The sequence below is a fragment of the Zingiber officinale genome, chromosome 3B, assembly GCF_018446385.1.
Source record: "Zingiber officinale cultivar Zhangliang chromosome 3B, Zo_v1.1, whole genome shotgun sequence".
Taxonomy (NCBI): Eukaryota; Viridiplantae; Streptophyta; class Magnoliopsida; order Zingiberales; family Zingiberaceae; genus Zingiber; species Zingiber officinale.
This window is the reverse complement of record NC_055991.1, coordinates 127,942,060-128,003,007: the sequence shown is the minus strand read 5'-3', so window position 1 is coordinate 128,003,007 and position 60,948 is coordinate 127,942,060. Positions and strand designations below refer to the sequence as shown.

Here is a 60,948-nt window from a genome sequence, read left to right as displayed (position 1 = left end):
ATGGCAAACAATATATGACAAATAACATATAAAGGTATAGAAAATACCTAATTCTAGCTTTAGTTGCCATTTTTGATAATTTTGATCATTTTACCATAAATTCTATATTCCTAAGTGTAATAGATCTAAAATCATATGCTAAAGATTTTTAGATCACTATGTGCCAATTAGATTGACCCTAGAAAATTCCTCAAATGTGGTTGGCACATCCTAATCACCTTAGGAATAATTTTTAATTTCATTTTCAAGGCTTGATTACACCTTGAATATTCCTAAAATGCCACCTTTTGCCATGAGTAGGTTAACTACCTATCCAATTAAGGTTGGCACACCCTAAATCATCTAGCGTGAAAGAATCACGCTCCTAGGAACCCAATACCTATTTGAGCTCATTGGGTTCACTAAATATTCACTAGGGATGACTTCCCTAGCAACCCTCATAATGACCCTCCTAGGCTTTAAAGCCTTGGTCATTTGGGACTCATCAAGATCAACTTTAGGGGTGACTCCCCTTGTGACCTTGGTGATGATCTTCCTAGCCCTAGGTCTTGTTCCATAATCGAATGGAACATTATGGTAAGTGGGCTTGACCACTTGAGACTTAGGTTTGTGACTCAAACCTCTCATGTCCTTGGGCTTTTGCTTTTGACCCTTAGACCCTAGAGTTGACTTCTCCAAATTCTTAAGGGTCTTTTCTAAGGTGTCAAGTCTTGACCTCAAGACTTGATTTTCCTTTTCTAATACCTCAAGTTTTAATTTGTCATTTTTCTTTGAGGTATACCTAGGCATATGTCTAGTTGTTTTGGGATTCCTACCTAGGTTTTCCTTAACCTTAGATGAGTTAATTCTAGGGTTGGTTTTCCTAGTATTGTCCTTATGTAGGCTAACATGTTTGGCACCTAAGCACGTGTATCGGTTACTATAGTTATCATGCTTATTATTATTGACAATAGCAATAAGGCTACTAGCATGCATCCTACTAGAATTGCAAGAATGTACCTTAGAGATTACCTTAGGGTTTGCCTTAGCTCCCCCTATAGACGTGCTCGGTCTCTTGTCCTTGTGAGATTGCCTCCCCCTCGGACATTGGCTCCTATAGTGTCCCCTTCGCTTGCATTGGAAGCACACCACGTGCTCCTTACCCTTGCGTATCGGGACTCCGGCTTTCTTGACCTTTGGCGCCGGTGGAGTTTTCCTAATCCTCCTTGGACACTTACTCTTGTAATGTCCATATTCCCTACACTCAAAGCACATTATATGTAATTTACAAGAAATTAAATTGCTTGAGTTACCTAGTGTTGAGGGTGGATATGAGCTTTCTCCTTCATCCCTTCCGGAGGTAGAGGCTTCTTCTTCTTGCTCCAATCTTGAAGAAGAACTCTTCTCCTCTTCTTCCTTAGATGTTGAGTAGCCCTCAACTTCTAATTCCTTACCTCCATGAAGTGAGCTACTTGACTCACTTGACTCCTCTTCATGACTTGAATTGGAGCATCTCTCATGGAACTTGGCCAAGTTGTTCCACAATTCCTTGGCATTGTTGTAACCACCTATCTTACACAAGATATCGTTAGGTAATGAGAATTCAAAAATTTTCATTACCTCGTCGTTGATTACGGATTGGTGGATTTGTTCCTTCGTCCACCTCTTCTTTTCAAGAATTTCTCCTTCTTCATCCCTTGGAGGAACAAAACCTACTTGTACACAATTCCAATTAACCAAGTTAGTCATAAGAAAGTACTTCATTCTTACCTTCCAAAATGCGAAGTCGTCGCGATCGTAAAAGGGTGGAATCGTGACGTCTTCTACAAGTCCATCCATTCTCTAGCTTGTGCTCCCCCTGGTGTTAATCCGACGAAGAGCGACCTCGCTCTGATACCACTTGTTAGAACCTTCGGATGCGGCTAGAGAGGGGGGTGTGAATAGCCGACCCCAAATTTTCGTTTCTTCCTACAATTTAGGTTAGCACACAGGAAATACAATGTAGAAACGAAAGTGGAGAAGATCAAACCTCAAACACGATGATATAACGAGGTTCGGAGATGATACTCCTACTCCTCGGCGTGTCCGTAAGGTGGACGAAGCCTATCAATCCGTCGGTGGATGAGACCCCAGAAAACCGGCTAATAGAAACTCCTTCTGGGTGGAGAAACCTCGCCACAAACTTTTTACAACAGCAAGATAAGAGTACAAAGATACAGCACAATACAAAGGCAGTAAGAATGTAAAAACACAGCTTGCCTTCTCGTCGACTGGATGAAGCAGCAACTTCACGAAACACCTACAACAGCAGGAACCAGCCGAAGGAAGCTTCCACGAAGCTTTAGGAAGATGAGAGCTCAGCAAAGCTCGATTGCGAAGAATCGAGAAAGAAAGAGGCTCAGCCCTCGACACATTATATAACACTGCGAAGAAGAAGACATAAACTAGCGTTGTGTCGCAGGCTAGACACCGATCGGGCTCCACCACGATCGGTTCGGACCTTCTGATCGGTCTTGGGACCGATCAGGACCTGTTGATCGGTCCCCGGACCGATCGGACGCTCATAGAGTCCCCAACTCTCGATCGGTCTGTGGATCGATCGGGACTCGGTGGATCGGTCCACCGATCCCCTCTTCTTCTCTGATCTTCTTGCCGATGATTGCGATCGGTCACGGACCGATCGGTGATCCGAAACACCTTTGTTGATTCTGATCGGTCACCGGATCGATCGGTCAACAGCGTATCCGGATCGGTCACGGACCGATCCGGTTTAAACTCGACCTAAACCCTACGGTCACGAGCAGTGCGAGCCCTCTCGACCTAGTCAGGAGAGCAGCCCTCTCCGACCGTCCGGTCGGAACGAGCTCCGAGCCCTCTCGACCTAGTCCGGAGAACGAGCTACCGAGCCCTCTCGACTTCCCATGCCAAGTTTCCATACTTGGACTTTTCCGTGCCAAGCTCCTGCTTGGACTTTTCGATGCCAAGTCTCCATACTTGGACTTTTCCGTGCCAAGTCTCCATACTTGGACTTTTCCCGTGCCAAGCTCCCTGCTTGGACTTTTCCGTGCCAAGTCTCCATACTTAGACTTTTCTCGTGCCAAGCTCCCTGCTTGGACTTTTCACCAGATGTCTGGTCAACCTTGACCTATCTGGATTTCCCTTGCCTGGCTTCACTCACCAGAACTTTCCAACTGCCTAGCTTCACTCACCAGGACTTTCCCTTGCCTAGCTTCACTCACCAGGACTTTCACCTGGCTTCACTCACCAGGATTTCCCGAATCAGGTCGACTCACCTTGGGTCAACTAGGTCAACATTGACCAAAGATTGCACCCACAATCTCCCAATTTTGTATTCTGTCAAACATCAGAATACAACTTTTCTACTCTCGTCAAACATCAGAATATAACTTTTCTATTCTCGTCAAACATCAAAATACAACTCGAGTCAGGTCAACTCGAGTCAGGTCAACCTTGACCTAAGGTTGCACCAACATGTGTTTTATAGAATGGGACTGCTATTTTGTTCCTTTCTTTAAAATAGTTTGAAAATTCTAAGGAAAAATCTTTACTCTTATTTTCTTAAAATTCTCATTCCTTAAACTTTTAAAATTGATTTTAGCCTTAGTCTAGATCAGATCCATAGAAAGCATATTCCGATAGATCTAGGACTTGAGCATCTCACAAACATACTAAGACTCCCTTGATTGTGTATTCCAAAACTTAGAACAGCGTGAGATGCGTAGACTCTTTTTCTGGACTTAAGATGCTTATATTTGTGCATCAACATAAGTTTGAGCGAGAAATACCAAATTACAGTGATTAGGTTAAGTAATCCATCTTAGTTAAAAACTAACTGTGTACAGATACTTAACTTAACTAACCAAGTGAACACTACTATCTTCTGATAGTTAGTTAGTAACTACTAGTTAGACATGGAAGGACACTTTCTAGGTGTTTAGATTAATTTTAATATCAGATTCAGGGGGAGGATATTTAAAACTATTTTTTTAAATAATTTTAATACAAAGTTTCTTTGAAAACTTCTTTATATATACTTTGAAAATTATTTTCGAAAACACACGTATACTTTTAAAAAATATTACTTTTTCAAATTACCTTGAAAAATATTATCCTTGAAAATCATTTTGTAAAAGTATTTTTCCAAACCACTATCTTGCTATGTTTGAAAATTACCTTGAAAAGTATTTTTTTCAAAAGTATTTCAACTTTAAACTTTACAGTTAGTTTTGTAACAGTTAGCTTTCAAATCTAGTATACGATTTCTAACCTTTCTTACACAAATTTTGGTAATTTTTATAAAATATAAGTATTTTGAAAACTGTTTTAAATATATATTGAACGTTGTTTTTACTTTTAAAAGTTTTTTTATAAATAGTTTATAAAATTTTGAACTCTTGTCCCCAGTAATCTTGAAATTTTCTTTTGTGTTAAAAATTATCTACTCATGTTTCTTGATGAATGTCAAAGGGAGAGGGTTAGGGGTTAAGTTAGAAAATAAACGAAAATCAGAATAACTTAACCCTAAAAATGATAAAGAGAACGAAACTAACTAACTCATTTTTTACTTCTCTTAGAATTATTTTGTGTGTATTTTATTTTTTATTTTTTTTCCTAACTTAACTCAGGTTGTCATTGTATCAAAAAGGGGGAGATTGTTGGTGCGGTTTGCACTAACGGTCTAATTCAAGTTTTGATGAATGACAAGTGAGTTACGTTAGGTGTTTTTGTAATCTAATTGCTTTACCGAGTGTGCAAGAATTGACGAGTCCAACGGACTGGACACCAGGCTAAAATTCAGCTAGGTCCGCGGGCCTGGATAGTTGCTACGAAGTCCAGATAGGTCAACAGGCCAACCGAATACCTGGCAGGATGTCCGGTTGGGTCCGTGGGACCAAACAATCAATAGAAGTCCAGTTGGGTCTGCGGACCGAACAATTGGCATGAAGACCTGGTGGGTCAGAAGACTAGTCAAACCAACTGCAAGATGGTAAGTAAAGGAAAATCACTGGAGTATAGTGACTTTGTGAGGATGCGTTCCGGTTGAGGGACAGTAGGCGTCGGTCCAGGTTTGGTCCATTTTGGATCCCTAATTTGAGACATTGACTAGTTCCTAGTCCCGAGAGGATAAGAACTAATTACTACTTCTTTTTTTACTATGCTAACTTTATTTTACAGGTTAGATGTTTTAGTTTTGGACTAGCATAACTTACAGGACAAAAGGAGCAAAAAGCCTTCAGATGAACAGTACCTGAAGGTGTCTTCAATGACTATGGAAGGCGCCTTCGCACTGTTCATGGAAGACGCCTTTCGCAGGATAGAATTTAAAACTCATCGCGGATAGAAGTCGGGCTGTTCGAGATCAGATTTCTGTTGGTGTTCTTTGTTGGGATTTTCGAGCCGTAAAAATCGTTTTTTGCGTTGCGGAAATCTCAAAATCCCATGCCACCGAATCCGTGCAAAGAAAATAATTTCAAAAACTTTACGTGCACGAGTTTCTAAACCTAGATCTACTCTAGATCTACATGGTAGAGAGATTACCCTTGATGCGAAGCCCTTCGCTTATCCCGCTTGTCTAAGTTTGCCGGATCTCGAGGGTGTTCAAGTGGACACTCCTCTATACGTATCCACACGAACGATTAGGTGGAGAAAAATCAAACAAAAGGTGTGATAGCACCTTTGAAGGTTCAACCAAGGTGGAGGAGAGGGAGAAGAAGATGAGAGGAGGAAGAAGAAGGAGGTTACAAAACCAAAATGAAACTCACCCTTGAGTTAAGTGGTCGGCCACTTCAAGAAGGCTTTTAAACCTCCATGGGATATCAAGAGTCACAACTCTTGATCTCCCTTATGAGGTGACATACACATGTGCTAGCCTTGATGATGTGGCACATTATCATTAGTCCACTTAATGCCAACTCACAAATGAGGTGGCAATGGTCAAGTCAAACTTGACCTTTCATCTTCCTCTCAAGTCAAGTCAAACTTGACCACTTCTCTCCCATGGTTGATCAAATCTAACCATTGGTTCAAGTCAATTTTAATTTAATGAATCTCCATTCATTGAATTAAATTGACTCAATGAGTCTAAGTCCAAATTAAACTCATTTAACACATGAACCAAATTGAGTCCAACTCAATTAGTTTACTTTGGATTACTCTTAATCCAATTTGGTTCATCACATGAACCTAATCCTCTTGGTTCATCATATGAACCTAATCTCCATCTAATTGCCCTTTATGTGTGACCCTATAGGTTCTTGTAACGTTGGCAATGCTCCTAAACCCATTTAAAAACATAAGTAAAGAGCGGTATCTAGCAACACATCATTACTACCCAAGTTACAAGAATGTTGAGATCCAACATCACCTTGTGACTACTAATTGTGACTCTTCATAATATGTGACAATGCCCTTCTATCCTAGATATCTAGATTGATCAATGTGAGGCATAGACCGTGTCATCCTCTAATCAATCTAAATCTTGAACTCCAAATAGACTCACTCAATCAAATGAGCTCAACATCTCATATTGACTCATTTGGGCATGACCATGCACTTAGTGGTCTCACTCTATCAAGAATAATGATGTGACTCCTGTCATATAGGAGGGATAGATCCTATCTACATCACTCACATCCCTCCGCATAATTTGTTGCATACCCAGTAATCGCCTTTATAGTCCACCCAGTTACGGGTGACGTTTGACGAAGCCAAAGTATGTAACTCCTTATATAGGGAACCATGGTGACTTCAGGTCCAAGGACTAATATGTTGGATCGAAAAGCGCTAGCGGGGGGTGAATAGCGCTCGTGGCTATTTCGTTCGATTTAAAACAGAGTCGAAAATACGCAGCGGAATTAAGTAAAGAAAAGAGCACACACAAACACAAGTAGTTACTTGGTTCGGAGCCTGTGTCGACTCCTACTCCAAAGCCCACGCTCGTTGAGCTTTTACGTTTGGCAACAACTATAATCTCGTAAAGATAGTTACAAATTTCAAGTACAATTAATAATGAAATATACCAACGACAAGATTAATAGTAGATTCTGAGCTCTGGGGTCGTCGACGTCAAGTTACAACTTCGTCAGAACTTCTCGCTGGCAGCTGGTTGCGTAAGAATTTCTTTTCTTGTGTTATATCAAGCTGTTACTCGAGTCCCTCTTTTAAACAGTGCTGGAGGCGCCTCCAGGCCGCCGAGTCACACGCGTGGATCAGCTCTGATCTGGTCACGCCTTATCCCATTGAAGGCGCCTCCAAGCTGCTCCAAGGCGCCTCCAACGCCTGGTCCAAGGTGCCTCCAGCTTCCTCCGAGGCGCCTCCAGCTCCTCTGGACAGCTGGCTTCGGCTTGCACCCGAGGCGCCTCCAAGCCCTATGGAGGCACCTCATACACTGTTCATCCGAGGTCAAATGTGCTCCTTTGTTCCTGCAAAATGTGTTAGTCCCAAACACAAACCCTGCAAAACAAAGTTAGCACAGAAATATGATAAATGATATCGATAGTCATTGGACTGTCCGGGTTTGACTTCGGATTTCCAACCGGAAACCCTAGGTCGACCCGACGCCTACTGTTCCCTCTACGGGGAATGCGTCCTCACCTACTCCACTCAGGAGATTTACCTGTTGCCAGTGCGATCCTCCAGATCGACTGGGCTTTTACTCAGCGTTCGAAGCTTCCGGACTTTTTGTTGGACTTCCGCTTCCCGGCTGGTCCAGTTTTCCACCTGGTTCGCAACACCAGGACTTTCCACCTAGGGTTACCCCCTAGGACTTTTGCCTGAAGCTCTCGACCCGCCAAGACTTTCCGCATAGGGTTACCACCCCCTATGACTTAGGGTTACCACCCCCTATAGTTTTCCACCTGTCTAATCGTAGCTAGGACTTTTGCCTAAGTACACTTAGGACTTTTCTGTAAACTTGTTCAACATATTAGAAACCAAAACACCTTAACTTTAAACCCTTTGACATAATCAAGACATAAGTTCGATCGTCGGATGCTTCCCGCACCAACAATCTCCCCCTTTTTTATTATGGCAATATGGTTCAAAGTTAAGTAAAAAACTTATGACAGTAAGTACAGAAACTTAAACATGAGCATAAATAAAAAACTTATGACAATAAGTACAGAAACTTAAACATGAGCATAAATAAAAAAATTTATGCTTCCCCCATGAGCATAAATAAAAAACTTTATGCTTCCCATTTGATTATGTTTAAGTTTACTCTTTACTTAACTTTTCTCTCTCCCCCTTTGACATAAATAAAAAAGAAAACTAGGAAAAGAAAAAAATAAAAATTCGATTTTAAACTCCCCCTGAAAGGTAGCACATATTTTTTGAAAAGAAATCAACTTAGCTATATTTTAAAATGATTGCATTGAAAAAGCACTTTGCCAGATAGCTAAGTTTAGAACATAATTTTAGTTTAAAGAAAACTTGATTAAGCTTGAGAAATACTTCTCTTAAGGATAGATAAGATAGTCAAAATAAAAAGTATTTTAACTTGATTTTTCAAAGAAAACTTAGTCAAATTTGAAGTAGTTTTGAAGAAGACTTAGTTAAAGTTGTTCGAAAGATACTTAATTAAATTTGAAAAGCTTTCGAAAAAAATATTTAGTTAACTTTTAAAAAACTTCTTGAAAGAAATATTTAGTTAACTTTTTAAATTAGAAAACAATTTTAATAAGGTTTTTTTTTAAATACTTAGTTAAATTCTTAGTTTGAAAAGTAGGGAGTTTGATAGGGGATAATAAAAAATATATAGCCAAATTAGAGATAGTTTTGAAAGATCATTTAATACTGAGTTAAATTTAAAAAGTTTTTCAAAAGATATTTAATTAAATTTGAAAAGCTTTTCAAAAGTTACTTGATAATTAGCTTGACTCCGCTCACTCCCCCTTAATTAATGCAAACATGAATCCCTAGGGTCCTAGAGTCCAATCATGTATAAAATATAATAGGTCTTTTATATTTTGCTTAATTTTCCATCTCACTCATTCTAGGTTTTCAGGGATGTTTAGCTTATGAGTGAATGTGAGATAAAGTTAACTTTGTCAACAAAACTATTGAAAATATAAGTTTGAATTTCAAATGAGTAAATATTAAACTTTTGAGAATATATTAAAAATTAACTGGAGTTAACATTTGCAATCATAATTTGAAAGATATTTTAAACCCCTTTAAACTGATTGAAATTAATTGAATAATATTTTAAAATTAATTAACCGTTTTAAGTAATTTTGAAATTAATTTTTCAAAGGTTTTGAAATTAATGGTTTTCAAATAAATTTTTCAACAAATTTTGAATTTTTAAAAGATTTTTAAAATGATTTTTCACATAATTTTGAAATTAAGTTTTAAAAGATTTTTAAAATATTTTTTAAAATATTTTTCAAATAATTTTGAAATTAAGTTTGAAAAGATTTTTAAAATGATTTTTCAAATTTTTAAAGATTAAGTTTTAAAAGATTTTTAAAAGATTTTTCAAATAATTTTGAAATTAAGTTTTAAAATATTTTTAAAATGTTTTTTAAAAGATTTTTCAAATAATTTTGAAATTAAGTTTTAAAGAATTTTTAAAACAATTTTTCAAAGATTTTTAAAATAAAGGTTGATTGGGTTTAGTTGATTTTAATTAAATTTGTTTAAATTTTGAACAATTTGAGCTTATTTGAACCTAGATCCATCTCACCCGATTCTAAATTATCAATCAGGTAATCTTAAGTAATTTTGTGAAATGATTATCTTTAATTTAGGTTATTTCTAAGGATTAATTTACATTTGAGTTAAATTTAGGTTTTCCAATTAGTCAATTAAATATGTCTTTCCATGATTGATTCCCAGGTCAGGATGAGGCTCTAGGCCTTCTTGGGTATGGGATCATCCACCCCTTCCTAGACAGAATCACTCAAAAAAATATATATTTAATTTTCTTTTTGAAACTCCTAGATTTAACTAGCAAGTGTAAATTACGCCTAGATCCTTAAGCTATCCTAGTCTAAGCATGTATATTGCAAGGAAAATAAATAAACAAGCATCAATCAGTTCTATCTATTGGTAAAGATGGTCTTTCTATTGGCTCCCCCTGGATCATAGCCTCGATATGGTCTATCAAGGTAATGGATCTGATCCTTGGGGACCCAATATTGTCCAAGTCTAACTTGATTAACCAAGTTTGACTTGGGGACCCATGCTTGAATTATGTTTCTATTATTTCTATTTACTAACAACATATATGATTTATAATTTGTTTTGATCTTAAATCCAAGTCCGGATTTGTTGTAAATGGCTCGCTGTTTTCCAAGAATCAGATCCAGATTCTTGGAACCCAAGGTGAACCGTTCCAACGTGTCCTTGAGTTCTTTAATTTGAGTTTTCAAATTGGAATTTTCTTCCTCAAGTTGTTGGACTTGAGTTGAACTTCCAATTTGAACTAGCTCAATTAAAGAACTCGAGTCAGTCGCTTCCTTAAGGGCCATTACCTCCTTTTGGAGCGACTTGACCCGGATATTGGACTTAGTCAATTTCTTTAGCAAGTAAGGTACTAGGTTTTGTAAATTTTCTAGATTATTTATATTAATACCAGAAATTACAGAGCTTACAGTGGGTTTTGGTCCTTCGGAAACGGATGCGGATCCGTGGTTTCGCTCGGACTCGGTGTCTGACTCACTCTCGATCTCAGATTTGGACTCGGTCTCGGTTTTGACAATATTTGCTTGTATCGGTAGAGCTAGGAAGCTTGTTTGTTCAAGCTCTTTATCGGAATCGTCGGAGGAGGACTCATCCTACGTCGCCTGCAACACCTTCTTCTTTCTAGCTTCCTTAGTCTTGATTGTACCTGCAACTAACACAACACCTTCCTCGGCCAGAGTAGTATTAGTCTGTTCAAATGATTTATCTATTAAATTGTGCTTACTTACTTTCGCATTGGAGTTATCTTCATGTAGCTCAATCAGTTTTTGCCACAACTCTTTTGCACTTGCGAAGGGGCCGATGTGGTTCAGTTCTTCATTGGTTATGCCGCATTGTAGCATGCAGGTCGCTTTGGCATCGACTTCAACTTTTTCCATTGTGCTAGAATCCTAGTTGATGCACGAGATAAGTTTTCCGATGCTGTCACGTGGAAGCTCGAGTCCGGTCTGGATAATGATCCACATCTCGACTTACGTCTTAAGGTGATATTCCATCCGGTTCTTCCAATATCCAAAGTCCTCGCCAGAAAAGAGTGGCGGGCAGACGGTGCAAAATCCTTCTTGGAATGCCATTTAAGATCTAGCACACAAATAAACAAAAAAACTTGTCCCAGGACTTAATCCTGGATTAGCAGTGCGAGAGAAGGATAAAAATAGGAATTCACGAATTTTGAAAAAAATAATAAAATAATAATAAAATATTATTAATAAATTTTAAAAAAATATTATTTCAAATTTTACTAAATTCGATATTTTATCAATACTAATGAGTGGTGAAGAGATGAGAATGCATTATTCAAAAATAATTTTGGAGGGAAAAAATGAAAGGCGTAAGGTTTTATTTTTACCCTATGAGAAAGCGACGAAAAAAAAATGCTCGAACGGTAGTTGTACCAATTCAGAGCAACCCCGCTCTAATACCAATTGTTGGATCAAAAAGCTCTAGAGGGGGGTGAACAACGCTTGTGGCTATTTCGTTCGATTTAAAACAGAGTCGAAAATACGCAGCGGAATTAAGTAAAGAAAAGAGCACACACAAACACAAGTAGTTACTTGGTTCGGAGCCTGTGTCGACTCCTACTCCAAGGTCCACGCTCGTTGAGCGTTTACGTTGGGCAACAACTATAATCTCGTAAAGATAGTTACAAATTTCAAGTACAATTAATAATGAAATATACCAACGACAAGATTAATAGTAGATTCTAAGCTCTGGGGTCGTCGACGTCAAGTTACAGCTTCGTCGGAACTTCTCGCTGGCAGCTGGTTGCGTAAGGATTGCTTTTCTTGTGTTATATCAAGCTGCTGCTCGAGTCCCTCTTTTAAACAGTGCTGGAGGCGCCTCCAAGCCTGTCCGAGGCACCTCCAGGCCGCCGAGTTGCACGCGTGTGTTGGGGTTGCAAGGTTGCAAACATAGTCCCATATTGGAAACACATGAGAAAGATCATGGGTTTATAAGAGAAAAGATATCTCCATTGGCATGAGGCCTTTTGGGGAGAGCCCAAGAGCAAAACCATGAGGGCTTAGGCCCAAAGTGGACAATATCATGCAATTGTGGAGATATCTAAATTCTTTTCGATCATATATGTGGTATCAGAGCCCGGACTGCCAGAAGGTTTAACCACCGACTGTGCACAAGAGTTATGGTCTGATTGAACCATGTGAGTACAATATTGACCTCGAACAAAGAAAGTGGGGGCTCCTATGTTCAGATCAAGAGGACCAGACACCAGGCAGGAAGTCCTAGTTGCGGCTAGGCAAGGAAAGTCCTAGTAGAGGCAAGGAAAGTCCTAGTAGGTCGGGTGGACCGAGGGGCAGGAAGTCCTAGTTGCGGCTAGGCAAGGAAAGTCCTAGTAGGTCGGGTGGACCGAGGGGCAGGAAGTCCTAGTAGGTCGGGTAGACCGAGGGGCAGGAAGACCTGGTGGGTCGAGGATCGGACGTGGGAAGCCTATGGTCCTTTGTTTGAGGGGGGGATTGTTGGGGTTGCAAGGTTGCAAACATAGTCCCATATTGGAAACACATGAGAAAGATCATGGGTTTATAAGAGAAAAGATATCTCCATTGGCATGAGGCCTTTTGGGGAGAGCCCAAGAGTAAAACCATGAGGGCTTAGGCCCAAAGTGGACAATATCATGCAATTGTGGAGATATCTAAATTCTTTTCGATCCTATAGCGTGGATCAGCTCTGATCTGGTCACGCCTTATCCCATTGAAGGCACCTCCAAGCTGCTCCAAGGCGCCTCCAACGCCTGGTCCAAGGCACCTCCAACTTCCTCTGAGGCGCCTCCAGCTCCTCTGGACAGCTGGCTTCGGCTTGCACCCGAGGCGCCTCCAAGCCCCATGGAGGCGCCTCGGACATTGTTCATCCGAGGTTAAATGTACTCCTTTGTTCCTGCAAAATGTGTTAGTCCCAAACACAAACCCTGCAAAACAAAGTTAGCACAAAAATATGATAAATGATATCGACAGTCATTGGACTGTCCGGGTCTGACTTCAGATTTTCAACCGGAAACCCTAGGTCGACTCGACGCCTACTGTTCCCTCTACGAGGAACGCGTCCTCACCTACTCCACTCAGGAGATTTACCTGTTGCCAGTGCGATCCTCCAGATCGACTGGGCTTTTACTCAGCGTTCGAAGCTTCCGGACTTTCTGCTGGACTTCCGCTTCCCGGATGGTCCAGTCTTCCACCTGGTTCGCGACACCAGGACTTTCCACCTAGGGTTACCCCCTCTAGGACTTTTGCCTGAAAGTCTCGACCTGCCAAGACTTTCCACATAGAGTTACCACCCCCTATGACCTAGGGTTACCACCTCCTAGGGTTTTCCACCTGCCTAACCGCAGCTAGGACTTTTGCCTAAGTACACTTAGAACTTTTCTGTAAACTTGTTCAACATATTAGAAACCAAAACACCTTAACTTTGAACCCTTTGACATAATCAAAAACATAAGTTCGATCGTCGGATGCTTCCCGCACCAACATAATAGTCATACTAATAGCCTCATGAGAAAGTATATGACACTCATATAACGATCCATGATACTTTCTCATGGCGGATCATTCAGTATACATACTCATGTGTCAACTTGATATCTCCATATCCATGACTTGTGAGATCAAGTCATCGAGTTGACCTATATGCTAGTCTCATCGCATTAACATTGTCCCTGAATGTTAATACTTAACTAGGAATGATTAAGAGTAGTGTTCCCTATATCATCTCACTATCGATTCAACCAATCGATTGATATAGGTAAGAACCTTCTACTCAAGGACGCTATTATACTTAGTTATTTGACACCAATACAAGTAAGCATAATAATCATAAACAAATGCCTTTATATATACATAAGAATATGATACAATGAGTTCATACAACAATCATCAAGTGATTGGCTCTAGAGCTCTAACTAACAATTTCTCGGGTTGCACTACAAGAAAAAAGCCTTACAACAACGGTTTTTCACCGTTGTCGTAGCCCCTATCGGACTGTTGTTAAAGGTTGTGTTGTTAAAGGGGGTGCTCAAAGACAACAGTTTTTAACCATTGTCTTTTTATTCAACGACAACAGTTGTTCACCGTTGTCTTTGAGCGTATTCCTTTAATAATATGCTCTTCAACAACAGTTTTAAACTGTCTACAACAACAGTTAAAAACTGTTGTCTTTTTAGCCAATGACAACAGTTAAAAACCGTTGTCTTTTTAGCCATCAATGTTATTTAACATCAGTTTGACAATGATTTTTAACCGTTGTCTTTTAACGCCATTGACAACAGTTTCACATATTTAAACTGATGTCTTTGGATACAATATACAACATTTTGACAATAAATAAAAAACTGAATCTTTTCCATCATTTTATAACCATTATTTTATTTAAATAATATATCTCCAAAATATCATTGATCAAAAACCTACAATCCAAACATCATCATCCAGTGCAAATTTCATTAAAGTATCAAACATCATCATCCAAACATCATTAAAGTACCAAACATCAACATCCAAACATCACAAAAGTTTACAAAACTAAATAGTACCCACAACAATATATCACACATATATATGAAGTCCAAAATATCTTGTTTTGTTGGATCAAATCTTCTCTACCTGTGCATCTTCTAAACACCCTGTGCATCTTCTAAACACCATATCGAGAACTGCAACCTTTTCTGCTTTCACCTCCCTCCTAGCTTTTCTTTTCTTCTCCTTTCTAGGTATGGTCATTATCTTTTCCCTGAGGTAAATAGCATATGATTGCAAGTTAAGTCATTTCCCAAGAGTAAATGGCATAAAGATGATGATGACAAAGACGCTGTACACAATTGAATATGATAACAATACTTCTTTCTAGGCCCAAACTAAAATTACTGCATACCTCAATTTCAGTTCAAGTTATCTACAAAATATCATTGATCAAGAACCTACAATCCAAACATCATTAAAGTACCAAACATCAACATCCAAACATCGAAGTTTACAAAACTAAATAGTACCCATAACAATATATCACACATATATATGCCAAAGTATCTTATTTTGTTGGATCAAATATTCTCTACTTGTGCATCTTCTAAACACTCTTTTACTTCCTGTGAAAATAAAAATCATATGATTTTAATCCAATTCAACAACAACAAGTCTAGCTAGTCTCCAGTAATATAGAGCTTTAGATTTGCAAAGTATATAATAAAAACTGGCTAACAAGGTTTGTTATTTTTTTCATTGTGATATACTCTAAATTAAACTTCTCATACAATATTTTCATAAGCAACCAACAATATGATAATACTATTAAAACAAAGTATTGAAAGAAATTAAGGAACTAAAAATCAGTTAACAAATGTGTATCTTGAAACTTTGTGAGCATGGAATCTCTTGATGCATTCACTTTTGTTGCAAAGTTAGTTTTGTAACCAAAGGCTGTTTAAGCTTGAACGAAAATAGATGGTTGATTTATGCACTCATTTTCAATGAAGTGCTTTTACTATTCCTTCAAATAACAAGTCAAAGTTCTTTAAATATTTACTTTACACAAATGAAAACAAGAATATATTTATTTCTTCCTCCAGGGGATAAACTCCAAACAAAATAGAGGCTACATAGAAAAAAGACTATCCACTGATATGCTTCAGCAAGTATCAAAACAGCAGTTTGAGAAAACTCATTTTGTTTTGCACTTTATATAATACTTATGGAAAACATAACTAGAGATTGGGCTCTAACTACAAACAAGATAATTACCTTGTGAGAACCTTGTAAAATGGAAGCGATACTCCTTGAGCAGATTACAATAATAGGCGAGCATAAACACGAATATAAAAGCAAGAGAGGTGTTTCTCTAAAGTGATATCCTCGTGCGCTGAGACATACTCGAGTAGACAAATACAAGTACAAATAGCCTAATAACAAGAATCCAAACTTAATTGTTTATTCCAGTCTTATTTGAAAAAAGTAAATTTCATTATCTCACCTTTGGTTGGGATAAATGCAATCCCCATGCCAGCGCTGAAATTAATCCCAGGGTTATACGCTTGCAGCAAATCCTCTCGTCCAGAAAAACCCATACGCTTCAGCCAACGACGACAGATTGTCTTCAGGCCGAAGCGGATAGGTCTCGAACAGACCGTAGTTCTTTGAGACCGACGAATCTCCACAGGAGCAATTCACGGTCACATTGATGGTCTTCCCTTCAGGCACGTTGTTCATCGGATAGCTATTGAACTGGGTGAGCGAGGCGGCCGTGGTCAAATTAGCATACACATTCTGGGAAATCTTTTCGTAGCTATCGCCCCCGAGGACGACGTAGGAGAAATTGTGACCAAGGAAGTCGCCATCGATGTAGTCGCAGCGGAAGAAGACGTGAACGCGGCTGCCGGTACCGCTGCTGTTTAAGTTCGTGACTTCAGGATTGTACGGCCCGAGATCGACGTATTCGAGGTTGAAGAGGCTGGATATGTAGGTGAGGTTGTCCTGCGGGGAAACATAGTAGGTGAGGTTGTCCTGCGGGGAGAAATAAATTGTTTTATATATATTTATTTCTTCCACCAAGGAATCCCCTCGGATGGAAGATGAACGGAAGTAATGGAGGTGCTGGAATGAACCGCCGCCAACCTCTGCCTCTACCGCCTGAACCCCAGTAGGAAGAAGTGAAGAAGACCGCCGTAAGGTGAAGGATTTTGTCGGAGAACCCCTCCGACAAGGTGGATGCTCGTTGCTGCTGCCGTCGCTCGCTATTGCCGCCAAGAGATGTTTGCTGCTGCCGTCACCGATTGGAATCCAGAAGAGGAAGATTGGGCAGTGGATGGCCGGCCGTCGGCGGTGTGTGGGCAGAGGTTGCCGCCGGCCGTTGGTGAAGGAGAAGAAGTGGAAGGGCGGTGGCGTCGCGAGCCCTAGCTCGAGGAGAAGCCGCGCGAGATCAGAATCGGGGGTTCTGGTATTGTGCCGTGCGAAGAAATAAAGGAAAGGGAATGGTTTTCTCCTCCTTTAATCTGGGCCGTCCGATTTGATGAAGATGGATCTATTTGATCTAGCTGATGAAGAGATGAGTGGTGCGGATCTAGTTGCCTTCTTGCTTTGATCCAATGGTCCATGTAGCTTCAAATCTAGATGGAGGGTTGGATGACTTAGATCTGAATGAAGGAGGAAGATTTCTCTTGATCTGGATCAACGACACATATTAATTCTGCTTGATCTTCATCATTTGACCTCCAAATAAAGTCAAATTTGGAGGAGGAGCGTCTTTCGCAGAGGAGTCACGAAGGAGGAATCAGAGATAAGTTTTTGTTCGTTTGAAGAGTCACAGAGAAGTGGGTTTTAGGTTTTTTATCATGAAGTTAAAAAAACTGTTGTGTTTTTAGGATTCAATAACATTCAATAGACAACAGTTTAATAAAACTGTTGTCTATTATCACATAAGCAACACTAAAAGACAATAGTTTTTTAAAACCGTTGTCTTTGACACACATTAGACAACAGTGTTTTGAAAAACTGTTGTTATTTAAAAAATATTATGATGAACAACAACAGTTTTCAATAAAATTATTGTTAAATGGAAAAAAGACAACAATTTCTTGAAAAACTGTTGTCTATTAGGTGTGGTTAAATCCAAAAATTCTTGTAGTGAATTGGAGGCGCCTTCAATGGCTATGGAAGGCGCCTTCCAAGCTCTTTTTAAGGATGCTCGCCCAAAGCTTCAAACACAACACTCATATGAGCTTCTACACATCCAAATGGTTTTCCGACTGCTCCATGCTCCTGTTGCGACTCTACTGCGAAGTTGTTGAACCGGACTACTGCTGCGATGATTTTCAATCGCAATCGGCAGACCGACACACGAGCTCTCTCACATCTACGTGTTAGTAATGGAATTATTTTCTTGTACTTAATTATTGCAAAAGAACAAGTGCAGTGTGCTACACTTGTTCTAACTTTCTTTGTACTCGATTTTCTCTTCCAGAGGTATCAGAAAAGGTATTTTAGTGGATTATTCATCGATAGGTCCGTGGGACATGTGTGTTGGAGTAGGAGTCACCGAAGATTTTGAACCAAGTAAATTGACTGTGTTTTCTTGTGTTCTCTATTGTACTTAATTTCCAATGTGTGTACTTTTGATTTCAAAACCGAAAAGATGAATTTTCAAAATCACGTGATTCACCCCCCCCCTCCCTCTCACGTGTAACTCGATCCAACAATAACGATTGTTTTTAGTGTCCCCTTGGAGTAGAATAGTTCTTATCGCAAGATCCTTCACAAGACAATGATGGGGATGAAATTAAAAAAAAAACACATTATTATCAAGAGCAAATTGACTCATGGAAAGTAAAGTTTTAGTGATAGAAGGAACATGAAGAGTGTTGCGCATGTGAAAAGTACAACCACATGAATGAAAGGATGTGTTTTCAATGTGAGCAATTTACAACCTGAGTCATTGCCTATTTGTACCACGTCAAGTCCATGATAAGGCGAAGCGTCTGCAAGAATATCATACTTCGATATAACATGCTGAGTTGCTCCAGAATCTGGATGTCATCCTGGGGTTTCATGAACCGATTGATGACGTTGCATTAGGAGGGATGAAGAGTGAGAATGCTCCAGAATTAGATGATTGAGTACTAGATTATCAAGATGAGGGAGACGGTCAATTTAATGATACAGGTCTTCCTCGAAAATTTAAATAATATCTTTTATAATAATTTTAAGTATAATAATGACCATAGTTAAAGCAAATCTGACAGCGTCCTCGACCTCGGTCTTTGAAACCTTCAATTTGATTTTAATGACCATGTTGGGGAGAAGATTGATTATGTTGATCAGGTTGTGGAGTTTTGCTAATCATGTGTGCCGATAAAGATATAGAATCTGACATCCTTTGATATTGTATTTATAAAAGCCTTTCATGAGAGGATGACATACCATGAAGAGTTTCGAGTGATACTTGATCCATACGAGTTGTCACACTAGGAATAAAGATATTATATTGAGGACCCAAATCTGTAAGAACATGCATTAATAGTTCTAGATCAGAGACCAGATGCCCAATTGCAATTAGGTTGTTGACAATGGTCTTGACTGATTACATATAGTCACTGATAGAGACATCTCCTCATTGCACAGACTATAATTGTAGACGAAGTTGGAAAACCCGTGCTTGAGAGTGGGATGTAAAAGAATGATTAAGAACTTCCCAAACCTGACGAGAGATATTGAGGCCAACAAGCATTGGAAGTATATGCTCAGTAATTGATGAGATTAATCAAGATAAGACTAATTGATCCTTCTTAAAGTAAATAACATAAGATGAGTCATGAGGATAAAGTACTATCAACATCATCAAATAAGTCAAGAACACAAAATAAAGAAAGAAATTATAATTTACAAAATAAATAGTTCTTATGATCAAGTTTAATGAAAAAAGAAGGAATCATATGAAAAAGTAAAGATATATTTTATGATGACATAGGGATCTCATAGAATTGATCCAAGTTTTTTTTTCTCAATTTTTTTTTTTTTTTTCTACTGCTTTTTTGTCTGCACGTTTTTTTGCTCGTTTTCCCCTTTCTTTGTTTTTATTTTACTTTTTTTTTTACTCGTTTTTTTCCCTTTCTGTGTTGTTTTTTTTTTTGCTTTTCTTTGTTTTTTCTGCTTTTTGTTTTTTTGCTTTTTTTTCTATAACAGAAACGGGGAAAAAATAAAACGGAGGAGGAAAGAAAAATCAAACACAAAAAAAAAAAGAATAAATAACAATTTTAACTTATTATGATTCAGTGATGTTATCAAAATTATTATCGTCAATGAAAAAACAGGTTATTGATGGAAGAAAGAAGAAAAATTGCTGTTATCGAAGTTAACGTTGCCTAAGTTATCGCACTGTAAATTTTTTTTTTAGTTATCGTAATAAAATTTGAAAGAGGAAAATTAAGAAAAAGAGAAGATGATTTTAATATCAAGTTAAAATTAATAGACGAAGAAAAGAAATAAAATAGAGAATAATTTTTTTTAATTGATATTTATTAAAAAATTTATTTATATAAATTATATAAATAATAATGAAAAGATCAAATATGTATGATATACAATTTATAAATTTAAAAATATTATTTTTATTATTTAATCCATGTAGATGTTAATTACGATGTCGATAATATTTACTGATTTAAATCAGCAATACTTGAACGTTGTTCAGATCTATTTATATCCTTCGGCGGGCGCACTCTAGGAATTAAAAATCCAATCTTCTTGGGGACTAATCGACATTAGTAAGTGGTAAGTAGTAGGTAAGCGCGTCGAGCCAGATGTCGGAAAATAAGCCTCTCATAGTGCATTGTGGCCCATTCATGTTATCGATCGGCTCTTCCATAATGAAAGCATTCTCCTAGTCTGAGAAGTCAGAATCCAATTATAGCCTTTCCCAAATTCCAATTCTTCTTATAGTATTTATCATTTCAAGCCATCTACGTGCCCGCCCAATCAGTCTCTGCATATCACTTCATCAGCTAGCAGGGTAATTAAAGTATAAAGACGATAAGGATGGGCGAGAAGATAACACGTAACGAACAAGTTGCACGATGGACGGATTGGATTCGGATGGAAGTCAATTGAGGAACATCGGACAGCTATTTACTTTGCCTTTTTCACTCTGACATTGCGAGTCCGAGTTTCACACCACTTTAGATGAATTCACACTGCTGGAATCTACGTCCAGACGTCCAGTTGGTGGCTAGTTAGCCATGAAAGGAATGGATGCCCTATAAATACCCCTCCTTCCTTCCCCTGCTTCATCACCACACCAGCTCGTGCTTCCTTAACATAGCTAGTAGTGTGCAGCTGAAATGGCTAATAGAGCTCGCGTTAAGCTTTGGGCTGTTGCCTTCATCGCCCTTGTGAGCTTCCAGCTTGCGTTGGCAGCTAGATCGCTCACTGGGACTGCCGCAGGAGGCGGCGGTGGAGGTGGAGGAGGTGGCGGAGGAGGACGTGGAGGATCTGACCGTGGGTCCGGATATGGATCCGGCTCCGGCTCTGGATATGGTGAGGGTGTCGGTGGTGGGAGCGCTGGAGGGTACGGTAGAGGAGGAGGCGGAGGCGGTGGCGGAGGAGAAGGAGGCGGCGATGGCTCTGGCTCCGGGTCCGGCAGCGGTTATGGATCGGGATACGGTGAGGGCGCTGGAGGAGGAAACGCCGGAGGGTATGGGAAAGGCGGCGGCGGCGGCGGCGGTGGGGGAGAAGGGGGAGGTGCAGGATCCGGCTCTGGTTACGGACGAGGATCTGGATCGGGTTACGGTGAGGGCGGCGGGGCTGGTAATGCGGGAGGATATGGGAAAGGCGGCGGCGGCGGTGGCGGTGGGGGAGAAGGGGGAGGTGTAGGCTCCGGCTCTGGTTACGGGCGAGGGTCTGGATCTGGTTACGGTGAGGGCGGTGGGGCTGGTAATGCGGGAGGATATGGGAAAGGCGGCGGTGGCGGAGGTGGCGGTGGAGGAGGAGAGGGCGGCGGTGATGGGTCGGGATACGGATCCGGGCAGGGGCATGGATCCGGATATGGCTCCGGCGCGGGTGGTGCACAGGGCGGTGGATACGGTCATGGAGGAGGCGGTGGAGGCGGCGGCGGTATGGGATCGGGTGGCGGCACTGGCTCTGGCTACGGGTCTGGGTATGGTTCTGGATACGGCGGCGGCGGCGGCAACGGCAACAATTAGATTTAATTAGATTATGTAAGAACTCACCAGTTCTATTAATGTGTGGCATGATATGATATGATGTGATGAAGTATTATTAGTGTAACACCGTTCTAAATAATGAATAAATGCAATCGCGTTTATAATATATTTTATAAATGTTGTTTATTTATAAATAAGCAATCAAGTGTCACTCGAATCGAATCGTTCGAGTTGCTTTTTCTCCGTGATGAGTTTTCATCGTGGTGAAAATCTTAAAATTTAATTAATATCAATTTAGTTATTTCATGTTCCATCCAAAATAAAAGGTCATTGAAGCTTTATTTACGTCTTTTTAGTTTCCTGAATATTAGAAATCTTTTAATTTTAATTTCACATGTATTATTATCTATCCAATAAATTAAACTAGATGATAAATTTTATAGTTTTCTCCAATCACTTAATATTCACAAAATTTAGTTTACCGTTGTTTATTGCGTACATATTCGATTATTTAGTTAGAAAAATTGATAATCTAGTAGTAAAAAAAAATAACATGTTTAATGTAGGAGGATCCAATTTTTTTTTTCTTTTTTATTAAAATTTCACAGATATAGGAGCGAAGATTTTTTTTAGAGTTATTTTTTCATTTTATATTTTTTAGTGTTTATAAGCGTATGCTTAACTATCTACATCACATGTCCTCAAATATAAGAAACTAAAGAAATCCTTAAATCTTAAAAAAAAAAATGGTAATATATATTGCACTTGCTTAAAAAAAACTCATACTTAAACAAACTCAATTAATAAATTTAATTAAAATTTCTGTGTAAATTGTAAATTTTAAAATATCAAAATTACACAAAAATAATAAATAACAAGTGATATAAAATCTTGTTATATTAATTATAAATTTTAAACAGTATTAATATGTATTTTTTTAAAAAAATGAAATGTAATTTATTTGAAATAAACAATAGATATCAAAATAATACAAATTCTATAAATTTAGGACCATTTTTTCAAATATTAAGTATAAATTTAAAAATATAATATTATTGATTAAAACTACTATATTGTCATTTTAAAATCATTTGATTATTTTTGAAAGCACAAATAAATTCAAGGCTTTCCTAAATTATATTTATTTTTAATTTAAATTTGAGAAAAAAAAACTTTTGGTCTTTTTAAAGAATTTTGAACTTAAATTTTATTTTAAAAATAACCATATAATAATAACTTTCATTTTAAATTAATTTTTATATCTAACTAAATAAATGTCTTTTAATAGGTTATATTAGAATCTATCAATACTTTTAAATAACTTAAAAATTATAGTATATAACTAGTGATTGTGCACTATATTAATTAAAATATTTTAACATTAAAATATTAAAGTAGAGTCATTAGGTTAAACTACCTAACTTTTGAAAATATGAATTATTTAGATATTTGAAAATCTGAATTGTTTGGATTTTTGAGTGTCACTGGCATCGCCACTCCCTTTGGCAACATCTACTAATTCGGAACTTAATTTGAAAGCCATATTTCGACCCCGACGTTTTCGAGATGCCCCTAGTAACCAACGAATGACAAGTGTTTTTCCTTGTGTAGATCATATTTCAATAGGAACTTGATGAGTCGATCTGCCTACACGCCTTGCTTTTACTATTATATCGGGAGTTACTCTACATATTGCTTGACGCAAAACATATAGTGGATTTGTTTCTGTCTTTTTGAATCTTTTTCATGGCTCGATAGAAAATTTGATAAGCCAATGTCGATTACGATAAATTGGATCAGATTTTGCAGTTTTTTCTTCTGCACCTCGACATGACATGGGTGTGAAAGAGGTTCAAGAATCAGTTTTCTTTTTATAAGGGCTAAAAATGAATTACTTATTTTGGTTTTTTGACCCCATATTATAGGGTGGATCTCGAAAGATATTAAAGATCTCCTTCCAAGCCGTTCAGAATCAAGAATTAATTATTTGGGTAAGATTCGTCAGACCTATGTAATAGTACAAACTATTGTAATGGCTTCCTACGAAAAAAATATATTTTAATTTAATATTATACTTATCTTAGTAAAAAAAACTAAGAAAAGTATATTTTTTAACATTATCGGCCTAAAATATTTATAGAATCTTCTTTGATCATAGTGTTGTCAATTCTAAGATGTGGGACTAAAGAGAACTATATTTTTTTTTTATAAAACAACCAGAGAAAATTAATGATGAGAAACATTCATAATAATACGTCGCAATCACTGATTGTTTCGCTTGTGGGATTACTAATAAACCTTGGAATTATTTTTAGTGTGAATAGAGAAAAGGATATTAACATAAATTCATTTTAGGCTTCACCAAAGTTAGTTAGTAAAGGGGGGGATTTTTAGTTTGGAATATAAATTTTAAACTTTACTTAAAAAATATAAATCATAACATTTTTATAAGGGATTAATGAAATTTTAATTAAAAAAAATGGAGTAGTGCGGATTTTGTCTTTTGCTTTCTACGATTTTCCCCCATGATTTCTCCTAATTTACTATTTAATTTGTTTTCGATGCCTTTTAAATCATAATTTTGGGATAATTCATCTATAATTTTTTTACCCGACCCACATGTCAATCAAAGTCCACCGCAGTTTAATCCATGCAAGTCATGGGCTCAAGTGGATCGGCCCATTTGGATCCTTTTTATATATCTTAATAAAATTTTAATTATTCGCTTAAATTATTTGACAAACGAGGATAAACCTGACTCAAATTGATACGTCGAGTGACCATAGAACGTGGATGATATGATATAATGCGTAAATAAAACTGTAAATAAATGGTACGGTGATTAAAATATAAAATATTATTATATGAGATTTTGAAATCGAAATTTAACATGTCTGAATATGTTCTCTTTTATACCTTGATCACTTATATTAGTAGTCACTTGTAATTACTTTCTCAATATTGACATAATGACAAATTGATCGGATATTAGAACGAGTAAATCATTTTTTTGTCAAATGTAACATTGTTTTAAATAATGAATAAATGCAATCACGCTTATAATATTATTTTTAAATATGTTGTTTATTTATAGACAAGCAAAGTAATATAATCAAGTGTCACTCGAAGTCTGAGGAGCTTTTTCTCCTTAATGAATTTTGATCATGGCGAAAGTCTTGAAGTTTAATTAAAACGAATTTAATTTCTTCATATGCCATCCCGAAGCTTGATTTAGGTCTTTTTAGTTTCCTGAATCTTAGAAATCTTTTAATTTTAATTTCACACGTATTAACATTTATGTATTTTGAAGTTAAGACTCACCTTTTCCAATAAAACTAAACTAAATGACAAATTTTATAGTTTTCTCGATCTCCAATCACTTATTAGTTTTATATAGTAATTTATCATTCACAAATTTTAATTTACATAAAATAGTTTATTATGTTCATATTTGATTAATTAGTTAGAAAAACTAATTTTCAACATAGTAAAAAAATAAATAAATCTAAGCCTCAAGAGTCAAAACTAAGAAAATAACAGATCCGTCAATCTTAAAAATGGCGATATGACATTTGCCTAACAAAAACTCAACCTTAAGCAAATTCATGTAATAAGTTTAATCAAAGTCACTCTGTAAATTATAAATTTCAAAATATCAAAAATATACATTAAAAATAATAAATAACAAGTTATACAAATTCTTGCTACATTATTTTTAATTTTTTAAAAGTATTACACATATTTTTTAAAAATCTTGAAATGTCCTTTACTTAAAATAAACAATTGATATAAAAAATACAAATTATATAAATTTAGGAGCATTTTTAAAAAATATTATAATTCTGATTAAAATTTTTAAACAATTTTAAAAATTTAAAATTTTTAAATGCACTAAACCCGTCTATTCGCTTCTCGTGTCATCCTTTTCGTTAGCTGTGTCTTTCGTTCGACTTTTTTTGTTCCTAAATTCCTACATATTTAGACACAAGGATCAAATACAACAACACCTAACTTGACTTGGTTGACTACGTCAAAACCAATACAGATACTTATAATCTCTCCCTTTTTTTATATATATCAACCCAAATTATGTTAGGATTAATCAAAACATAAAATTTATTAGAAACAATAAATTGACAAATTAAAACAAGGATAATGCAATTAAGTATCACTAAAAATATGTAAATAATTGACTCCACTTAACCTGTAAATTTCTCTCTCCTTTTAATCACATCAAAACAGTAGGGGTAAATCGAGAAAAAATTTGAAATAATTTTTTAAGGGTGAGTAAACAATACCCAAATAAGAGAAAATATTTCAAGAATTATTTTTGAATATCCAAATTTATAAGAATTAAAGATAAGATTAGTCAAAAATAATTTAAAAATTATTTTTAAGTTTTTAAAAATATTTTAAAAAAATTTATGGTTAAAAATAAATAGAAAAGTTAAAATAAAAATTTTGACGACAAATAAATATTTATTTTGACCAATATGAATTTTTTAATCATAAATATTAATTTTTAAAATTAAATGCTTAAAAATAGAATCTGATATTTAAAAATTATGATAATTTTTTCAAATATAGAAATTTTAATTCTTATCCATATGAAAATTTAAATTTTCAAATATAATATCTAGATAAATATTAATTATAAGAATATTATTTTTGATAAATAATTCAAAATAAATTAGATAACTATCAAAACAAATATCAAAAAAATTTATTTTATTATAGAACATAATATTTTATCATAATAAAATAAATTTTTACAAAAATAACTTGTGAAACGTTTTTAAATTTTTAAATATGATTTTTCGTTAATAAATTTATAAAGAATTATTTAATACTCAAAAAAATCTTAAATTTTTTATACGAATAAGTAATAGATTTTTTTTCGCATAAAAAAAATTAAAATTTAAGTAATTTTAAACAGAAGGGTTACAAAAATATTTGATCAATTTAACTATATGATAATTTTAAGCATGTAAAAATTAAGGCATAATAAAATTAAAACATGCATAAAATTTAAAAGCAAGATTTAGAAACACAAAATAAGCTCCTATCTACTAGTTTTATCAAAAATTTGAGTGGTATAAATTTTCTAGTAATTTTTCTAATTTGATCCTTGTGAAGTTTAAAATACTAATTTAACCCTTTATAATTCTTTAAATTTGGTACAGTAAAATTTGAACATCCAAAGTTTTTTTCATTTTCTATTTAATCCTTCAACTTTTCATTTTCAGCCTTCAATTTATCGAAATCTTCTAATATGCATAATTTTGCTAAGATTATTCTTAATTCTAAATTTTCCTTTCTTAATTTTTTATTTTTTATTTCTAGTTTATATGAACTTTTAGAAAATATTTTGATAAATTTGTATAACTGATCGGGAGGTAGTGAACGTACCTTACTTAGCGTGTTAGTTCGTTGTTCGACGCTCCCCCTTTTTCCTGCTTTCTTCTGAAGTGCCCCCCCCTCTTCGTCGATGTTCATTTCTAATAAGCTTGCTTCATCGTTGACTTCTTGGTGACTTGCCATAAGTGCAAGCTAAGTCTAACGTAGGCTTCAATCTATGATTCTAATGACGACGATTCATCCTGCATAACTTTTAGATTTTTGTGTTTCGTTTGTATTGGCCTTTTGTTCTTATCTTTCTCAATCAGTTTTGGCAATTGTCCTTGATTTGCTATTTTTCTGACAGTTATAACACCGAATCTTTCGTTTGCTTCGTGGAAGCTTCTTAGCCCACGACTTGTTAAACTTAAGGAATTTACTAAACTTCTTTACCATAAATGCAGCTTCGTCTTCGTCAAGTGATGTATCGAAATCAAGTTTGCCCTTCTTGGCTTGCAAGGCTAGGTTTTGAGTTGACTCTATTTCTTTTAAAACTCCTACACATCGAGACTCATGTAATTCGAAAGTCGAGAATAACTCTTCTAGGGTATTTACCTTCAAGTCCTTAGATATGTAGTATGTATCTACTAAGGATGACCATTCTTGTGTTCTCGAAAAGACGTTGAGGATGTATCGGATTGAGTCCCGATTCGTTACTAACTCTCCGAGGTTGTTAAGTTGGATGATTAGTTCCTTGATCTTCGCATGGAGTTGAGACACCTTCTCTCCCTTGTTCATCTGGAGGTTTGTTACCTTATTTCAGAGGATGACCCATCTTGCTAGTTTGGCCTCCGAGGTGCCTTCAAGGAGTTCCAGAAATTTCTCCTAGAGATCTTTAGCGAAATTGTAGGCGTCGATTCGATTGACTTCTTGCGATGACAGTACGGTTAGCAGATGGAATTTTACTTTGTCGTTGGTCACAAAGTCAACATATTGCTTTTTTTCCACAGGTGTTCCTCTTTGTGCTCTCCATTTTCATCCTTAGGTATTTCAAAACTATTTTTTAATGTTAGAAAAATATCGAAATAGGTTTTAAAATATATCTCCATTTTGCGCTTACAGAGCACAAATTCTCTTTCGAACTTTGGTGGATGAATGTTGGAACTGCTAATCGTCTTATTGCTTCAGTTGGTAGTTAGTTCTTCTAAGGTCGTTGGACTTTAATACCACTTGTAGGTCCCGGTGTGACCGACAAGAGAGGTTAATTACCCTAAATTTACAAAAATACCCTTCTTATTCGTTTGACTTTAATTAGACAATCACTTAATAAGTAAAAAGAGAAATGTATAAAAATAAATTCAAAGCTACCGAGATTTACTTGGTTTACAATCCGGAAGGTTGCTAATCTAAGGTAATGTTAGCACTAGCAAAGTCTCCTTCTTCGAGCTAGGTCGAAGGCGGAGAAGCCCCGTATAATGTTTGAAAGCACAAATATGAAAGACAGAATTAAAACTAAAGTACAATAAGTGTTGTGTTCAAACGAAGAAGATCAGAGCTCTATTTATAACGTACTGGTTGAATTAGTCTTTTTACTGACGTGACATCTCTGGACGCTTGAACTCTCTCTGGGCGCCTCAACTGTGCGCCTTATCTACTCGCAATAGCTACTCAACAGTGCCATGATAATAATTCATCCTTGTCCGGGTGCCTGGACCAGTCTGGGTTGTTGGTGCAACATCCCTCAGGTCAAGGTTGACCTGGTTGACCAAGCTGAGTCTTGGTTTGAGTTTAGATGTTTGACAATAAGATACTGATTGAAGAAGAGTCAAGTAGGTCAAGGGAGTGACCGGATACTTGACTGGGAAGTCCTAGTGAGTGAAGCTAGGCAGATGGGAAGTCCTAGTGAGTGAAGCTAGGCAGATGGAAAGTCCTAGTGAGTGAAGCTAGGCAGATGGAAAGTCCTAGTGAGTGAAGCTAGGCAGATGGAAAACCCTAGTGAGTGAAACTAGGTGAAAGTCCTAGTGAGTGAAGCTAGGCAGATGGGAAGTCCTAGTGAGTGAAGCTAGGCAGATGGAAAGTCCTAGTGAGTGAAGCTAGGCAGATGGAAAGTCCTAGTGAGTGAAGCTAGGCAGATGGAAAACCCTAGTGAGTGAAACTAGGTGAAAGTCCTGGTGAGTAAAGCCAGGCAAGGGAAAATTCAGATGGATCAAGGATGATCGGACATCTGGAGTTGGGAAGTCCAAGTAGGTCAAAGGATTGACTGGATACTTGGCATGAGGAAATCCAGATGGGTCAAGGTTGACCAGACATCTGGTGGAAGTCCAAGTAGGTCAAGGGAGTGACCGGATACTTGGCACGACTAGAAAAGTCCAAGTGGGTCAAAGGGATTGACCAGACACTTGGTGGGAAGTCCTAGCAGGTCAAAGGAGTGACCAGATGCTAGGCATGATGTACCAACGGGTCAAGGTTGACCGGGTGTTGGTTTGGTAGGCTTGGGACTTGGTTTTGGGCAAAAACCAAGTACTGGATCGATCAGTGGATCGATCCAAGCCTTTCCTAGCGAACAGAGAGCCTCTGGATCGATCCGTGGATCGATCCAGATGTCCTAATCGATCAGTGGATCGATTGGGACGCGGCTGCTTCGCGCGATAAGCGCTGGGTCGATCCGTGGATCGATCCAGGCGTTTTTCCAGAGCACAGAGGCGCTCTGGATCGATCCATGGATCGATCCAAAGCCTCCCCGATCGATTGAGAACATTCAAATCGATCGGGATCCGACCGTTGCGTCGGGTTTATAGCCGCAGGCGGTCGTTGTCTTCGGCACATCTTCTCCGATTCATTCCAGATCTTTCGCCAACTTCTCCACAGCGCTCTCAAAGATCAGATCGCCAGTTCTTGAAGGATCTTGGAAGCTTTCCAAGTCAAGAGGCGGATCAAAGGCAAGAAGAGAAGCTAGGGTTAGGGTTTTCTGTACTCATTGTAAGCTTTGCGCTTGTATTTAGTTTCCCTTTCCTTTCTTCTTGTACTGAGAGTCTTGTAGGGCTTCTCCGCCCTTGGTAGTTACCATAAAGGAGTGTTATTCATAGTGGAGGGTGTGTGCGTTGGTGTGGATCCTTGGATTAGTCACCTCTTGTGAGGTGGATACCAAGTAAACCAACTTTGTTAGCGTGTGTGATTGTTTCTGTTATTTTCCGCTGCATATCCTTGAAGAAACAAGCCACGCCGAGCGACGAGCACGCGACGAGCTATTCACCCCCCCTTCTAGCTACTTTTGGTCCTAACAAGTGGTATCAGAGCGAGGCCGCTCTTCACCGGAATCATCGCCGGAAGGGTCAAGCATAACAAGAAGAGCTAGAGGGTGAAGAAGTTGAAGCAAAATCATCAAAAGTCAAAGATTTCAAGAAGCTTAACTTCAAGATGCAATTCCAAGATGGACTTGGATTTGACACAAGGGTGGCTCCACCATACACTTCCACGAGTTTCGATTCTTGGAAATCAAGAATCGAAAATTTCCTTATGATAGAGATAGAGCAATGGTTTGCTCTCATGGAAGGATTTGAAGCTCCAACAAACTCCAAGGGCAAGCCTCTCAAGAAAAGCAAATGGGGTCAAGAGCAAGTTCAAAGGAGCAAGGCAAACGATAAAGTGACCAAGCTTTTGGTCAACTTATTGCCAAGCAATATTTTGGCTCAAGTTGGAGAATTCAAGGATGCCAAGGAGCTTTGGAGCAAGTTGGCATTAATCCATGAGATCCCCTCCACTGTACCGAATCAAGAGGAATCCAAAGAGGGCGACTCAATGGATCAAGATCAAGAGGAGGACTCCGAAGTTGAGAGATGCTCAACTTCCGAAGAAGAAGTCCAAGAGGAAGCTTCATCCTCAAAGGAGTGCAATCAAAAGAGCAAGGAAGTAGTATATTCCTTGTTTCATGTACAAGAGGATGAAGAAGAAGGAGAAGCCTCCACCTCTAGGATTGAGGGGGAGCAATCTTCATTGACACCGGATCAAGAAGAAGGAGAATCCTCCACATCCGGGTCAAGAGAAGAAGAGGATGAAGAAGCGTCCACCTCCGAAATTCAAGAAATAGCAAATGGAGGAGCAAGTGCCATCCCTACACAAGAAGGTATAAATGTTTCAATTAAAAATAAAAATCATATAATATGTTTTGAGTGTAGGGAAAGTGGGCACTACAAGAGCAAGTGTCCCAACTTGGCCAAGAAGAAGGACCAAGTGGCACAAAAGGGCAAGGAGAAGCCCAAGGAGACCATCCCCGGAACAAAAAGGAGCAAGGAGCACATTGTGTGCTTTTCTTGCAACCAAAAAGGGCATTACCGAAGTCAATGCCCCAAAGGGAAGAAGATGGTCAAGGCTCAAGGAGGCATTAGTCAAGGGGGAGCCTCCAAGTTAAAGAAAAAGGTAACATTTATTGAGCCTACCCCTTTACATTATGGTAAAAAGCATGATAGTTCTAACTTTTATCATTTTAATGCGATTTACCATAAGAATAGGAAGCATGAGGGCTTTAAGGAAAAGTATGTGTCCCTACATGCCAAAACTACTACACCTAAGGCTAGGAATGTAGGTAAAAGTCTAGGCAAGAACTCTAAGGATTGTAGCTACAAGCCTAGAAACAAAAATGCTCATGAACTTAATGGAAAAACAAAAACTAAGGACTTAGTGATGGAAAATCAAGTCTTGAGGTCAAGACTTGATAAAATGGAAAAGACCCTAAAAAGGATGGAAAATATCCTATTAGGGCAAAAAGAGCATAACCTAGGTTTAGGGGTACAAAAGTCATCCAATGGCCATAGAGGGTTGGGATACAAACCGAAGGCTAAGAAGGATGTGCCCTCTTACCATAGAGTTCCATATACTTATGGAACAAACCCTAGGTCTAGTGGTCAAGCCAAAAATACTAGGGAAGTCATCCCTAAGAGTATTTTTGCAATAAATGTGACTAAGGCTTCTAAGAAGTCTAAGAAAGTCACAAACAAGGTCACAAGGAGGTTATCCTAGAGTTGACCTAGAAAGTGTGACCAAGGCCTCCAAGAAGCCAAACAAGGTCACTAGGAAGGTATCTAGGGAAGTTATCCCTAGTGAATACCTAGAGCATCCAAGGAGCACCAATAGGTGTTGGGTTCCTAGGAGCATCTTCTCTACCCCATAGATGGGTTAGAGAGTGTCAACTCCGATTAGAAGGGTAGTTAACCCAACTTTGAGGAAATTGACACTCAAGGAGCATTTTCAAGGTTTTTGTTAACCTTTGAAAATAAAATGAAATTATTATTTACTCCTTGAAAGAGTAAAATGTGCCTAATGGTGGAAGAATTGATTTTAATCTTAAATGGCACATATTGGGAAATTCATAAGAACTACCAAGTTGGGATTTTGGTATGCTCTTAGAAAATTTAAGGCAATCCGGCCCTAAATTTAACTGTGCTACTCTTGTGAAAAAATGAAATATGCCAACATTTGAGGAATATGCTTAATTTCAATTGGCATAAATTAATCAAGGGAAGTAGAAATGCCAATTTAGGCTTTGGCATTCTCATGAAGCACTTTAGGGCAATCTAGGTTTAAGTTGTAAGTTTAGCTAAGTTTAATGATACTTAGATAGGTAATCTAGGTATATTTTATTATGCTAAACCTTGCCATGATTGTTTGCTCATAATATGCCATGACATCATATTTTATCTTATTTGTATTTTGCATTCATGACTTATCATGAAAAATACAAAAATACCATGTCATGCCATACATACATCATGTAGTTATAGGAATCCTTCTTTTGAAAGCTATTTTATTTTGATGTATGCCATAACATTATCATGCATTAGTTTAATTCCTTGTAATTAAGGATAAATGACATTTAACAACACTTATTAACAAGTGACATCCTAGGTGGATGTCTAATATCTTTGAAATGCCTAGATAGATATGCATGATCCCTAGATTAGGGCAAAACCAAAATCTACATCTCACAAAGACTATAAGGTGACTTGTATGTGCTTTAGTGCACATTAGATACAAGTGAGATGTTAGGATGATGAACAAAGCTCAAGATGTTGATTTAGTGCATTCATTTGAGTTTTTAAGTTCATCAAAACACATAGTTATGTGTTTTCCCATCATTGGGAAAGCTAATGTACAAGTCATGTGCATTATGCCCAAGGAACATGATGGGATATTGGTTTTGAAAATGTTTTTAAAATGTTTTTGGAAAACCTTGGTGAAGACTATCTTTTGATAGTAATCACCATTGAATAGTTAGACACAAACTTGAAGAAAACGCTAAGGTTTTTGCAAGTTTTCAAGTTTGTGTCAATCTTTGAAAATATGAAGTATTTTCATAGAAAACTATTTTTCCATGATTAAGTATGCCCTAAATAATGTCTACACGAAATTTCATGATTTTTGGATTTTTGTAGAATTTTCTAGGGGTTTCTGAAGTTGACTGAAATGGAATTTCAGCAACTATCAGAACTCCGATCGATCCATGGATCGATTGGAGTTCCTGAATCGATCCGTGGATCGATTCAGAAGGTGAATCTTGCGAGCATAAGCTCGCTGGATCGATCAGTGGATCGATCCACACATACTGAATCGATCAGTGGATCGATTCGGTTGGTTCAATCGATTGGATCCCAACTCCAATCGATCCAAGTTGCTGATTTTGGCTGGGAAGGCCTGACTTCAGCATCTTTGAACCATGGTTAGTCTATGTAACCATTCCAAACCCTTAAAATACATTTGTATACATAAAAAGGGTGTTTTCGTGTTGAAAACAAGGATGGAATGGTAAAGGAAGGCTAAGTTGAAGTTTAGGTTGAGGTTTGTTTCAAACTTTGAACATTTGAACCTCAAAACTTCTAAAATTGGTTTTCCTAATGGTTTAGGGATTCCAAGTCATTGTTGGTGCAATGACAGAAGTTACCACCATGTCTTTAGGGGGAGGGACTCTTTAAAGGCATGAAAATTATTTTTCATGAACCTTGGAAGGTGGTTAACCTTCTTTAAAGAAAATGCTCATGGACGAGCTTTTGAACTTGAAATGGGGAGTAGATATCCTCATTATTTCAAGTGGAAACTCAAGTGGTTAGAAAATGCTCAAGGTTGGGTATTTGTCTACATTGAGGGTGAAGTTAAGGATAAATGAAGGGTATGAGACCTTCATTGTCGTGTTGATCACAACGAGTGATGTTGTGAACAACGATGAGCAACTCTTCAGGGGGAGAGTTGTCAACAAATGGATTTGTTGATGTATACCCAAAATTGGGGCATGGGTTGATGTGTGCCCAAAGATGGGTTGATGTGTTTTATCAGTAGGGGGTTTGATGTGTGCCAATAGGGGGAGAATGAAATGACTTGTGAATAGGAGTAAGTTAGGCTTTCATTACCTAGAGGGAGTTTGCCCTCTTAGGGGGAGAATGAAGAGTCTAACTTATGTGTTCATTACCTAGTGGCATGAAGAATGAGGCTATGGGATTAGCTTAACTTACATGTGGTATTGTAAGTGTTATTGTGGTATTGTCAAACATCAAAAAGGGGGAGATTGTTGGTGCAACATCCCTCAGGTCAAGGTTGACCTGGTTGACCAAGCTGAGTCTTGGTTTGAGTTTAGATGTTTGACAATAAGATACTGATTGAAGAAGAGTCAAGTAGGTCAAGGGAGTGACCGGATACTTGACTGGGAAGTTCTAGTGAGTGAAGCTAGGCAGATGGAAAGTCCTAGTGAGTGAAGCTAGGCAGATGGAAAGTCCTAGTGAGTGAAGCTAGGCAGATGGAAAACCCTAGTGAGTGAAACTAGGTGAAAGTCCTAGTGAGTGAAGCTAGGCAGATGGGAAGTCCTAGTGAGTGAAGCTAGGCAGATGGAAAGTCCTAGTGAGTGAAGCTAGGCAGATGGAAAACCCTAGTGAGTGAAACTAGGTGAAAGTCCTGGTGAGTGAAGCCAGGCAAGGGAAAATTCAGATGGATCAAGGATGATCGGACATCTGGAGTTGGGAAGTCCAAGTAGGTCAAAGGATTGACTGGATACTTGGCATGAGGAAATCCAGATGGGTCAAGGTTGACCAGACATCTGGTGGAAGTCCAAGTAGGTCAAGGGAGTGACTGGATACTTGGCACGACTAGAAAAGTCCAAGTGGGTCAAAGAGATTGACCAGACACTTGGTGGGAAGTCCTAGCAGGTCAAAGGAGTGACCAGATGCTAGGCATGATGTACCAACGGGTCAAGGTTGACCGGGTGTTGGTTTGGTAGGCTTGGGACTTGGTTTTGGGCAAAAACCAAGTACTGGATCGATCCAAGCCTTTCCTAGCGAACAGAGAGCCTCTGGATCGATCCGTGGATCGATCCAGATGTCCCAATCGATCAGTGGATCGATTGGGACGCGGCTGCTTCGCGCGATAAGCGCTGGGTCGATCCGTGGATCGATCCAGACGTTTTTCCAGAGCACAGAGGCGCTCTGGATCGATCCATGGATCGATCCAAAGCCTCCCCGATCGATTGAGAACATTCGAATCGATCGGGATCCGACCGTTGCGTCGGGTTTATAGCCGCAGGCGGTCGTTGTCTTCGGCACATCTTCTCCGATTCATTCCAGATCTTTCGCCAACTTCTCCACAGCGCTCTCAAAGATCAGATCGCCAGTTCTTGAAGGATCTTGGAAGCTTTCAAAGTCAAGAGGCGGATCAAAGGCAAGAAGAGAAGCTAGGGTTAGGGTTTTCTGTACTCATTGTAAGCTTTGCGCTTGTATTTAGTTTCCCTTTCCTTTCTTCTTGTACTGAGAGTCTTGTAGGGCTTCTCCGCCCTTGGTAGTTACCATAAAGGAGTGTTATTCATAGTGGAGGGTGTGTGCGTTGGTGTGGATCCTTGGATTAGTCACCTCTTGTGAGGTGGATACCAAGTAAACCAACTTTGTTAGCGTGTGTGATTGTTTCTGTTATTTTCCGCTGCATATCCTTGAAGAAACAAGCCACGCCGAGCGACGAGCACGCGACGAGCTATTCACCCCCCCCCCCTCTAGCTACTTTTGGTCCTAACATGGGTGCCCAGAGTGTTGCTGACTGAGATGAGATCCTCTGTCCCAAAAATGATATGTCTCCGTGTCCCCTCCCTGATCGGACAAGTTAGATCACATCTTAAGGATGCAGTGCACATCATGAAGATGTCATGACCGTCCGATCGACGAGCAGACATGGAGACACATCATTTTTGCGACAGAGGATCTCAACTCCTGCTGACGTGGACTCGGAAGTGATTGGCAACAACGAGGCACCTGTTGGGCACTAAGGTGGTCTGGGTGCTCGAACCCTCTCCGGGCACCAGGAGTTCGAGCGCCTGAACTTGGTCCAGTCACCTAGACAAGGTCAACTCAGAGTTGACTTTGTCCTACTTCGACTCCGATCACTTGGGTGATTCTCCGACCATCTTGAGTTGAGCTCATCTCGAATCCAACTCCGACTTCTTGTCCCTCAGAAATGTCTCACACATTCTAATCTTGTCCTCTAGTGTACTATTTCGCAACACCTAGTCCTTTGGATGCACCGAGCCTTTCGACTTGTTTCTCATGCCATCTTTCTCGCTAGTTGTGTCTCCCTCTCAACTTCTTATGTTCCTAATTATAAGTTCCTGCATACTTAGACATAAGAATTAAATATAACATGACCTAACTTGACTTGGTTGACCACATCAAAACCAACAAGGGTACTTATGGCCAACTCCCCACTGAAATGATATCATGGCCCAGTCACTCCTCATGAGAGATTGGACTCTTTGTTCTCGACTCATATTCTGACTAGCAGTCCAATATGTCTTTCGGCCCATGAGCTCATCTCGCCATTAATACGACACATGAATTTATCAGAGAATCAGAGGATTATATCTTTGTATAGATATGCAATACTCCTCTTATACCTGAATATGGTGGAAGCATGACGATTAGACAAGTTATCTAGTAATGATATGATGTCTCATTAAATGTGAAAATTATAGAGATATTATAAAAAGGGTCCCTCTTCGTTGGCATAGGTACATGAATCCATCATCTTTTCTTCTAAGAGTCCACTGTTCTTCTTCCTTCTTAAATATTAATTTGATCATCGGAATAGCTATGTCAAAGACTCCCTAATCCACTTATTGACGATTTTATTCCTTCTTCTACTTGTGCTTGCAGGTACGTTCCGCTCGAAATCTTCTTTCAATCAATCTCCAAAGCCGCTCACCGATGGCCCGCATTCACTGTTTCCATCAATAATATATAGAGAAATCATCAAAATTCACTGCTAAAACTAAAAATTATATAATTGAATGGACTGCTTATTTTTGCTTTTGCTTTTGCTTATTTTCTGCGTCGATTCATTGACATTTTACAAAAAAAAACAAAGAAAAAGAGTGGTATGCGGTAGGTACTGCATCAACTCAAATGCAGGATGATCCTCTCGTAGTGCTGCATTCTGACCCATCTTCTTCCTTCCAGCAATCAGAAATATGACACATTTTTCTTCTCTTATGGATTTCTCTTTGACAATATTAATGTATTCTCAAAAGTCCGAACCCAATGGCCCTTTTAAAATTCCAATCCTATCTTTTTTCTGTATTTATTGTCTTCACACAAGCTTTCTACGTCGAAACACAAATCAGTGGATAGTGCTGCCAAATATCAAAGATTTCCTTTCATCTCCCCTATCTCACTCAGTCGCACAATCTTCCATGTATAATATATGGAAGATTATCCATCACTTATGACAAAAAGACAACCTAACATAGACTCTTATTGACCCGGGTCGATTTCGGGAATTGATGACATGTGATCCTCTCATCATGTATTTAATATCGGTGAATTTTCTCGGGACGGTCTACTAATTAAAATATAAAATATTATCATCATGAAATTTGGGATTTAAATCTTGATTAAGTTGATGTAAATATTTCTTTTATATATTAGTTATCATTCCAAAAACTAATAGTCATATGTGGTTTACCTCTTCCGTGTTGGCTCTGGGACGGATTGATGGGGACGCTAGGGGCGAGCGTATTCATCTTTTGCCATCGTATATTTAATACCGATGTACTTATATTTAACTTTCTCTATATTCAGTGACGGATTTAGGGGGGAACGGGGGTGTGCTTGAGCACCCTCTTGTTCTCGGAAAATTCCACCAGTATACTGCAGTCTGAGGGGCAGTGAGAAAGAAGACAAACTCTAGCTCTCTTCTTTGAGTACCCTCTTCCTTTTTTATCTGGATCCGCCACGGATAGACACTAGGGACTGCTATTATCATGTCCGGTGTTATTTATCTTAGGGGGCGTTTGGTTCTTTCCTAGGAATAAGAATCGGAATGAGAATCATTATATTGTGGAATGGGAATGGGTATGGGCATGGATATCACTCTTAAAAGTAATGTTTGGTTAGTTACATATCTTCTATCGGAATAAATCAAAATTTCTTTTTTTATCCTTAAAGAAAAATAAGAAAAAAAAATTAGATGTGAGAAAAAGATGAATGTGAGAGAAAAATATGATTAAAGAGAACGATGAGAGAGAAAGTGTGATGAGAAAGAATGAAGAGAGAGAGAAAGTGTGATGAGAGAAAATGAGAAAAGAGAGTGTGATTGGAGAGAGCATGATGAGAGAAGATGAGAGAGAAAATATGATGTGAAAGAAAGTATGATAGGAGAGGATGAAAAGAGAGAAAATATAATGAGAAAAATGAGAAGAGAGAGTGTGATGAGTGAGATTGAGGAGAGAGAAAGTATGGTGAGAGAAAAAGTATGATGAGAGAGAAAGTGTGATGAGAAAAAAAGAGACCAGTGAGTATGATGGGAGATATTGAGGAGAGAGAAAGTGTATTGAGGAAAAAAGGAGGGAGTGTGACCAGAGAGATTGAGGAAAGAGAAAATATGATGAGAGAGAAAGTGTGATGAGAAAAAAAGAGAAAAGAGAGTATGATGGGAGAGATTGAGGAGAGAGAAAGTGTGATGAGAAAAAAAAAAGAAGGAAGAAAGTGCGATGGAAGATATTGAGGAGAGAGAAAGTGTAATGAGAAAAAAATGGGAAAGAGAATGTGATAGGAGAGATTAAGGAGAGAGAAAGTGTGTGATAAAATGATGAGAGAGAAAATATGATGAGAGAGAACAAGGAGAGAGAAGTGATATGAAAGAAAAAATATATATATTTTGATATTCGATATTAATGGAGAAAATTTTAGTTTTAAGGGTATTTTTGGAATAAGGAAATATTTTGATTGATGAAAATAGGGTAATGACTCATTGAAGGGGAGATAGGGAATACGTTATTACACAATTTCAAGGATTCATTAATTTATTTATATTCCTATTCCTATAATCCAAATATTAACAATGACAATCAATGATTCGCATTCTCATTCCCCACTCCTATTATCCTAAATCAAACGTCCCCTTAATTAACTTAGATTACCCGGCCGTTTGGATATCATCAGTGGCCAGTGCCAAAGTAGAAAATTCAATTACAGATCCTGACCAACCATATCAGCCGACAGTGCATCTCACCGACTGGTGTAACCCATAATTTCTTGGTAATCTTCATTTTGTTGCATAATTATAAAGGCGATCAAGTTGCATGATAGATGGAACATTTGACAGCGATTGAAACTAAGTGTGGAACAGTGGCAGCCATTTAATTTGACTTCCAACTGTGTGATTGCGAGTCCAAGTTTAACACTCCTGAAATCTACTTGGAGTACCTCGGAATTGGTGACTAGTTAGGCATGAAGAGAGTGGATGCCCTATAAATAGCCCTCCTTCCCCATGCGTCCTTGCTATAACTGGTAGCTGGTAGTTAAAATGGCTAATAGAGCTCGCGTTAAGCTTTTGGCTGTTGCCTTCATTGCCCTTGTGAGCTTCCAGCTTGCGTTGGCAGCTAGATCGCTCACCGGGGCTGCCGCAGGAGGCGGCGGTGGAGGAGGCGGCGGCGGCGGAGGCTCTGGCAATGGTTCCGGATATGGGTCCGGCTCCGGCTCTGGATATGGTAAGGGTGCTGGTGGAGGGAGTGCTGGAGGGTATGGTAAAGGAGGCGGCGGCGGCGGCGGAGGAGGAGAAGGAGGAGGCGGTGGTTCTGGCTCTGGGTCCGGCAGTGGTTATGGGTCGGGATACGGTGAGGGCGCCGGAGGAGGAAGCGCCGGAGGGCATGGGAAAGGCGGAGGCGGCGGCGGCGGCGGCGGCGGCAGCGGAGGCGGTGGCGGTGGGGGAGAAGGGGGAGGTGTAGGCTCTGGCTCTGGTTACGGGCAAGGGTCTGGATCGGGTTACGGTGCGGGTGGTGGAGCTGGTAATGCTGGAGGATACGGAAAGGGCGGCGGCGGTGGAGGTGGCGGCGGCGGAGGAGAGGGCGGTGGTGTTGGGTCGGGATCCGGATCCGGTCAGGGGTATGGATCTGGATCTGGCTCCGGCGCGGGTGGTGCACATGGTGGTGGCTACGGTCGTGGCGGCGGCGGTGGAGGCGGCGGCGGTGAGGGATCAGGTGGGGGCACTGGCTCCGGTTCCGGCTACGGGTCTGGTTCTGGGTCTGGGTACGGCAGTGGGGGTGGCAATGGACATAATTAGATGACTAGCTTTCTATGGTATTATACCAGTATAATCATACAAGTATGGTTCTACGCGCTGTACCAGTACCGCTACCGCATAATGAATAAATGAAAGCTATTTTGCTATTTATAATTACAAAGGATGCTTGATTATGCATGCCGTTACGTTCATGAAAAATTTTGTATTGCCCCGCAGTGGTCTAGTTGGTTAGGGGAGTAACAGATTATTATAATAGGATAAGAGAATAAGTTCTAATGAATACATACTTTAGAAAAAAAATTCCTCTTATTCCGTAGGCACTTACACGGTTATATCTTTCTTTAGATATATATGGAGACAGACTGTGAACAAGAACGAATCCATATACATGCAAAGGGGATAATTGCACTCCTTATTTCCTTTATTTATATATTTTATCTCTCATGATATAAGTTTAATAGTTTTATATATTTTTAGGTATATTTTATCTTTTGAGTGAAATTTAATTTTTTATATTTCAATTTTAAGTAAAATTTAATTGATTTTTAACATTTAATCAAAGCCTAACTGTGAAAAAGATGAGAGAAGGTTTACATGAGCAGTAGGGATCCTCTAGTCCGTAAATTACTTAGCAGGGGATGATCCATTAATCTAGACCCTTGATTTGAATGGACCTCATCTATTTAAAGATGGGGTCCATCCAAATCAAGGGTCCTCATATAATGGATCATCTCCTGTTTCGTAATTTACGGACTAGATGATATGTTCTCTTACATGAGAAGTTGCACTTATCTGTATTTGTATTTGAAAGATACACATATAATAAAAAGGGGGAGGGAGGGGAAAGCGGATGAAAAATACACATACAATAAAAAGGGGGAGGGAGGGGAAAGCGGATGAAAAACGAGAAAAGGAAAAGATTTTCTCTTTTTATGTGAAATTGCTCTCCCAACTCTCTATCGGGAAGATATTTTTTTATTTTTCTGGGCTCTCCTAAATTTTATTGTAATTTTTATCTATTTACATTGAGTTGTAATTTGCATTCACGTTTGATTATTAATGAATTGAAGAATAATATTATATATGGAGAAATTTCTCAAAATAAAATCTACAACGATTGAATATTCATACCCCCTAATCAAAATAACATTATTGATTTTGAAAACTTTCCAACAAACTTGGACAACGACCAACATTATGGAGTTATGATGCTAATAACAAACATCCAAAGTGAAGGGCATATTTATTAAAGGAACCTTATTAGCATGTTCTTCATGACTTTCCATAAACTGAAATAAGAAATGTAAAAAGAAAATTTATTGTAAATTGGTTTCAAAAATATCCGGATTAGTTGGAGTACAACATATCCAAAGATAGTGCATATTGTTTATACAGTTATCTTTTTAGAACTTCAAGAAACCAAGGTGGGAGAGATTCATTTGTTGGTGAAGGATTTAAAAATTTGAGAAAGAAGGAGAAGTTTGATCAACATATTGGCAATTGCATAATAGTTTTCAAAGCATAGCAAAATTAAAATGCAATCATCTAACAAATCAAAATCTTACTAGGAGTATTTATGCTTTATTTATTAGAAAGCTAAATAAAGATAGAGCTGAATATTGAACTCGGTTAAATGGAGCTATTGATTGTGTTCGTTTTCTATTAAGACAAGGATTAGCATTTTTGGGTCAAGATGAATCTAATTTATCAACAAATAGAAGTAATTCTTCGAAACTTTTCGTAGCTTCTCGTTCCTCGAATGTACCAAGCATGTTGACTCAATTCACGTGTCATCCTTCTCATCCGTCGTATTTTCCGCTTGACTTCTTGTGTTTCTAAGTTCTTGCACACTTCGACACAAAGGTCAGAACACCACAGGACCTAACTTAAATCGGTTGATCACATCAAAACTTACTCGGAGTACTTACAATATCTCCTTTTTATATGCATCAACCCTAGGGTAAAATAGACATAATAAAAAATAATTTGACATAAATTGACATCAATAATGCAATTTAATACAACTAAACATATTACAAATAAGTCCTAAATTTACCACTCTAATTTTTTTCCTCTTTACATATAAGTCCTAAATTTACCCCTCTAATTTTTTTCCTCTTTGATTACATTAAAAATAAGGATTTAAATTAGAAAAAAAATCTAAGTGGTACATAAACAGTGACTAATACTTAAAAAATTTGTGAGAATTATTTTTCAAAAATCTAAATTTTTATGATTTAAAACTAATTTTTGAAAAAATATTTTAAAATTATTTTTAATCTGTGAAAAATTATGAAATTTGTTGTCATTATTAAACACAATTATCTAGAATTGTGAGAAAATTTTCAATAAACATGATTAATATTAGAAATTATAAAATATTTTATACAGATAAATGTAATTTTTTAAATAAATATTTAAAAATAGATTTTGAGCTTCAAAAATTTTCAACCTTTTCTAAGTACGTAAAACAGAAAATATATTCAAGAAAAAATAAAATTTCAAATATTGACCTTTTGAGAATTTTTATATTAAAAATTAATATTTTTGATAAAAAATCATATAAAATTAATTAACGGTCAAAAAAAATTTTAAAATTATTTATTCTTATAGAAAAGTTACTGTCTTATCACGAAAAAAATTTAAACAAAAAATACTAACATTAAGTTTTTATAAATTGTTTTTTTAAGTAAAGCAATTTTAATCTAGTAAATCAATTAAATTTGAAGGAATTTAAATTATGCATGATTTTGAAGCCCAATATAACTTCATACCTATTGGATTTATAAGATATTTTGTAGGGATAAATTTTTATGAAATCTTTACAATTTAACTCTAATGGTATCTAAAATTCCAATTAAGTCTACCATAATTTCTAAAACTTGAATTTTGAAATGAATTTTAATTTAAGCGTGCATCATTTTTTTTCAATAGCTCTATTTGTTCTTTTAGTTTTAAATTTTTAATTTGTCAAAATCTTCGAATCGAAGATTTCGACAAGATTTTACTAAAATTTCTTTTAATTCTAAATTTGTCGTTTTAGTCTTTCATTTTCAGTTTCTAATTGACAAGAATTTTTAGAAACCATTTTAACAAAATTGAATAATTTATCAAGAGGTAGAAATCATACCTTACTTACCTTGTCGGTTTGTAATCTGACACTCCCCTTCATTATTGTTTTCCTCTGAAGTAGCTCCCCCTTTATTGATGCTCTCGATACTCATTTCGGATGAGCTTGCTTCGTCATTTTCTTAGTGACTTGCCATCAGTGCAAGTCCGACGTAGGCTTCAATCTCTGACTCTAATGACAACATTTCATCCCACATCGCCTTTAGCTTTTTATACTTCGTCCGGGTTGGTCTTTTGTTCTTGTCCTTATCCTTCAGTTTTGTACAGTTGTCCTTGATGTGCCCTTCTTCTTGGTAATTATAGCACCACACCTATTGTTTGTTTTGTGAATGTTTCTTAGCCTGAAACTTGTTAAACTTGTTAGATTTAAGTAATTTACCAAACTTTCTTACTATAAATGTAGCCTCGAGTGATGTGTCTGAATCTAGTTCGCCCTTCTGGTTAGCCTTCAGTGCTTGGTTATGAGCTATTTTTTCTTCTTTATTTCTTAATCCTGCATATCTCGATTTGTGAAGTTTAAAAATAGAAAATAGGTTTTCTAATGTACTAACCTCGAGGTCCTTAGAGATGAAAAAAGAATCAACAATGGATGTCTACTCAGGTATTCTTGGAAATGCATTTAAAGTGTACCTTAATGAATCCCGATTTGTTACCATTTCATTGAGATTTGTGAGTCTAGTGATCAGTTCCTTGATCCTTGAGTGTAGGTGTGCGACTGTTTCATCTTCTTCAATTCGAAGGTTGTTGATTTAATTGCAAAGCAGGTCCTGTCTTGCAAGTTTCACCTCTGAGGTCCCTTTGTGCAGCTCCAAGAACTTCTCCCGGAACTCTTTGGCTGACTCATAGGTTCCGATCCGGTTGACTTCTTTGTTGGAGCAATCCCAATGGTCCGTGCGACCATGTGTTTTGGTGTTTGGGCAAAGGGTTTAAGTTAGGTTCACCCTTGTATTTGATATGTGTATTTGAGTTGTGCAAGTTTGCAGGATACACATGTGACTCAGGTTGATGACTTTGGGTCCGATGAAGGATGGAGCATCGGAGGGACCGTGGATAAGGCAGCGAGGACAATGACCGAGGGAAGCGACTTCGAGGCATACGCGAATGATGACATTGGGGACGAGCCACAGGCTTGAATGCATCCGAGGGACGAGACCCAAAGGAAGTAGGCTTGAAGGCAAGAGGTCAAGACTGCAAAGAAGCGTCAAGTGAGTCATAAGGGTGAGGGTACAAGTGCACGAGAGATTGTACTCGAAGTAAAATATTAGTTTTAGGGTTTTACTGTAGCGTTACTGTAGCAGTACTATAGCGTTACTGTAGCAGTCGACTTCATGTTTTAGCAGTCGACTGGTGCAATTGACCATGCAGTTGACTGGGAGCGAACAGAATGCTTCTGTTTGTTCGGTCAGTGTGGAGCAGTCGACTGCCAGTTTTAGCAATCGACTGGTATCGAGCCGTTGGGATGTAACAGTCGAATTTCCACAGAGGGCAGTCGACTGTATGTTTTGGCAGTCGACTGGTAGGCGGGGTTTTTAACCCGCGACCTATATAACCAAAGCTTGGGAGCTTGGTTATAGTTGACGAAATTAGTGGTGGTAAACCCTAATTAGTTGTCTACTAGTCTCAAGAGTCTTGGTTAGTGTTGTTGTGAGGTTTCTGTTGGGGCAATTTCCCTTGATCAAGGTTGACCAGTTTGACTAAGCTCGAGTTGGGGTTTGAGTTTTGATGTTTGACAATATATGGAGATTGCTAGGGCAATCGTCCGGTTATGGAGATGGTCAAAGGGTTGACCAGGTTGATGAGAATACAAGTCAAGTAGGTTAAGGTTGATAGGAGACTTGACTGGGAAAGTCCTAACTAGAGGTTGGGCGTATGGAAGTCCTAACTGGAGGTTAGGCGTATGTAAAGTCCTAACTGGAGGTTAGGAGTATGGAAGTCCTAACTGGAGGTTAAGCGTATGGAAGTCCTAACTGGAGTTTAGGCAGTGGTGAAAGTCCTAACTGGAGTTTAGGCAGTGGTAGAAGTCCTAACTGGAGGTTAGGCAAATTAGAAAGTCCAAGTGTGATCTTGGCAAAGGAGAAAGTCCTGGTGAGGAGTCAGGCAATTGGAAAGTCCAAGTGTGATCTTGGCAAAGGGTGGAAAGTCCAAGTGTGATCTTGGCAAGTGAGAAAGTCCTGGTGAGGAGCCAGGCAATTGGAAAGTCCAAGTGTGATCTTGGCATAGGTTGTAAGTCCAAGCATGTGGTCTTGGCAAGGTAAGTCCTAGTGTGACTTGGCAAGGAGAATTCGATAACTAGGATGGGGTCGAAGGAAGCTCTTGAAGGCAAGGCGTGAATGATGGGGAGATATCCGAGGGACGCAAGGCTGATGGAGGAGGCTAGAAGGCTAGTTCGAGGTTGGTCGGGTGTGGCCAAATACTAGGCACGAAGACCCAACAGGTCACAGTTGACCGGGAGTTGGGTTGGAGGCTTTGGACTTGAGTTTGAGTCAAGTCCAGGCTGGTCAATCGATCGGGCGATCGATTGAACCAGGATCCAATCGATCAGTTGATCGATTGGTGTGTGCTGCGATTGTGGGAAGGCCCAATCGATCGGTCGATCGATTGGGATGTGAAATTGCGAGCGATCGATTGGGAGCTGCCCAATCGATTGGTCGATCGATTGGGCAGGGGAGTTCTCGCGCGATCGCGAGAACACAGAACGCTTCTGAATCGATCCACCGATTGATTCAGATGTTCCCAATTAATTGATCGATCGATTGAAATTCGACTGTTGCACAGGAAACGAGCGATGAACGGCTGCAATGAAACAGTGCCGACATGACAATCGATTGGGGATGAATTGGATCGATTGAGAGCACTGTTTAAAGCCTGGGCAGAGCGTTTTCTCCGCAGATCTTTGCGATCTTTTCCTGCGAGCTCATAGCTATTTTTTGGCGATCTTCTCCGAGCTTCTCCGCCAGTTCTTGAAGGCTCTTGGGGTGCATCCCCAAGGTTCAAGAGGCAACAATAATCAACAAGTAAGCAAGCAGAAGGGTGTATTTCAATTATATTATTGTATATTCTTCTTGTGTGAGTGTTGTAGTGTTGTGTGTGTTTGTACGAAGCTTCTCCGCCTCCGGCTGCGACCGAGAAGGAGTTGTTTACTAGTGGAGAGTGCTCAAGTGTGTGGATCGTTGGATTAGTCACTTCTTCTTGAGGTGGATACCAAGTAAATCCAAGTGTTAGCGTTGTGGTTGTTTTTGTCTTTGTATTCCACTGCATATCATCAAGACGAAGCAAGCACAAGTGAGCGATGAACCGCTATTCACCCCCTCTAGCGGACACAAAGGTTCCAACAATTGGTATCAGAGCGAGATCGCTCTTCTACGGACTAACCGCCAAGAGAGCAAGAAGCTAGAGGAAGAAGAAGATGGAGAGTGAAGGACATCTCGGATGGGACATCCGGATTCCACCTCCATACGACAAAGAGGACATCAATTTTTGGAGGAATCGATTGGAGACTTGGTTCCAAATGAATTTGAACCAATGGATGGTCTTGGAGGACCCATTTTAAGCTCCAACGGATAAGAAGAGTAAATGCCTCCGACCTCGACATTGGACCGAGGAACAAAAGGAACAAGCGGAGGCCGATAAGGAGGTAACAAAAATTTTGTTGAATTTATTACCTTCTAATATCCTTTTGAGTGTAGGCGAATACACAAGTGCATGTGATCTTTGAAAAAAGATCATTGCCCATCATGAGAACCCTACACAACTCCAAGGAGTGGAGAAGCCCAAGGAGAAGGACTTATTGGTCCAAGAAGAGAATGACCGATCCAATGTTGACACAAAGTCAACATTCGAGGAGAAGAAGGAAGAGGAGGAGAAGGAAGAAGATGAGATATCTTCTACATCTTCAAGAGAGGAAGAGGTGGAAGTATCCACATCCTCAAGAGTTGAAGAGGTGGAAGCACCCACACCTTCAAGAGGAGAAGAAGAAGAAGATGATGCAACCTCCACAATGCAAGCTACATCAAATGGAGAATCAAGCATCATCCCTACAAGCAAAGGTATAGGAACTTCAATTGAAAATAATAAAAATCATATCATTTGCTTTGAGTGTAGGGAGCATGGGCACTACATGAGCAAGTGTCCAAAGTTGGCCAAGAAGAAGAGTCAAGTAGTACCTAAGGGCAAGGAGAAGCCCAAAGAGACAATCCCCACAACAAAGAGGAGCAAGGAACATATTGTGTATTTCTTGTGCAACCAAAATGGACATTATCGAAGCCAATGTCCAAAGGGGAATAAGTGGTCAAGGTCAAAGGAGGAAGCACAAGTCTAGGGGGAGCTTCCAAGATAAAAACCAAGGTATCATTTAATGAACATATTCCTTTGACACATGATAAAAAGTATGCTAGAAATAACTTTTTCATTTTAATGCAAATTATCATGAAAGTAGCAAGCATGATAGCGTTAAGGGAAAATACATTCCTCCTCATGCTAGAACTACTACACCTAAGGTTAGGAAGGTAGATAACTACTTAGGCAATAACTCTAAGGACTTTAGATATATGTCTAAATATAGAAATGCTCATAGGAGTCAAGAAAAATCTAAATCTATGGATTTAATGATGGAAAACTAAGTTTTGAGATCAAGACTTGATAACTTAGAAAGAACCTTAGCAAAAATGAAAAATCTTCTTAAGGGTCAAAATGAGCAAACTCTAGGGAGAACTAGACAAGAGTTATCCAATGGCTATAGAGGTTTGGGATACAAACCTAAAGTCAAGAAAAATGTGACTTCTTTTCATAGGGTTCCATATAGCTATGGGACCAACCCTAGGTGTAGAGGTCAAGTCAAGGATACTAGGGAAGGAATCCCTAAAGGTCCTTTTGGCAAGACCAATGTGACTAAGACTTCTAAGAAGTCTAACATAATCACAAAGAAGGTCACAAGGGAGGCTATCCCTAAAGTTGATCTAGTAAAGGTGACTAAGGCTCAAAAAAGGCCAAATAAAGTCACAAAGAAGGTTACAAGGGAAGTTACCCCTAGGAGTGACCTAGTAGAAGTGACCAAGACTTCTAAGAAGCCTAGAAATGTCCTTAGGAAGGTATCTAGGGAAGTCATCCCTAGTGAGTACCTAAAGCATCCAAGGAGCACCAATAGATTTTGGGTTCCTAGGAGCATATTCTCTACACCTTAAATGGGTTTAGAGAGTGTCAACTCCAATTGGAAGGGTAGTTAACCCAACCTTGTTAAAGTTGACACTTGAGAGCATTTTCAAGGTTATTGTTAACCTTTGAAAATGAAAAGGATTATTGGGTTACTCTTTGAAAGAGTGATATATGTGCCAAAATTTGAAAAGTTAAACTTAATCTAAATTGGCATACTTAAGAAAAGTGTAAGAAAAATTGAGTTAGAATTTTGATACTTTCTTAAGGAATTAAGAGAAAACTCATGCTTTAATCAAATGTGATTAAGCCTTGAAGGGCAAAAAGGTGCCAAGTGTGAGGATGTGAAATTAGGTTAAATTGGCACACTTGAGAAAGCAAAAGGAATGTCAAGTTAGGACTTAGATAACTTCTTTAAGAATTAAGAGCACATCTAAGTCTTAAATCTAAGATGTTTACTCTGTGGAAGAGTAAAATGTATCAAACTTTGAGGATATGAACTTAATTTAAATTGACACATTTAGAAAAGGGAAAAGAAATGTCAAAATTGGGTTTTGGCATTTTCATGAGCAATCTAGGCTTAATTTTAAGGTTTTAGCTAGGGTTTAAGGATACTTAGATAGGTTATCTAGGTATATTTTATCTATGCTAAAGTGTCATAATTGATTGTCTATCATATGTCATGACATCATGTGTTACATTCATTTTTATTATGAAAAACACAAAAATATCATGTCATACCATACATACATCATGCAGCTATAACATGCTTTTCTTTTGAAAAATGCTTATTTTGATGTATGTCATGTAACATCATGTATTATGTTAATTTCCTTGTAATTAAGGACAAAAGACATTTATTAAAAATGGTAAATATCCCAACAAGTGGGATTATACCAAATGACATCCTAGGTGGATGATCATAAGTCTTATAATGCCTAGATAGATATGCATGATCCCTTAGTTTAGGGCAAAACCAAATATACATCTCACAAAAACTGTAAGGTGACTTGAATATGTTTTAGTACACATTAGATACAAGTAAGATGGTAGGATGATGAACAAAACTCAAGATGTTGATTTAGTGAATTTTGTTGAGTGTTAGGTTCATCAAAACACATAGTTATATGTCTTCCAATTATTGGGAAAGCTAATGTATAAGTCATGTGCATTGAGCCCAAAGAACATGGTTGGATATTGGTTTTGAAAATTATTTTAAAATGCTTTTGGAAAACCTTGGTGAAAACTAACTTTTGATAATGATTATCATTGAATAGTTGAACACAAACTTGAAGAAAACACTAAAGTTTTTACAAGTTTTTAAATTTGTGTCAATCTTTGAAAATAAGAAGTATTTTTATAGAAAACTATTTTTTCTTGATAAAGTATATCCTAAATAATGTCTACATGAATTTTCATGATTTTTAGAATTTTGTAAAATTTTAGGAGAGTTTCTGAAGTCTGCTGAAATTGAATTTCAGAGATATCAAAAACCCAATTGATCAGCCGATCGATTGGATAGTTTCGATCAATCAATGGATCGATTGGGAAGCCAATTCCCGCGAATAGAAGGGTAGTGAATTGATCAGCCGATCGATTGACTCAGGATGGATCGATCAATGGATCGATTCAGAGGGAATTTCTGCCAGCAGTAGCTTGCGGAATCGATCAATGGATCGATTGAAGTGATTTCAATCGATTGAGTCCCAAGTTCAATCGATTGGGAAGTCTGATGTTGGCCTGAAAAGCATGATTTCAGTACTTCAAGTCACTTCGAGTCCCAATAACCATTCTAAACCCCTTGGAATACATTTGTATACATTTAGGGGGAGTTTTCATGATAAAAACAAGTATGGATTGGTTAAGAAAAACTAAAGTGAAGTTTAGGATAAGATCCAGTTTCAATTATGAATTTTGGAACCTTAAAACTTCAAGTTTTGGTTTTCAAGGGTCATTAACCATTCTTAACCCTTTGGAATACATTTGTATACACTTAGGGGGAGTTTTTAAGATGAAAACAAGCATGGATTGGTTAAGGCAGACTTAGGTGAAGTTTATGTTGAGGTTTGGTTTCATTATTGAATTTTGAACCTCAAAACTTCGAGTTTGGTTTTCCTAATTATTTAGGAACCCTAAGTCATTGTTGGTGCAATGATTGACCATATTTTTAGAGGGAGTTACTCTTTGAAAATATAAAAATCTTTTCAAAGACCTTGGAAGGGGGTTAAACTTTCGTGATGAATTAATTCTTAGGGTCGAGTATTGGGGAGCAATGAAAGATTGGTTATCTTCATTGCTAGGATGATAAATGCTCTCGGATGAGCATTGTGGAGTAGATTAGTGCTCAAGGGGGAGCATTGGGTTAATGAAGGGAATCAGACCTTCATTGGTAACGTGAAAGATACTATTGGATGAGCATTGAGAAGAAGATTATTGCTCAAGGGGGAGCATTGAATACAATGAATGGGAGTTTCATTGGGAAGTTGATGCATACTCTAGGATGAGCATTTTGAAGTGAAGTAGAGCTCAAGGGGGAGCTTTGGAGATAATGAAGAATATGAGATCTTCATTGTGGGGTTGTTAACAACATGCGAGCTTGTAAACAATGAAGAGTTGACTCTTATGGAGAAGAGTTTGTTTTCAGTGTTTGATGTGTGACAAAGGGGAGAATGAAAGGTTAAGTTAGACCTTCATCCCAAGTAGGGGGAGTTTACCCTCTAGGAAAGGGAGAGAATGAGGGAAACCTTCATTCATACCTTGTCATGAAGAGGTTAAGGATATGAGATTTAACCTTGATATAAAGAAGACGTTAAGGCTATGAGATTTAGCCTCGTGATAAAGAAGAAGTTAAGGCTATAGGATTTAGCCTAACTTAGAGGAATTGTCAAACATCAAAAAGGGGGAGATTGTTGGGGCAATTTTCCTTGGTCAAGGTTGACCAGTTTGACTAAGCTTGAGTCGGGGTTTGAGTTTTGATGTTTGACAATATATGGAGATTGCTAGGGCAATCGTCCGGTTATGGAGATGGTCAAAGGGTTGACCAGGTTGATGAGAATACAAGTCAAGTAGGTCAAGGTTGACAGAAGACTTGACTGAGAAAGTCCTAACTAGAGGTTAGGCGTATGGAAGTCCTAACTGGAGGTTAGGCGTATGTAAAGTCCTAACTGGAGGTTAGGCGTATGAAAGTCCTAACTGGAGTTTAGGCAGTGGTGGAAGTCCTAACTGGAGGTTAGGCAAATTGGAAAGTCCAAGTATGATCTTGGCAAAAGGAGTCAGGCAATTGGAAAGTCCAAGTGTGATCTTGGCAAGTGAGAAAGTCCTGGTGAGGAGCTAGACAATTGGAAAGTTCAAGTGTGATCTTGGCAAATGGTGGAAAGTCCAACTGTGATCTTGGCTAGTGAGAAAATTCTGGTGAGGAGCCAGGTAATTGGAAAGTCCAAGTGTGATCTTGGCATAGGTTGTAAGTCCAAGCATGTGGTCTTGGCAAGGTAAGTCCTAGTGTGACTTGACAAGGAGAACTCGATAACTAGGATGAGGTCGAAGGAAACTCTTGAAGGCAAGGTGTGAAGGATGGGGAGATATCCGAGGGATGCAAGGCTGATGGAGGAGGCTAGAAGGCTAGTTCGAGGTTGGTCGGGTGTGACCCAATACTAGGCACGGAGACCCAACAGGTCATGGTTGACCAGGAGTTGGGTCAGAGGCTTTGGACTTGAGTTTGAGTCAAGTCCAGGCTGGTCAATTGATCGGATGATCGATTGAACCAGGGTCCAATCGATCAGTCGATCGATTGGTGTGTGCTGCGATTGTGAGAAAGCCCAATTGATCGGTTGATCGATTGGGATGTGAAATCGTGAGCACAGAAGCTTTCCCAATCGATCGAGCAATCAATTGGGAGCTGCCCAATCGATTGGTCGATCGATTGGGCAGGGGAGTTCTCACACGATCACGAGAACACAGAACGCTTTTGAATCGATCCACCGATCAATTCAGATGTTCCCAATCAATCAGCCGATCGATTGGGATTCGACCGTTGCGCAGGAAATGAGCGATGGAAGGCTGTGATGAAGCGGTGATGATGTGACAATCGATTGGGAACACTGTTTAAAGCCTGGGCGGAGCGTTTTCTCCGTAGATCTTTGCGATCTTTTCCTGCAAGCTCACAACGATTTTTCGGCGACCTTCTCCGAGCTTCTCCGCTAGTTCTTGAAGGCTCTTGGGGTGCATCCCCTAGGTTCAAGAGGCAACAACAATCAACAAGTAAGCAAGAAGAATGGTGTATTTCAGTTGTATTTTTGTATCTTCTTCTTGTGTGAGTGTTGTAGTGTTGTGTGTGTTTGTACGAGGCTTTCCTCCGGCTGCGACCGAGAAGGAGTTGTTTACTAGTGGAGAGTGCTCCAGTGTGTGGATCCTTGGATTAGTCACCTGTTCTTGAGGTGGATACCAAGTAAATCCAAGTGTTGGCGTTGTGGTTATTTTTGTCTTTGTATTCCACTGCACATCATCAAGACGAAGCAAGCACAAGTGAGCGACGAACCGCTATTCACCCCCTCTAGCGGACACAAAGGTCCCAACAGTTTCTCCACCCACAAGGAGCGACTTGAGATAGCCGAAGTTTGCTGGGGGCTAATCCATCGACGGATAGGGATCGTCCACCTTACGGACAGCCGTGGAGTAGGAGCAAGATATCTCCGAACCATGTTACATCGACGTGTTAATTGGTTTGCTTGTCTTTCTTAGTCTTTACATTTCTTTTAGTGTTTAGCTTGTTTGTTTTGTTTGTATTCCGCTGCGCAAGCTAACAAGTGTAGGAAGCGAGTATTTGGAGGTGCCATCTATCCAACCCCCCTTCAAGCAGGCCACCGATCCCTTACATTCTTGTGGTGATAAAATGCTCAACTGATGGAATTCTGCATTGGTGTTTGCCACGAAGTTGGCTTACTCTTTCTTTATCCACAGATATTTTTCTTTGTCGGCTCCTTGTTGATCTTTAGGTATTATAAAACTATATTTAATAATTAATAATAAATCAAAATCTATTTTGAAGAATACCTCCATCTTCTTTTTTTATGTCGTGAACTCCCCCTCTAACTTAGGCAGATAGATGCTTGGTCTGGCCATTTCTTGTGCTTCTGTTGGTGATCAGTTCTTCTAAAGCGTCCTCACTCTGATACCATTTGTTAGTCCCGATGCGGCCGACTAGAGGGTGGTAAATTATATGAAATGAAAAAAATACCCTTTCTCAAAACTTTCGACTTTAGATAAGACAAACACTTTAATAAACAAAACTAAATTGCATAAATGAAAATGGGAGATAAAAAAGATTTACTTGGTTTGCAACCAAGGAGGTTGCTAATCCAAGGCAAGATGAAGCAAAACTAGTAGACTCCTTCTTTGACACAAGTCAGAGGTGGAGAAGTCTCATACAGATCGTTGAAAGCACGGAACTTAAAAACAGAGTAAGAAATTCGAGTACAGAAAATGTTGTGTTAAATCTCGAGTACTAGTCCTCCCTTTATAGGCTCACTGGTCGAAGTGACCGTTTGATGGCATGGTGTGCTTCGGCCGCTCAAACCCAATCCGGGTGCCCCCAGCTGGGAAAAGTCTATCTCCATGCAATAGTTTCACAACGGTTGGACGATAGAGTTTTTTCATATTCGGGTGTTTGGGCCGTTGCTGATGTGGACCCGAAAGTGATCCACAACAACGACTCTATGACGAGATGCCTGTTCAACTCTGTGGTGGTCTGGGCGCCCAGATCAGTCAGCTATAAGCTGACTGTCCGACTCCTTCTCCGGTAGTTGGCTTCATTTTCGGTCGCTTGGGTGATCCTCCGACCTTCTAGAGTTGAGCTCATCCGAACCCAACTCTGGTCTTCTCCTCAAATAGTCTTCCGCTCTAGCTTCTCATTCTTTGGAAGTGACGCACGCATCCTTCTCGCTCTACCGGTGTACTCTTCCATAGGTTCTCGTGCCTCAGATGCATCGAGTCCGTCGACTCGATTCCTATGTCATCCTTCTCGTCCGTCATATTTTCCGCTCGACTTCTTGTGTTCCTAAGTTCTTACACACTTTAACACAAGGGTCAAAACATCACATGGCCTTACTTAACCCGATTGATCACATCAAAATTTACCTAAGGTACTTACAAATAGCATAGTAGAATTAAGTTGAATCTTGTAATGAATTGGTTGTCTAGTGTTTTTGCCAAATGTTCCTTTTATACTATTTTGGGGGCACCTTAAATGACCAAGGATGCCTCAAGTAAATCTCATCCGATCAGAGAACTTTACTGTTTATTTTCATGGAGGCACCTCTAATTGGCCGAGGATGGCTCCAATGCTTTGAGGTTACCAACACTAGGGTACCTCCAAGTCATCCGAGGCACCTCCACAACTAAAATTTTATCCTCGAATTTTATCTACTCTCGGGCGCCTCCAGTCATCTTAGGAACCCTCGGTACTTCACTCAGGGTGCCCTCCTTTACTCGAGGCACCTAGAGTACTGTTTATCCGAGCTTGACTTTTTAGTCTAAGCTCTTGTAAATCAGAGTTAGTACAAGTGCGTAAATTATGAATTAGATCATGTCTTACCAAGACCAGGATCTAGTCTTGGTCTCAACTTAGATTTTCAAGTTAGATCTAAGTTGGACCAGCGATTATAGTCCCAATGTGACTCGCACTTATTAGATTTCTCCTCCAGTTGCTTATCTAACTTACCATTTATAGAATCACTTGACATTTAATCTCCTGACCTCATCTTTTTGCTAGATGTTACATCTAGAGTTCAATACTTGTCTAGTACTCTAGACCTATTAATTCATTCATTCTTCACACTTGATAAATATATTAGATTATAATATGACTTAATTTTGAACCTTTGATAACATTAAAATATAGGTTCTATTCTGGTGCTCACTGCACAAACATGAAGATGTTAGCTCAAGGATAAATCTAGATATCATCAGGTGTCCCTCCTTCAAATCGAACTGAGGAGCGAAGTTGAATAAAGTTCGATAAAAGTAAGGGTTCAAAAATGATCACCTCGAGGATAAATCAGGATATTATCAAGTGTCCCTCCCAAGCCGGACTGAATAGTGAAGTCAAATGAAATCTAATAAAAGTATGAGTTCGAAGATGATCAACTTGGGAATAAATCCGAATACCATCAATTATAATTTTTAAAGAGTATTAGTATATATATTTAATAAAATATTGAAATGTAGTTTACTTAAAATAAACAATAGACATAAAAATAATGCAAATTATATAAATATAGGAGCAATTTTTTTTAAAAAAACATTAACCTAAAAATATTATAATTTTGATTAAAAGTTTAATATCATTTGATTGTTTGAAAGCATAAATAAATCTCCTAAATTAAATCATTTTTTAATTTAAATCATGAGAAAAAAATATTTTGGTCAGGATTGATGCAAAACTTATTTTCTAAATCATGTTGAACTTAAATTTTGTTTTTAAAAAATAACTATATATATAATAATAACCTTTATTTCTAAAATAATTTTTATATCTAAATAAATACATGCATTTCGATTAATAGATTAAATTGGAATCCACAAAATATTTTAAATAACTTTAAAATTATCCTATAATATTTATTAAATATTATATATACGATCTTCTCCTTAATCGTATATATAAATATATAGAGAAACCATCTGAATTCACTACTAAAACTAAAAAAATATATTATATTATACAATACAATATTTTTCAATAGAACTTGTTTTGTTTTTGCTGTTACAGCTTTTTTAATGTGCCGGGTTCATTGACATTTAAAAAACCAACAAAGAAAAAGAGTGGTATGCGGTAGGTACTGCATTGACTCAAATGCAGGGACATGAGCCTCTCATATATACGATTAAAAGTCTTCTCTTTTTTTTGTTTTTTTTTATTAAACCCTTCATTTTTTTTCGTAGTGTCTTCTTCCTTCCGACAATCAGAAATATGACACATTTTTCTTCCCTCATGGATGGATTGCTCTTTGACAATATTAATGCATTCTCAAAAGTCGTAATACAATGACCATTCAAAATTTCAACAGCAAATGCCCAGAAAATGATTTCATTCTTCCAAAAGATGTATCTAATTTACTTTTTACCTTAATCATCAACATTTTTCTCTTAATACTCTTCTCTTTCCTTGCTTTTGCATGTAGCACATATAAATATTTTAAAAAATAAAAATAAAGAAGGACGTATTTAAATTTCAGAAACTCATAATAAGTTAGAACGAGTCTAATTGAAAATGATTAATTAAGTTAAGTAATGTCAAGTCTGGGATGATCGATTCGATTTTATGGAAGTTTCTTATCAGTCATTAGGATAAATCAGGAAGCACACATGATGACCAACCCAGAAGCTCAGCATCCGTTGATTACACTCCCCATTTGAAAGAAAAATTCCCTACAAATACGCCCGATTACTTGGGAGATAATCTGAATATTTTACCATGGTACCATAATCCTGGAGACAGTACAAGTCTAATTAAAGCTCTTTAAGTTTATCAATAAGCCTATTAATAAATTTTGATTGAAATTTAATATTAGATTTAAAAGATTTGGATTTCTTAAAAGTGCGTCATATATTAGAATAGGTTAGTACAATAAAAATATTTATAATGTTTATGTTTAATTCTAACATTTCTATTATAAATTTTGTATATACTTTAATTATCTTAAAGTCATAAATTTTAAAAATTTTCTAATCATTGTTATTAATGATTTCAAATTAATATCTTTCGATACATATAAATTTCAGACATTTTAAAAATTTAGCACGTCTAAACTCATTGATAAACTTAAAATTTTTTAATTTAATTCATTTCAACTACTATTAATTTCTATCTTCGGAGTTTAAATATATCATTCTTTACCATTTTTTTTTTAGAATCAGTGCCAGAACCGTACTGATAGTGCTGGTATTTAAATTATGATGTTATTTAAAAGAAATCATTGATTTTTAAGTTATAGTGTTGATTTCTAATAACTATAATTATAATGGTGCCGACGTTTAAAAATTAACATCATGAAAAAAAAATAGAAGAGATACGAGAGGGAAGATAAAATAGGAAATTACAAAGAGAGGAAAATGCAAAAAGGGAAGAAAAAAACAAGAGAAGAGGGGAAAGTGAAAAATCAACTGTTAGTGGATGGAGTAAAATGAAAATTAGAGGCGCCTGTTAGGCATTCTGAATATTCATAAGCACTTTGGAAATTTGCCGACATTCCAATCCTATCTTCTCTTTTTGTATTTATTGTCAGGCTTTCTAATATAAATGATATCCTTTCATTCATCTGTGCACAATCTTTCATGTGGCAAATAAATGGAAGATTATTCGTTTATTGTCTCAATATCTCTTATTATTATTATAGAGCAGAAAATTTTCAAGAAAATATTAAAAAATAGCCATAGAAATTTATGGCCTACTATTTGACTTTTTTTTTTTTTTTGACCTTATCATTTTTTATGTATATCCTTATCTATGTCCTTAAAATTCTTTTCCTATGGATATCATTTTTTTTATTATTATTGGATAAAATTTTTAGTGATTTATCTTCCTGGCTAGCCAGTAGGAGTTCACCTTGAAAGAACTTTAAGATACAGCTCCAAATTTTGTTTTTTTCCTTACCAATAGATGGAGGATGATCGTCTGAGTAACATAGTTGGTATTTACGTGGAATTAATATTGCTATAATAAGTTATATGGTCGATTTCCTAGATGATATATCTATAATTCACTTTTAGATCGTATAAGACCGCACTAAAAAACGAGGATTATCATCTTTTCGTAGTAGATGGAAGATTATCCTTCACTTATAACATGCCAAAAGGACAACCTAACGTAAAAAGACGAGCATTATCATCTTTCCGTGTAATAGTTGGAAGATTATCCTTCACTTATAACATGCCAAAAAGACAACCTAACGTAGACTCACATTGACACGGAAAACATAGTGGCCAGTGCCAACGTAGAACATTGAATTACAGATCCTGACCTACCCCAGATATATGAGTACAGAGTATCTCACTGACTGATGTAAACCTTGCATAATGTATTGCGAATCTTCATTTTGTTAACATAATGTTAAAGATGATGATCAAGTTGCATGATGGAGGAAATATTTGACTGTGATTGAAACTAAGTGTGGAACAGTGGCAGCCATTTAATTTGACTTTGCCACTTTGTGATTGCAAGTCCCAGATTCACACTCCTGGAGTGCGACCTCGACTTTGGTGACTAGTTAGCCATGAAGGGAGCGGATGCCCTATAAATACCCCTCCTTCCCTCCCCTGCTTCATCACCACACCAGCTCGTGTTTCCTTAACATAGCTAGTAGTGTGCAGCTGAAATGGCTAATAGAGCTCGCGTTAAGCTTTGGGCTGCTGCCTTCATCGCCCTTGTGAGCTTCCAGCTTGCGTTGGCAGCTAGATCGCTCACCGGGGCTGCCGCAGGAGGCGGTGGCGGAGGTGGAGGAGGAGGCGGAGGCGGAGGTGGAGGCTCTGGCAGTGGTTCTGGATATGGCTCCGGCTCCGGCTCTGGATATGGTGAGGGTGCCGGTGGAGGGAGTGCCGGAGGGTACGGTAGAGGAGGAGGAGGAGGCGGTGGCGGAGGAGAAGGAGGCGGAGGCGGTTCTGGCTCTGGGTCCGGCAGCGGTTATGGTTCAGGATATGGTGAGGGCGCTGGAGGAGGAAGCGCCGGAGGGTATGGGAAAGGAGGCGGTGGCGGCGGCGGCAGCGGAGGCGGTGGCGGTGGGGGAGAAGGGGGAGGTGTAGGCTCTGGCTCTGGTTACGGGCAAGGGTATGGATCGGGTTACGGTGCGGGTGGTGGAGCTGGTAATGCTGGAGGATACGGAAAGGGCGGCGGCGGCGGAGGTGGTGGCGGCGGAGGAGAGGGCGGTGGTGTTGGGTCGGGATCCGGGTCCGGTCAGGGGTATGGATCTGGATCTGGATCTGGCTCCGGCGCGGGTGGTGCACATGGTGGTGGCTATGGTCGTGGCGGCGGTGGTGGAGGCGGCGGCGGCGAGGGATCAGGTGGGGGCACTGGCTCAGGCTCCGGGTCTGGGTCTGGGTCTGGGTCTGGTTACGGCAGTGGAGGTGGAAATGGCCATAATTAGATGACTAGTTTTCTATGTATTATACGGGTATAATCATACAAGACATGGTTGTTCGTGCTGTGCCAGCAGCGCTACCGCATAATGAATAAATGAAAGCTATTTTGCTATTTATAATTAGGGAGGATGCTTAATTATGCATGTCGTTACGTTCTTCTTAGTGAAAAATTTACTATTTATATAAGAAAAAAAAGTGAAAGCTGCCCATTAGCTACTTGACACGTTAGACGTGCACCTCATTTGCCACACAGCCGCCGCAGTGTTTTTTTTTTTAAAAAAATTGTATGTATCATTTCAAGGAATAATTAAGAAATCTTCCAAGAAATTTAATGTTTTAACAAATATAACAATTTTTTTTTAATTTTAATAAATTTTTATATGAATTTTCAATGTTGTCGATCCTGTCCGAAAGCGTGAAGTTGGAAAGTTGAGAGGTGGCGGCTTTGCTGACCAAACGTGAATTTCACTCTGTTCTGTAAAACAGATGACATCAATGCCGGGCCAAGGAAGGGGTCTGACGTTGGCCCTCCGACGCTCAAGTCAGTCACCGGAATGTGGAAAAAAATGGAATAACAGTAGAACTATTCGTAAATAGTAGATAACGCGTACCTCCGCCGGTGATGAACCCGCCTTTATATAGAGCCTTGGTGGGCAGCTTGTGGCTTCTCGAGGTATGAGTACGCTCTCTCATGTGTCCCATGAAAAGACCTTGTCAGGAAAGTACCTCTGACATCATACCTTAACAGAGCATGCATATCCCTACGCGACAGTAGAAGCTTCTGTTGTGTGATCCGCCTGTTGACGATGCCTCATGTCAACAACACTATC

General features: G+C 38.4%; 3 protein-coding genes across 3 annotated transcripts in view; all 3 read left to right on the top strand.

Annotated features, from left to right (window-relative positions):
• Positions 1-20,967: 20,967 nt before the first annotated feature.
• LOC121968609 (glycine-rich cell wall structural protein 2-like) lies at positions 20,968-22,001 on the top strand. The gene has a single exon (XM_042518924.1). The coding sequence runs from the start codon at positions 21,014-21,016 to the stop codon at positions 21,872-21,874; it is 861 nt and encodes a 286-aa protein (XP_042374858.1). The 5' UTR covers positions 20,968-21,013; the 3' UTR covers positions 21,875-22,001.
• Positions 22,002-39,956: 17,955 nt separating this feature from the next.
• On the top strand, positions 39,957-40,867 carry LOC121967662 (putative glycine-rich cell wall structural protein 1). Its single transcript, XM_042518016.1, has one exon. It carries the CDS (start codon positions 39,995-39,997, stop codon positions 40,748-40,750), a length of 756 nt encoding a protein of 251 aa, XP_042373950.1. The 5' UTR covers positions 39,957-39,994; the 3' UTR covers positions 40,751-40,867.
• Positions 40,868-59,312: 18,445 nt separating this feature from the next.
• LOC121967661 (glycine-rich cell wall structural protein 2-like) overlaps positions 59,313-60,948 on the top strand; it is an 11,452-nt gene continuing 9,816 nt past the window's right edge. Inside the window, exon 1 of the mRNA XM_042518015.1 lies at positions 59,313-59,989. Within this exon, the coding sequence (XP_042373949.1) occupies positions 59,359-59,989 (631 nt within the window). The 5' untranslated portion in view covers positions 59,313-59,358. The remainder of the gene's footprint in view (positions 59,990-60,948) is intronic.

Bases quoted from the DNA above. Each gene is read 5' to 3' on its own strand.
- LOC121968609 (XM_042518924.1), top strand. From the start codon at position 21,014: ATGGCTAATAGAGCTCGCGTTAAGCTTTGGGCTGTTGCCTTCATCGCC.
- LOC121967662 (XM_042518016.1), top strand. From the start codon at position 39,995: ATGGCTAATAGAGCTCGCGTTAAGCTTTTGGCTGTTGCCTTCATTGCC.